Below are 60,948 nucleotides of genomic sequence, written 5' to 3' on the forward strand. Positions count from 1 at the left end.
CTGGACATTGAGTCATTGACCACTATCAGCTAGTGACCATCTAACCAGCTCCTAATCCAACAAACAGTCCAATTTACAAATCGATCTCTCTCCAATTTAAAAGAGAAGGATATTGTGGGGACCATATCAAATGCCTTACAAAAGTCCAGATAAATGACATCTGAGGTGATCCTCTAAATCCAGCAAAGAACAATGCAAAAATAACACAAAGCTCAAAAAGATCTCCTGGACACTGAGTCTTTCCCTTTTTTATTTCAGGCAGGGTGCCACATGAATTCTTTACTGCCCTTCTGAGACCTGCACCTGCTCTATTGCACCAAAGTCAGCTGTCATGTACCATCTCACAGAGCCACCATTTCTCCCTTGCAATACAGTAAATAGCAAGTTAAAGTTCATAGGGATAGGAAGATATTTTCCCTGCAACTACAAAATTACAAAGGCATTGTGTTGCTTTTGCTACTCAAAGAGTTCACCAGGCTAACAAAGAAATCTAGTGCATTAATTTCTCCTCAAAATAAAAGTAGCAAAATGCAGAAATAAATGAATTATGAAAATGAAGAAATAAATGTATTAATGAGCAACAGCTCAATACTCAGAGCAGAAAAAAATCCAAGGGAGACAGTAGCACTGTTGAAGAAGAGGATTACATTTCCACCACCTGAATAAGATGGGCGCCTGCTTGTTGGTGAACTGCAGAGGACCTCTGTTCTGGATCTGTTGGGATCACCTGGGGTAACCTTGGCCAGTGAGGAGCTAAAAGAGCTCTTCCACCTGACTTCTGCAAAGTGCCTTATAGCAGGTGTGCAGTCAAAACACGTGGGCTCCAAACAGTGCCACTAGACAATGAAAAATTTACTCTCTATTCAAATTTGTCTGAGGATCTGCTCAGCCAGATGTGTCAAAAGTCTTCTGAGGTTTTTGATAATTAACATTATGCATAGAAAACACCTGGAAATGTCTGCAGACACGCAGTCCAAGTGGGGTCTTTCACAGAGTTCCCAGCAAGCCAGGATCTGCTTAGGGTTGGGGACTTGAGGGGCTGCCCACAGGGGTGCAGGGCAGGGCCAGGCAGCCCTCAACCATCTCAGTGCCCCAACCAGGGAGCAGGACAGCTGGGACTGCCCAGACATCAGGCACCTCCCTGGGCAAGGGCACAGGCTTATCTGTCCTCCAGCAACATTTAGGAGGTCACCACCAGAACAAAGGGGTTTGTGGCCTCTGCCTTCACTTCCTTTTTCCTCCATTCTTTTCCTTTCATTGGCCAGGGCCAATCCCTGACTGCTGCTCTGCAGGCTGCCAAACCACTCTGAGGAAACACTGCAGGAAACCCTTCGGATGAGAGAAGATGGGATGGAAAGCATCACTCAGTGGATTCTACTTCAAGTCTTGCTTTCGTAGCCTCTTCATGCAGCTGAATTGCCACAGAGCAGCAGCTCACAGCTGGATTGCAAAAGCTCCCTGAGGATCTGAGACAGGCAGAGAGACTTTCACAGAGCTGCTCTCTGCAGAGCTAAGCTGAGGAGGGGGTGGGGTTGATATCTAAAGTGGAATGACAAGAGATACTCATTGGTGAAGAGGAACGATGTAAATGGCTTATTTACAACATCATTTCCTCTTGACTTGCAGATGCTATCAATATTTGTGCATGTGTGATATGCTTCTCTATTTCCCTACAATTATGTCCATTTTCTGCACCCTAATAAACAGATTTCCTACAATTAGAGAGAACTAGCAGGAGGGTGATCTGACAGCACAGGGTACTGCTCTGTGATTTGGGACTAAACCTTGCTCAGTCACTTGTGAAGAGCAGTCCTAGACACACCGAACCTGACCTTTTTTGCTGCTATTAGTAACCTGGCAGAGAGTTTACAATTGTCCTGGTATGTTTGCCCTGACAAAGTTTGGTTCTAGACACCCCTGTGAGCTCTGGTAATAGAGCATCAAGACACTAATTAATTCTACTCTGAAACTGCCCAAATCATTTTCCTCTGGTCTTAGACCAGCAGCAGTAAAACTAAGATTTGTTACAGAGATAATAGGAATTTTAGCAAGCTATCTTACTGAATCCTTTCAGGAAAGACAAAGTAGCAGAGCACGACTGAATGGCCCAATTAACCTCAGCATAATATCTTCAATTGGCAATACAAAAAAGCAAATGCTAGAAGTTCCTCATCTAATATCATTCAATCCTCTGTCATGATTACTTATATTTTAGAAATGACGAGAACTGTGATGAAGTTTACATACTAACGTATGGAGGGGTTTTTTTCTGTCAAAATACCAGTGGCAGAAAAAAATGCAATTTAAAACTAGCCCTTGGTCTAGGAGAAATTCAACTTTTGGATATAAATAGCAGCAACACCTGCCTAACCTAAATGCTCATTTTACTTTAAACTAGTTTAATTTAAGCAATAGAAGTTACACTTACTTTTAATGGGCAGCAGCTGTTCATTAAATTTATAATGACATTTGGGTACTCTGGTGATAGACATTCAGAAATATCATATACATAGAGACAGAAATTCATTAGTAGCACTACCGAGATGGCTTGGAAGGGAAATTAACTGGAAAAGAGACACTTGTTTCACCTCCATCTGCAGTTTGAAAACCTAGACTGTTACCTATGGCACATAAATGCATCACAGAGTGGTATTAGCCAAAGCACACCCTATAAAAATCTGAAGAATTTTTGCTGTGAAGACATACACACACTTAGGGTTTTTCTAAAAAATTATCACAGTACTACTGCCACTGAAGTATACATTGGTTTCACTTTCATTTACATACAGATATACACAAATCTAATATAGAGATTTATTTATTACCACCAAGGCAGTGGTGAGTGCATTAGAGTATTTGCATGTGATGGTATTTGCCTGTCAGGAAACTGCTCATTTCTAATGGACTCTGGCTCTGTCCTGATTCCAGGAGGATTATTTTTAACAGCTTCAGTAGACAAAAGGGTTGACCCACACATTATGAATTAACACAGAAGGTAATTACAGAACTCTAGTAACCAAACAGCTTTAGTCTTCTATGAATGCTGTCTCTTGGTCCATTGATTACACATTTAAATCTATCTCCAATCTCTTATCTTGGGTCTCTTCATGTCAACTCCATATATCCTCTCTGAAAGTAGTACTGCTAGCATCTACCTGTACATTTTACCTATACATATAAGGTGCATGCTTTACAGCCCAGAGAATTCAGCAGGGGATCAGTACTAAAAATGTTATTCCTACTTTCATTAATAAGGCAGCCAAGGTCAAATAAAGCTGTGTGTAGGGACTCCATGGCATTTCAAAGAGTCTGCAGAGAGACCTTTGCAACCTTTTTTACTTCAGTGGGATTGCCAAATGTTATCCTTTGCATTTCATTAAGCAAGCCTCTGTTGATTATACAGAGGAATGGACTAGAACATGACTAGATTAGAAGAAAACTTGTAAAGTGACACAGAATATCAAAAAGCAGCTTTATTAGTTTGGTTCGGCAAGAATTGATGATACAAACTCCATCTCTCTATTATTTAATTGTGTGGATCAGTAGAAGCAGATTCATAGAGGGAAAGAATCTGAGAACCAACATCCACACAGCACCTCTCACAGGGTTTTGTTTTGCATTTTTCTCCAGAGCAGCTCTAGTTCAGTCCCACAGACCTGTTTGTGGTTGCAATGCATTAGCTACATTACTAGAGAACATTTTCCCCTTTCGTTTCATGCAAAAGAAATCCAATTCATGTTTCAAAAACTGTTCTGTGACAGGAACCAAAGCATGGTAATCATGTGCAGAGATATTTGTTTCAAAAAACTCTTCTGATCCAAAATAGTACTTTAAAGTAAATGAAAAGCATATAAAGCAGGGGTTTTTACATATATAGGAGACAGCTCATACTGGAGCTGCTCTGAGGACTGCTCTGATAATTCAGAAGCATTATACCCTCACATAGTTCTCTATGTGCATCGTTCATTTTTTTTCTGTTAAGTAAGTTCTCCAGTGGCAGGAAACTCATTAGCAAATTCTTTGCTGAAAGTAATGCATATGTAAGTTGAAGAAAAGCACATTATCAGAAGAATGTTTTGATTAATTTGCTGTTCATTAATGATACACCTCTGTGGCTGTAGAGTAAGTTCCCTTTTGAACACAACTATAACAACTATACACAGCTGTTTCTTTTTTTGAGAATCTAGTGTTCTGAGAACATTTAATCACTTCTAAGAAATGTGTGGTATTTGTTTATTTCAGGTCCCCATTTAAACTCTGAAGCACACAGTTGCAGAATGACTGGCAATCTGAGGTCCCAGAGGGCTTCTTCCAAGAAAGCTACAATTGCAGAGCCATAAAAAGTCTTCCTGGTGTTAAAAGGTGACCAGGTTTGTGTGTCTTGTCAACCATGAATCAGAGATAGAGAATATATATCAGCTTTAAACAGAAAAATTACAGTCATTACTTTTTCCAGCAGGTCAACTTGGACGCTTACTATAATGTACCTTAATCTGGATCATTCTTGCTTTACTTTCAATGTCATTGCAAATCAAAAACTTTGACCCTATTTCCTTAAATGATATGCACCTTTTCATGACCTTTGTCAGAATACTTAACTTGTGTGACTGCTAAATTGGATATATCTTTCTTTTTATCATATTAGCAATTAGTGTTTGTGTGAGGAAAAAATAAAAATTGAGTAGGTTTGAAATTTTTTCTCTGGGAAAAAAAGTAGTTTAAATGAGGTTTTTACTTCTGTACTGCATCTGTGCACTTCTCCATTTTAAGGGGTATTGTGATGATGAAGACATCATCAGTGTTTTGACAACATTTACTAGCTACAGGTGCTATATCACTCCCAGTAAAAATAGCTGCCCTAGTAACAGCACTGTGCCAAGCTGGTACTTGGTAGTTATATTTGGCCAACATAACCTGCTACTAGATAGGGTGTTCTTCACTGCAGTGCTAGTGTGGTAATAGAAAGGCCTCTTTCATTCACTTATTGTTTCTAGGGGTAAAACAAAACAGTCCTCACACACTGTATATATTTCTAGGTTTCTAAAGAGCTTTATGATACTTGGGATGAGAACAGTTCTACAAGTATAGGTAGGCATACTCTCATTTTCTCCACAGTTTGTCATCTGCCTAATTTTCTCAGTAGGTTTGCCTAGAATATTACTTTTCCAGCACTTGGTTTCAACTAAGCCTGGTCTGCTCAAAAACCTGCTCACAAGTTTCACTCAGCCACTGAGAAAAGATTGGCTGGAGTGACTTACCAGTTAATAATTGATTAAAAGAAAATGGCTCTTCCTCCCAGACATCTTCTCACTTTTCCAGCCTGTAACATCAGATGAGTGGGAGTTGCAATGGTCTGCTCTCACTGCTTCCATTCCTGTTTCTGCTGGAGCAGAGGGCAGAGTACTGACCAACAGAAGCATCAGAAACACAGCATGGCATTAACAGCTTTTGATCATTAAGGAGAGCAAAGGGCCATATTTCAGGCTAACAGCACAACATCTGCCAAAAATCTGCACAGAGCAGTTATAAACACAAATGGGTACTTTGTGAGCACACTTCAACCAAATAACTTGAGTGAGCAGGTAGTTTTCCAAATACCTTCCTAGCCTTAATCCCAAGGCAGAATGCTGTGCACAAATCAAGCAGCTTAATAACATTACCCTATGGAAATGTGTCCCCAGAGTCCAATGTTCCCTCTTCTTTCTCTAGTACCCCCAAAATGACTCCTGTAAAAACTAGAACTTGTTGAAGAAATAAAAAGAGCTTGAGGAGTTTTGTTCTTACATTTTCACCATAAGAGAGAAGAAATTCAAAAGCATGATGCAATAGGATCAATAGGAACTTCATGGACCTCTGTGGAACATTCCTTCCTGCCCTACTGTTAAACCAAGCTAAATATTTGTTTCATTTCTTTCTCTATAGACAGAGAAGATTAGAATGCCTTCAGTTTTGAACTATTGTTAAGAATATTAACAAAGGGCTAGATAAACAAGGGATCTTAAGACATCTGTCCTCTAGCCCTCTGATGTATGTCCCTGGGGGGAAGCCTTCTTGTCTCACACAGGCTGGAAATAGAGCAGAATTTCTAGATAGGCAAAACTGAAAAAATTCAAAGGAAGCCACCTAAGTCAGCAAAGCAGAAAAACCCCACAGAGGTGTCTTAAAATCCTCCCTTTTTGCATTTGTTAGTTCAAAATCTTCGCCCCCCACAAGAAAGCAGTGAGGTGCTCAGGGAGAGGTGGCCTTTCAGGAATCAGTCATGCCAGGCAATCTTCTCCTGACTGTAGTTACACTGGGTGATGGTTAATGCTGAACTGGTGCCACAATGCTTGTGAATCTTGCTGGTTTGTTTCTTTTCTAAACTGATCATGGCACAGCCCTTTCATTCAAACCTTTGATGGGGATCTGCTTCCCCTGTTGGAGTCTACAGCTGTCTGAGATGCAGAGATCTGCATTTGGCTTCTGCTTTTGTCCTAACAGGGTTGAACTCTGAGCATGCAAGGGCCCTGTCTACATGTCTATCCCCACGCTTCTTTGTGGCCTGCAAAAAAAGGCATCTCCTCCTTGCCATAAAAGCCATTCATTTTTGCATGGAAGAGGGGAGCAAACATTTTCTCTGTCTAGTGGTTGAGGAAGTTTATAAGAGAAATAAGACACCTAAGAATAACTATGTGGATTATATCAAGTAATTTTCAATAAAGATTACCACAGAAAATCTGAGGAGTCCATTTTTATAACTATTCAGGAACTAAAATAGGTTGCATAAAATGTTTCACCTTTAGTATTTACTGCAAATGATCCCATTTTGCCTCAACAAGGCCATGCTAGGGCAGCACTTCACACTGGCTGCCATAGCTTACCCAGCTTCTGTGCTCCCAGCTGGAGCCACAGGAATGGTTCAGATTTCTCTGCATGGCACTGAACTGTGCGGTATTGAACAGTCCATTATTTCTGCATAGAGGGAATTGGCTCAGAAAAGTTTTGTTTCCCACTTGGGCCATTTCACTGACTCTATTTAATAAAGTCCTGCCAGCTGCCATCCCCTGTCCTTGCAATGCTTCAGCAGAAGTGGGACCTAAATTCAAAGTGTTTTTCTTCTGAGCAAATATTACAGGAATAACCATGAACCTTTTTGACTGTGCAGCCTGCAGTCAGGAAAGTAAGTTCATTACCTTAGATACATATAATAATTTCCAGAAGAATGCAGTGAAATCTTCCAGAGGTCTCAAGAATGATTTTACAGTTTTGGAAACAAACCTTGTGCTTTCAAATAAGGTTTCTTATGGCCTTCCATATTACAGAGCTAGCTTAAAATGTCATGGAAAAGCAAGAGGGACTTTAACAAAACACCTTTGTCAGCTCTTCCAGTTTTCCCACTACATTTCTTTAATCCATTCAGAAGAGACTGACCTTTTTTCTTTTGTATTGGTCTTCTATTCTTACCATATTGCACAACTGAAAATCTGACATCCTTAGCTTCTCAGGTATTCATTTTCACCATACTGCTCTAAGAAAGAAAATTCATGAATGGGAAATTGAAGCACTAGAGATCCAAAGAGCTCCCAGAGCCATTCAGGTAGTCGATTCAGGGAGCACTGAGTCCAGACCTCCTAAGTCTAACAGCAGGACCTCAGCTATTCAATCATCCTTCCTTTCAATTGCACCATTTACCTCTCCAGAGATCACTTTCACATGATAAGTCTTTTTAATTTAAAAAATACTTATATTTTCAGTGCATGTTCATAACAAGAAAACCAGAATATTTTTACTGAATTATGTTCATTCTCTATCATTTAATTATGAATACCATACCTGTCTCTCCATATTCAATAAAATAGGTATGTATTAATTTAAATTAATGCAAATAAGGACCATTGATTCCTCTGACCCCTTTAATTCATTAGCCAGGCTGATTAGTTTTTTAGATACAGTTGAAGGGAAAAATTACACCCAAGGTGAATTTTGAAACAACTGTGTCAAACTGAAACTGATCCTGGAGTGATCCTTATCTGCAAACTACAGGATATTTGTTCCACTGAACGTCAGAAGGATAAAATCTGTCTAAAGTCTCATGTTAGCAATGGACAGCCACTAAAGAGCCCTGCATCTGAGAACAGGCTTTACTTTATTGACCATAAAAGTAAACAGTGTGTCTTATCACGCTCCTACTTAGGCAGCAAAATACTCCGAGATGGCAAATTTCTAAGTTTTCCATACGGTAAGTATACAACTTTTAATGGGCGAGCACTTTATTGTAAGACAGTCCTCAGCACAGACCTTGTAAAACCCAGACATTGCACCAGTAAATGTTCTGGCCGTGTATTCTGACCTTTGCCTCCAGACTTGGGAGCTGGGAGCTGGGGGAAGGCAGGGACAAATATTCTTACAAACCAAGTGGAAATTTCCAAAGTGCACAGTCTGGTAGGGGCAGCCCAGGCCCCAAGGGCATTATTTACAGCCCCTAAATGCTGGCTGTATGACGTGATAATGGGGCATTTTAAAGCATTTCTCCTCAGAATACTCCTTTTACAGTGTAAAGAACACTTAAGAATGGGGCAGCCACAGAACTGAGCTTTTCAAATAAACCTGAAAAGTTTGTCAGGGATTGTTGTAATACAAAGCAAGCCAGGCAGTGATTTCAGAAAAAGGGAAACTTCCACACCGCAGTCTTCAGCCATGAACTTGAGCAAAGTGTTCAGTAGGGTCTGGGAGCTGGGATTACAACCCTGCTACTCTGCTCTTAAGGATTTGAACTCACGGTGCATTACAGTTTTCAGGGAAGGAAACCTCTCACTTTTAGGTTATCACATATTCTTGTGGGTAAGGGGAAGGAAAAAAATCCCACTTGCTATTTTTCGTGTTAGAGCCTCTCATTTTACATAGGATGATTAAATATTAATTGGCCAGAATATAAGCATTACTTCTAGATGTTCCTTTGGGCAAAGGGATGTCCCTGTTTCTATCCTGCCTTCTGTTAGTGCCTGCACAGAGACAGGAAAGCAGGTGGCTCTCCTCTTTTAGCTTTTTTAGGAGAGTGCTGGGAAGGTACTCCTTCTCTTTGGACCAAGGAACATGCAACTACACAATTCAGTGGCCAACAGCTGCAAGGGCAGGATGGGAGAGAACCATAGCCTGAGGTACCCTACCCTGTGCTGACTCACAGGCAGAAAGGAGAGGGCAAAACGGCTCTTTATAGTTTGGGAGATGCAGGAAGAGAAAGGGGAGAGGTACAAATCCTGGAACAAGAAAGATACCTCACCGGGTCCACAACAATTGGAATTCACTGAAATCCAGAGCAACTGTAGTTCTGTGAATGATTCTCCTCTCCTGCGTTCAACATACCTCTCATCAAAGGAAGAGGGATTTGAGGGAAACAGAAATAAAGGTGACATCTAGCTGCACTTGCAGGTGTCACGAAGCCTGGGACAAGCAGCACCAGGGCTTAAGGTCTGGCATTCAGCAGAAGACATGACAACCTCTGAAGAGAGACCTGAGGCAGAGGACTCATGTGCCCCAGCATGGTGGTTTCCTTATGGTCATCCACTGACACATCAGTAAAAGCACAGCTTGCATTCCTTGGTTATTTAGCTCTGAATCCCTCAGGAAAATGGGAAAATATTCCTTGAAAAATGTACCTGTGCTCTTTATATACTTATTTTCAAATGCAAGTCGTAGACTCAAATGCCTTCTAGATTTTTAGTTTATGCAGAAGAAATGAAAGAAGAGATTGCTGTGGATAAAAAGAATTTGTCACATCTATGTCACAAACAGCCATCACCATGCAAGCCCTGGTAACAGGGTTATGGGCAAGCAGAACCAGCATGGAAGGAGGTTTGTGTCCTTCATCAGATGCAGGTCACTAGCAAGAAGTTCACTTATACAGTACAAATTTAACTGTATTAAACCAGCTGGAATTTTTATGTCTATGTAAATAATGAACTCTATGTCATTTATCTTAGAAGACTGATTAATCCTTTTTTTGCATTCCATATTACCCAAATGAACTAGATATGAAATAGTGTCTTGGATGGTTTTAAGAGAAACCTTTAGAAACACTGCAACAAATCTGCCCACCACTATTTTCAATACAAATGCATTTCCTGCTTCACTCAAATTCCTCTGGAGAAAACAGGATTCTTTTCTTCTGGGTAAGACTCTTGCTCTACAGGCAACATTTGTACTAATACCTTGTAAAACAAAGTATTTCTAAGCTTTGCCTACATACAAATGAAGAAAAGTGGGATGCAACAATTTTGGAGGCATATTTACCACAGGTGCAAAAATTTTGAATACTGATCTTACAGGTCTTGAAGCTGTAAACATCAAGAAAATGTAAATAACAGCAACTAACATAGAAGTGATTCCCACTTATCTCTTTTTTTTCTGAATTCCCCTCCCTTATTAGATTATTATCTCTATTCTGCAAAAGTTGGTTTTCCCTCCCAGAACCACTTTCTTTAAGCACAGGTGGGAACAAGAAATTGGCCAACTCATTTACAAGCAGGTTAGTCACTAATCCAGCAGCAAATGTGGAGTTTCATGCAGTAAAAAAATTTTAGGTTTCAATTCATTAACACAAACATATAGCTAAAGAGACCTGTGGTGCTGCTCATCATTTGAATGAGGAGGCACTTGAGTGGCTTTTATGCTCTCTGACCTGGGTGTTCAACCTCTTCCTAGTCTCCCCTACATGTCCTGTCCTGGTCATTAAAGATGCTGAAGGATTTGTCTAATTACTGAGAGTAATTTGCTCACCTACCAAGCCACCTTGGTCCACAGAGGTGCCATGGCAGCTGTCTAACTAATTTTTCTTGGTACCAAGAGTCTCCCCAAGCTGGGGATCATCTGGAGGCCAGTTAATCTGATGTTAAGGCTGCTTTGTGTAGAGGATACAAAGCTGATCTGGGGGAGTGATTGGACAAGAGTATCTGGGACTCCTTCCAGTGGTGTGAGATTTCTTGGGCATGGTGACCTGGTAACAAGGTGCCTTACTGAGCCAAGACTGCAAGAGCTGGTAAAACAAGCATACTTCCTGCTAAAGCTTAAAGGACCTCTCTCCTTACCTTCTCCTAAGCAAAACCCTGAGGGGGAAAAAATAATTTAAAATGAGCAGCTAATTTTCTTGTTTTCTAACATCACAGAAACTGACACATATTAAAGTTTTTTGTCTTTTTTCTCCTGCAAACTAACAAAATAAAAAAGACTCCAGAACATTTTGAATTATACACAAAAGCACAAATGTTTGCTTAGAAAAGAATTCAGGTCCAAAGGGAGGTAGGGAAAAAAAAACAAAAGACAAAAAAACCAACCAAAAATAACCAAACCAGTAATGCTGATAATGGAGACTGAAGCCAAGGTACATCTTCCAGACTAGGATTCCCTGACAACTAACATTTTCATGAGCAGTGATTGAAGTCATATTTTTATAAACACCACATACTTACAGGCATTAGAAAGACTTCAACATCATTAAGGAGACCTACTAAAACAATTGCACCAAACTCCCTTTGATGATTTTAATTTGCCAATGTTAAATACTTACTAGTGATCACTCTATAGCTGCTTTGCCTCTGCTTTAAAGAAAGTGACTGTACAAAAACCATATATGCTACTAAGAGAAAGAATGAGAATTTTTACCTGGTAAGGACAACACCTAACAAAAATAGAAACCTATATTTAGGTTCTGTTACTTCATGCCTGGTTAGTCTGGAGAGCATGTCCGGGAGAGCAACTGGTGTTAACCAGTCTGAGAGTGTGATGCCTGCAGCAATACAAACTTGTTAATCTTAAGTTTAAAATAGATCTTCACAAGCAATTCAAGTTAACTATATCTGATCCAACTAGTTTTATCTTAGACTAGTCACTTAATCTCCTCTCTTTTGGTGTTGGGAAAATTTGATATAATGTCATGATCATTATGAAGCCTACACTGAATTGTAGATACAGGGAATTTGTGAGCTTTCCAAACTTATAGCTTCAGCTCCATGGAGTTAAATGAAACATCAGACACCTAAATATAAAGACCATTCAGCACAGTTTTGCATGTTTCAGTGCCCTTGCAGTTGTAATCATAAATTAGCTATGGTCCTGATTAAAAAAGAATATTTTATTCCACTTAGGAAATTTACTTTCTTCCATCTTGAGCTACAGTACACACCACAAAAGTCCTAAAACTGATAAGGATAATAATCTTTACTATCTTCAGGAAAGAGCCTTCAGGAAATGATGGTGAGTATCTGCTGCTTCCAATGCCTTAATAGGATCTGTGTGCATTTGAGTTTTGGAAAGTTATACAGTGTGTTCACAGGTGCCTAGATATAGACTTTGGAGACAGATACAAATCTCTAAACTGTATTGCCTTTATCAGGCAATCTGACTAAACAATATGCATTATTCTCTTGCCAAACTTTCCTTCTCCTAGGAGAAAGAAAGATCCACTTGTAAAACCAGGCTGCGGAGTGTTATATTTTTACTTGTTTTCTAGCATTTTTTAACAACTCTGGCTCCAAGAACAGAAAATCAAATTGGGCATCCACTTAGTTCAGTGCAAAGATCCTGCTTGAACTCGGGCTGCTCCATGGAGGTCACCTCTGGTGGGATTTCCTGAGCCATGTCTTCAACATGCAAATTCCAGATACTTTCTGGTTGCCAAGAGTTTAGGAGCACTCTATTGCTGTTTGCTTGTGCTTTACTGTCTTTTAATGATATGGAGAGAGAGGAGGTCATGAATTGCAATTACCAGTGTTCTCCCCAAGAAGAAGTGACCCTGAAGAAAGCTTCCGCCAACTCTGTTGCCTAAAGAATGCAGCCTGCCCACTGTGAAATCAAAGCCTCCTCCCACTTTCTTGAATTGTATCTGCTTTGTACATTAGTTTTAAGAACAAATGACCTTGAAGCTGTATGTGTAGCAAAAGGGAAGAATATGAGGCCTGTGTAAGAAACTGGAGAAGTATTATGGCTTTTATATCAACATGCAAAGCATCAACAAGCCAGACATGTGCATTGTGAACTAAAAAAAGTTCTGCCCTGGCATCCAGGGAAGATGCAGCTTGCAGTATTTACAAATACATCTTCAGGCTACTTGAAGCATTAATTATAAAGATTAAAGATTAATCCTGCTCTAGGAACTTGGCTTGTCAATGGAAAATGTATGGTGAAAGAGATTGTTCTAAGCCTTTAGAAACAGTGATGGAAAGGGTAACTGAAGTTAACAAACTTTTCTCAAAGATATGTGCTTCAGAATCTGAAGAGCAGCCATGTGAAACACTCCTAATTCCTCCACTTATCTGTACACTAGAGAATATCACAGAGAAGAGGAAAAGTGTCACCACAAAAGGCATTTAGGATATTCATGAAATAAAGGGAACCACAAAGTTTGGCAAACCAGAATGGCATGGGAATGGCAAATCAGAATAAGCTTGCTCTAAAGTATATGAGGTACCCAGAGTGCAAGGTTTTGGTCAGTCAAGCATATGCTCCATTACGTAAACACAGGACTTGAATGGACTCGCCACCAGAACAAATATTTACTTTCTGCTGTGTCTGTCCTTTAGTCATTGGAGTGACTTCAAGAGAAGCTACTGGAGCTGTCTGCATCAGAACAGTTCATCTTCTAACATATGGCTGGATAGAGTCACTGCCCATAAAGGTGGAGGGAGAAGAATAATCCTTTTTTTTGGTCTTCCTTCAGGTCTAACTCAGGCTCTGTCAGGCTGCAGCAGTGCTAGTGTTAAAGCTCACAAATTCCATTATTTCTCAGTTGCTTTATTCATTTTTGGGGGGCACTTTCTGGGATATTTTTCTCTGTCCATTCTGGACACAGATTCATATGTTTCAGGCTGTTTCACACTCATTTATCTGTCACTTTTGCCTTTTCCATGCCTATCCATGGCACAGAGGCTAGAAGTACTTCCTTGCCTTCCTCCAGACTGTGGAAAGAGTAGGGACGTAGTGAGAAGCAGAGGGACAGACATTTCAAAGTAGTCATTCTGAAAATGAATGACTGATACAGCCAGTGAGACATTGCTGAAAAGTTGTGGGAAACCTCTTGCTATTCTAATTCCCAGCAAGCCTGGTATAGGTTCACTGCAGACAAAATGGCATCTAAAAGCCAGCCCAAGCACTGGAATATGTAGGATTCTCATGCTTCATGTCAAGAGCTAATGGTGGAACACAAAGAAAACCTGTGTAAAAATCCTGCTGGTGGGACTGTGGAAGACAAGAGGCTTTCTGGAAGTGTCTCTGTGATTCTCACACAAACTAACATGGGACTAGAAACCTGGAGCTGAGGTCAGTCTTGTGTTGCAATTGGTGAGACCAAGACAAAATCAACTGAGCAGGTAAGTTTGTGTCCTGAAAGTACAGAGACCAATTGAAGCATGAATGACATATTTTTCCTGTATGATTGAGTGCAAAATGCCTTTGTTTTGGTTAGTTCAGAGCTATTTAAATATAAGAGGAACTTTTCCTGATTTACATTGCATCCATTTGGTCAAATTGGCAACCCTGCTGGTAGCAACAGCTAGTCCTTAGTTGAGAAGAGAAAGCAAGTTCCCCAAAATCTTTCCATGGAAGATACTAAATAGTCACATTCACAGCAGGTTGGTCTGCACAGCCCTTACACTTCTGCTGGCTCCCACAGCAGCAGTGCTGAACGAGGCACAGTGGGAATGGCCACGCAATCCAGGTCGATCTCAATCAAAAAGTAACAAAGAACTTAGTGAGTTTGGAAAGAGGACTGTGAGGCTAAAGTTGTAAACTGATAACAGGTTGGACACACTGCACTGTTGTGTTGTGAAAGCCTAACGTTTAGCTTCTGTTTGCTTTAACTTGCTAACATTTTCCATCCTCTGGCTGTTGTAAATGTCATTTCTTTCCACAATCATGAGGTGAGGCTCTGATCTTTTCTCAGAAAAGGGTCCAGCTTTTATATCAAACCTTCTAATCATAATTTTGCTGCAGACTTTGGACAATTTTGATAAGTGGTTATGTTATGAATTGTTGGAAGGAAATCTTCTAATCTTGAACTTCAATGCAGGCATGTAGAATGAATCGAATTTTGAAAAAAAACAAAATAAATACTTTTTAATGTATCATTTACAAGGTTCCAAGAAACTGCTGTGATTATCAGATGCTGCAATCATTTCCGGGAGCTACTTAGAAGTAGCTGTCAATTCCTTCAGAAATAATTTGCCTAAGAGATTTAAAAAAGAGATGCCTTAGTAAATTTCTCTTTTCTAATTTTGAACTCATCTACAAAGTAAATTATTTAAATTTCTGAAGAACTTATTTTTTTAATAGATCAGGGATTGAAAACAGTGTTATAAAGTCTGCTTACAAGTGAAATACTCTATATTCTAGATAAAATCACACACATTTTAATCTGTGGATAAGAAAGAAGATAAAATGGTGGAAATATGAAGCATAGAAAAAAGTTAAAAGTAGAACAATGCAACAATCTATGTTAAAAGAGCGCATATAATCTGGGCAATAAACAGCATATAGAAGAGTTACTCTCATTTTTATATAAAGGACTAGCAGGCACTGATCTTCAGTGAGAGCTGTGCATAAGAATGGACTTTACAGCTGAATTATAGTTTTGCATTTGCATGGAAAAAAACAGTTACATGCCTGCTTCTGCAGACTTCTAGTTGCAGAAATAATTGATCACACATATTTTTGTCCATACCAAGAACTCACAATGCTGTGCAGCAGCATGCAGTGACTGAAATTTTTATTACAATGGCACTTACGTCATTTTTGCTGAGCTAGTTTTGAGTTCAGCACAGTTGGAAGATGAACCTGTTCACCTTATAATATTGTTTGCTTTATTTATTGTTTTTTCCATATTACCCTTTGAGACTCTCACCGTGTAATTTTATGGCTTTCAAGTTGTGTGGGTTGACCTATAACTGTAATAAAAGAATTTGGAATGAGATAACACAAGTTTTTCCATTACTTACAAAAGGTTGAAGCTACTTATTAAACAACTTCATATTCTGTAACTTTGCTAAAATGAATACTTTTTCAAGCAACTGTTATATTGTGGTAGATCCTTGTAGCACACAGATTGTATGAGATAGGCCTGTGCTGTAAAGCCAAACAAGAAAAGACTATGGTTTATGTTTTTAATTCTTCATTAAGAAATTTCCTAGTTACATTTCCTAGTTACAAATTAACAGTATGTGATCATCCTACATAGCTACACTGGGACACAGGTTGTGTTTCTCATGATTCATGCTCTTCTTAAAGAGCATTGAGTTCAGATGATGCAAAGAAAACAGAGAGGAAGATTTGTCTCTCATTCTGTCCCCAGGGAACTTACCCACCAAACCACTCAGCATGGATCCCATCACATCTAGTGTTTCCCTAAGGTCCATGCCTTCGGTCACACTATCAGCTTTTCCTCCAAGTAGAATAGTGAGTGCCCTGTGGATGTGCCTGAGACTGCAGGGCAGGTGTGCTCAGGGTGCTCCCCACAGCCCTGCTCCCCCACTCACCAGGACGGCAGGACCTGTGGGCGTGCTATTTTTCCTTTCAGCTGTCAGCTCAAGTTTCTTTGCAAAAAAAAAAAAAAGAAGTCAGTGTTCAGGATGTGAGGACTCTGGGAATAGGGACCACTGACACACACCCAGCTCTCCTCCCACTGCAGAGCTAATGCTTGGCCAAAGCATGCATACTGCCTTGTAAACCAGCCACAGTCTGAACTCTCCAGGATGTAAAGTGAAAATGTCTTAAATGCTCAAAAGGAGCTCTAAAATCCTCCAAAGAGGCAGACAAACCTTCTAAATTAGGATCCTAAATTTCCAGCTGTCTTCCAGTAAAATGTCTTACAAGGCAGATATCTGAAAACTTTAGTAACTTCCACCACTATTAGTAGCACTAACATACCGGGTAAGTACTTGCTAGACAATTAAACTCTGCTGAATTTGCTTGGAATTGCATGCAAATATGCATAATCCAAACAGTGGGATGGGAGAAAAAATCCAAACAAAAAGAAAATAAAATTCCAGTCTGCCATATAGCAGCATAAACCACGAAAAATCCCACTGAAACTCACTGAAAATCAAGGATGGACACTGGATCAGGCTCTCACTGGGTCCAGTGAATTGCAGCTCATCCCCAGTCAGACTGTGCCATGGAGAAAACTCAACGTTGAAGGTCTCCTTGTGGCAGGAGGAGCTTTGCTGTAGCAGTAGCTGCACAACACTTCACAGGCAGCCAGGGTAAAAGTATTATGGGATTGTGGACGGTGGGCAAGAGGAGCTGTTTTTCCTGGCATGAGTTAGGTCATCCCCAAGCTGCTTTCTACTGGTATGAGTTAAGTTATCCCTAAGGCTCTTTTAAATCTTGTAGTTGGCCAGGTACTTAGCAGCAAAATACAAGACAATACGAAGTTAGGCATAGCTTGGGAAAGCTGAGGCTAAGTGCATGAATGCTGCATGATTTCACTTGTTTTCTGCTTGTCTATAGTTAGTCTCTAGTAAGGAATAGATCATCAAACAGATCCCGTCCACATCAGGTGCTATTTCTGGTGGCACTGATTCACTGACAAGCCAGTACAACCTTTCATGAATGAACGTGGTGCTGTATTCCTTCAAACAGAAAAGCTGTTTCCCCATGTCTGGAGCCACAGGCGATCATGCTTCCAGCTCTTGGGAATGGCTGGGTTGGAGTTAGGTCAGTACCACCTGTGAGGTCGATGCTGGGCATCTGTTTAGTTTTTGAAGGAAGGGAGCTGCAAAGTAAAGAATTAAATGTTCTGATGTCTCCGAGGGTCTTACAGGGTAGGAACACATGACAAAGCATAGTTGCATAGACTATTGGCCTTCTGACAAAACTGTTGCTGAACATTGCCTTGTCATTATGTTTCTTCTTGGAAAGCTACAGATGAGACTGTAAAGAAATAAAGTGGATTAGAAAGTGATGAGCTAGGCCCTAGCTTCATCTGTCAGAAGGTTAAGTCTTGGATTATGCTGCAACCTGAATTCACAAGTGACTCATCAATTTGCAGTTTCTATTAAAATATATTTTAAGTCCTCAAAATTTCTTTGGACAATTTTGTCTTGCGCAGGAAAAATATATTTCTGTCTCTATATACCTGTCCGCAAAAACCAACAAAGGCTAGTGTATTCCACTATTTACATAATATATTTCCTGTGCCAGTAGCGGTTTACCATAATGACTATATAATCCAAGGGCAGCTTAACATAGAAAGTGCATTTCAATGCTGCATTTTCTTTTTCATTTTTAAAGGATACAAATATTGATTGACATGTAGATAAAGAAAAAGTAAGCAATAAACTATTCTGTAGTATCAGCCAAAAGGACACATTCCCCCACCCACAGGCAGCCATGCTTGGTGGTAGTTGCACACTCAAGCTGCATTCTAGAGCTTAACACTACTTCTGCAAATTCTGCCACAGACCAGGTACCAACACTGTTCCAGCTTCTCTGCCTGGTTCATGTGTCAGGCTTGGGGATCTTATTTGAGTACTTGGATCAAAGATTTAAAAGAAAAAAGTCTTTCAAGGTTTGAGTTCCAAGGATCCCTTTATAAAGCACTAGCCCTTATCTATCATCTGGTTTGTACATCTGTCACCATTAAGACTGACAATGGAAGGATATGTTATACTATACTGTGCTAAGCTATGCTGTGCTATACTCTGTATAGGTACAGGTGTCTTCCCTTTTTCAAAATTAACATAATCTTCATACTTTTTCTCTTAAGAAAGACTTACAGTTATGATTTTTTCAGATATGTATTTTAAGAGTGTAGAAGAGCAAGATACACCTTCTCTGCATCATGAAAATGTTGTAGTTAAAATCTCTGAAATCACTTGCTTCAATATGGTTTTCACTCTTATGTTTCCATATGGAAAAGCTGGCAACTTCAGGTAAAGACCAGGATTTCCTTCCATGTTTTTCAGGAATGACTCTGCTGCTAATAGTCACTAAAGATCTAATAGGAAAGAAGAAAAGGCAAATCCAGCTACAACTCAGGATCACACAAGAGAGTGATCTTTCAAAAGAGAGGTGACAAAACAGTCCCTGCCTTTGATATAACTTCTCATGATGGACTGAGAATAGCTAAGTAAGCAACTTCTGTAGTCCTTGTAGAGCTTTTGTGTCGTTCACATTGGACATGTTCATTTGAAAGTTCTTACATTTGTATCTCTTTTGATCTCTGCTCAACAAAATTAAGTTTGTGATGCTTCACATGATGCTTAAATTTTTATGTTTTCTGGCTGAGAATTACTTGTCCTGTTATTTATTTGGGGGACATTCTACATTATAATTGGCATGTTTGATTTCCACACATCTTGAGAAACCCTTGGGCTACTATCATTAGATGCTTTCCTGAGAATGAAGAGAGAAGTCTGGTAGTCAGTGTTAAGAAGTCTCAGAAAAACCACATACAAAAAAACTATTAATGAAAAGCATTTGAACAACAAATGTTTTCAAGGAAAATCATCATCACTCAGATACTGGGTCACATTCTCAGCTGGCTTCAGTGTAGCTTTTCTGATTTCTGCCAGATATGGATCTGGCTCATGTAGCTCTTGTGAAAATGAACGATGAGGCTTGGGCTTCTCAGTAAAGTAATTCATTAATCAATATGTATATCTGCTTATCACCATACATATAATTTCTGAAAATGAGAATAATTTTGTCCTTGCACAAAGCCCTCTAGAATCAGAGGGAAAATTTGCATGGACTTCATTGGGTTATGGATCACATCCTGTATATATCTACATTTTTAAATGTTTTCCAGTGCTTCCTCTTTCAATGGAAATTAATAGCTTCTTGAATTGAAATGACCAGTTTCCGATTTAGTTTTGCATAAGCAGAGTCCAGTGGGATTAAATATGAATGCTGGCTTGGTTATTCATTAATCATAAAAATATGGTGTGCAGTTAGTTATGTAAGTGATTATTTTTGCACGGAAATGTCTGCTACTTTTATGCCTGTGCAGAAGGATCACGTCAAGTGCAGCAGAGAACTTATAAACCCATTCACCTTGATATACTCTTTCATAAAGAACACACAAAGATGCATAAATGCTCTGGAGCCAACACTGATTTTGTAGATGTTAGCATAATGAGAGGTCAACGTGTCCAAGCATCTGCATTCAATTGTACAGTTACGGGGAGAAGCAGCAAAAGTTCATGTGAGACCTCTTTTAAATCCTCCTGGCCACATATGACCTATGTAAAATATTTTATTCTGAGAACTTTTGAAAATGTAAACATTGCAGCTCCTGTTCGTTTAAAAGTCTGAACAGTCAGATGAACAAGGTTGAGCTGTCCCCAAACAATGCTAAATTCTTCACTCCCATTCAGCTACAGTCTTTTGGGTCAGGGAAAAGGGATAAGAACAAGATGTGATGTGCCATTGGAAAATGGTAAGCAGCAAGGAGCAAATCAACATCAGATGCAAGTCAGAGGTCTGTTGAAACAGGTTCAGTACTTGGTTTCTTTTCCTGCAGGCTTGCTGGAAGCTGAAATTCTGCACTGGACAGGGTAATTCAATACGCTTGGCATATAAGAAGTTGCCTCACTGGCACAGACATCTTCTATCTAAAAATGAAGGAAGTGCTAGTTCCACCTTTGTCTCCTTCCAGTGTCCTTGCGTCACTGGCACCCCATTGTCTTTTCCAAGTACAAAGAATAATCCCAGGCTTGATTCACTGTGCTTCCATTTGCTGAGGCCAGAGCTCTGCCATGTCCTCGTTCCTTGTAAAAATAAGCCTCAGGAGTTCTTTCTTTTCTGGTCATTGTTGCTACTTTATGGAAATGTATTAAGTTCAGATTTTTAGTTTTAAGAAAAGATATAGGCAGATTACAAAAGTTTCATGATATGGCTCCAACTGAAGTCTCTTTCTCTGAGAAAGCCATGCCTTAAAAGTGGTTCCTAGATGGGAAATTGGCCCAGTCACGATTTTTTATTTCTTTTTTACGTGGTGAAACACAGAGCCTAATTGTAAGGAAATATTAAAATTTCTTCAGCCCTTTTGCAAATATAGTGAGTATTTATGATGGCAAAACTAGTCCAAACATTTTTCACTAACACAAATATTTTGAACTGAAGAGATTAATGGTCAGTTTCTTGTGTCTTTTCTCTTTGCTGCTGCTTTGTTCAGTAGCTAAAAAAACACAGGCAACCTGGTGCATCTCTTGAAGAGCTCACAGCCAAACAGCAGTGCCAGAAGGAGAGAGGGCTGCACATAACAGGTGGAGAAACAGGAGAATGGAAAGATGGAAGGAATCAAGTACAAGGTCTCATGATTACTTAATCACTATGTCCACATCTTGTTCCATAATGCATACAAGATTTCAGCCACCCAATCTACTGAAATCCCTCTCACGAGATGTCAAACTTTAACTAAACATCCCCCTCTCATCCTGATGGGTTACCCATCCCCTTTGGCACTTTGCTGTCTTCTGCATTATCCTGTTATTTTGTTACGCTCATGTTGTTCGTGAGTCTTAACATACTATTGCCCTACTGTTAGTCATGCTGATCACTTAACACATGGAGGTTTCTGGGTTTCCCAGCTGTCTGCATCTCTCATCTTTACTGTACTACCTACTCCATTTGGGAGTGTCCTGACAGCCAGTGATCTTGCCCATCAAACCACTGTAACTCAGTGTAGCACCTGAAGGATACTGCTGGAAGGATAAAGGCAGTTTCAGTGCTTCAGACTACCCAGGTAGCCCTAATGACTAAAATTAGTCATCCCAAAAGGGACTTGGTCAGCATTACCAGCATAGCACCCTGTTTCGCCACTGCAAGAGGAAGATTTTTGTAAACTACTCTGTCCCCTTCCTCCAACTCACTGCTGATAAGATAGCAAGTCTCCAAAGCTGGTCTGCCAATAAAAAGAGCAGACTGTGGCAGTGTCCCTCATGCCTCTGCACTGTTTCTATGTTCTCAGTATGGATATCTCAATATCCCGTAGTATCTCAGAAGGAATATCAGATAAAGGGTTGCGGTTCTTCAGGGATCAGCTCTGTGCAAAGCGGTCTGCAGGTCTGGACTAGGGATGGAACAGTGAAAAACGGGTTCCTTGCACCCCACATGATGCCCCAAGTGGTTTTTTCCTTGTACCGGGACATCCCGAGGTGCTGCGAGCCACGCTCTAAACCCAGGGCCCTGTTCCAGATGGAATCCCCACGGCTGAACCGGGCGGCCGCGCTCACCCTCGGTCCCCGCGCCTCACGGCACAGCGAGGGATGCGCAGCAACTCCCGGGCGGGTCGGGCAGCGCTGCTCTCCGCGCCCGGGGCTCCCCGCTCGGCACCCTCACACCGCCCACGTCCAGCGGGCCGGCTCCCGAGGGCTCCGCCGGGCCGGCCGGGCCGCGGTGCCGCCGTCGGGAGACCCCGGCCCCCCCGCGCCGGGCCCGCGGAGAGGGAGGGCAGCGCCGGGGGGAGTGGCCCGGCCGGGGCGGCCTCATAAATAGCCCTCGGCGGGGCGGCGGCGGGAGGAGCCGTCGGAGCCGCCGCTGCCGATCCGCGCCGGCCGCGGGCAGAGCCGAGTCAGGACCGCGGACAGCGCCCCCCCCCCCGCGCCGCCCCGCGCCCACCATGACGGCGGAGACGCACCTGCAGGGCGTGGAGATCTCGGCCGCCCAGTTCTTCGAGATCTGGCACCACTACGACTCCGACGGTGACTCCTTTCCCTGCGGGGCGGCGGGGGCGCGGGGGGCGCGGGGGGCGAGCCCGCGGGAGGCTGGGGGCACAGCGCGGCCGCCCGGCGCCCGGAGCCGGCCCGGGCCCGCCGCCCGCAGCCCTCAGGGGCCGGGCCGGGCGAGGGGCGCGGGGCGCCGCCGGGAGGGAGAGCCGGCTCGGGGAGCCGCTGCCGGCGCTGGAGAGCGGAGAGAGAGTTCGGAGGGAGCGCTGACGGCAGCCGTAACTCTTTCTGTTGTAGGCAATGGGTTCATGGACGGGAAGGAGCTACAAAACTTCATCCAGGAGCTGCAGCAGGCACGGAAGAAGGCAGGCTTGGTAGGTTAATGTTTCGCCCCACTTTTCCGTCTTCTTCGGGAAAGAAGAGTTTTCTTGAGCGAACTCCATTGTCCCGGTTCCTTCTGTTCTCTCCTGCCGTCCCACGGTTCGTGCGCCTGCCGCACCGGGCAAGGGGAAATAGCGTGGTTAGAAATGAGCGGGTTGCACATCAGATCAATCGTCTGCTTTGGAAAGGTGAAACCAGGGTCCACCCCACTGATGAGGCTCGTGCCTTGCCAGGCTACAAGCTGATACTTCTGACAGTGCTTAAAAAGAAAAGTCAAGAAATGTACGGATGCTGTCTTTTTGTCTTGGATGGGACCGTCTCCCATTACAATTAATCTTGTCTGATCCAGATATGTACTCATTAAAACTGATGAGGAGAAGGAGAGAGAGAAAAAAATGGAGAAAAAAAAAAAAAAAAAAAAAAAAAAAAAAAGAAAAAGAAAAGAGGAAGAGAAAAACCCAGAACTTCAGGGTAGTTGGACTCTTTTAATTTCACACTTAATGGGCAGCACGGGCTGAAATGCGTTTCTGCCCCTTGGTGGTCACTAAATAGATCTGCAGATGACTCCTGAACACTTAATGCTCTTCACCGGGAGTAAGAGTACCAAATCCTGTCTGTTTAAATGGCTCAGACAGACAGCAAAGTTTTTGACAGTGTTGTCAAAACACTTCTGTGTGTGAGTTATCGAAACATTAATTATTAATTTCCTCTAAACTATACCCATGCAGGGAGGAAAAGAAAAGGGAGGGAGAAAGAAAGGAATTAAAGATTCTGTGTAAAAATACAGCCACTTTTAGCATCAAAGTCCAATATATAACATAATAGAATCACTCTCAATTAATCAATGCTAAAAGACTTCTGAAGAAACAAAATAAAATAATTTAAGTGGATGATGTGTGCATGGAGGAAATAGATTAATACTTCATAGTAAAAGTGCCTCCAAATTGAGATATAGTTTTTCAATAATCAAGTTTTCTTTTAAAGTTCCTATATATTTTAGACCTAAATACAGAAAAAAAAAAAAAAGAATTTTTTTTTTGTAGAAAATTGTATCATGTAAATTGTGAGTACAAACTTTGCACATATGAAAATCTGTCTCCCAGCAGTGCCTCTAATGTTACTGCAGTCTACGTAGCAGTTAATTCTTGTTAGAGACATTGGTTAGGCTCATTTTTCTTAGCATAAGTAAGTTAAACTAAAGTTAAAAATAAAATAAAGCAAAATTTAAGTTAAAAAAAAACTCAAAACAAAACAGAAAATTGGGAAAGGAATGTGGTTTTTTTAGGAGGAAAAATATCTTTTTTTTCTTCACAGAAAAGATTAAACAACTTCAATACGTTTCAAGTACTGCAATAGAAATAATACCTTCTGTGCTAAAGTGCAGGAAACTTAAGTTTGCCCAGTAGAAAGAAGATATTAAAGCCTCTTTATATTTAGTATGAATGGCATTGTTAGTAGAAATGCTAATATATTATTGAGCAGTTAAAAAGTTAATTAGAAGCTCAAAGTAAAAAATATTTATGATTTTAAGGTCAGGATCTTTTCTCTTGAAGCAAGTGCGCATCTCTTAAAAAAAAACGTAGCCTACTCAAAGTAACATAGAAACCCTTGCAGGATTTTTCTTATCTGCAACAAATGTTATAATAGATGTGGGGTTTTTTAAATAACTCCTGCTGATATCTGACACTGTATTCCAAAAATGCTCAGATGTTTAAATTTTTCTGTCCCATTTCTCTGATTCAAACCTAGCTTTGGATTGTTCTGCTGAAAACAGCAATCTACAGTGGCAAAACCAAATTCACACCTGGTCTGTAGGCTCTGGAGTACAGCTATATGTCATCTTAGGTTTCAAATCTAACCTGATTCTTGCATTTAAAGGCTCATTTGCAAAACAAGCATCTCATTAGTTCATTTCTTGTCTCACGGGATACTAATTCAGTATCATTGAATATCTATGCTTTTGCCAGAAGGGACACATTGAGAAACTAGTATAGGTTATATGTCATTTCCTTGTCTGTCCTTCTTTTAACACCCCAAAGCTTCTTTGTCATCATTAACTTCTGGATTTCAGGTCGCTCTTCGGCTCACTATTTTTGAAATATTCAATTATGCATTCTTCATAGCTGGATTTTACATCAGTCATGCCATATGCATTAAAGAATTACATTGATGCTGTCATTGAATAGGATGGTTTAATATTTCCCAGTATTCTTCCCAGCTGCAGAACTGTTCTAATTATGTTCTGATGCTAATCCTTGTATTAATCTACTCAGTAAGCCTGTACTTTCACAGCTGCTTTTTCTCAGACAGAGAGGTAGCATGCAGCTTGATTCAGGCTAGCATGCCAGAAAGGGGGGAATGTCTGCTCAGAAGTTTTATTGCTTGGGCTTTGGTAACAAGAGTCCTTTTTGCTTCATGCATTATGGTAGGTACTGAATTGATCTGCTATAACTTCAGCCATGGTAAAAGAACTCTTTTTTTAAAGATAAAAGCTACAAAAGTGTATAAACATAGCTTCTGTTTATTGAGACCCATATTTATGCAATACATTCTCTATCTGGGTGTGCCAATTGCTGAAAGAAACTCTGGGGTATGAGTGACCAATGCAGAGGTTGAGAAAGTGTCAATAGGTGGATCTTGTCTGAGCTATTCCACACCCATTTCTGACTTTCCCTGCCTGTATAGATAATGACAATATTTCTCCACAGAAATATGGGATTTATGAGTACAATTGTGTTTCTGTAGTGCCAACTACTAGCCTTACATTTTCAAATAATATTAGAAAAGCTTATTTTTTTCCATTTGTTGGAAAAGTATCTTTTCTGAGGTGCCTGACTGAGGTGTGAAGGGCTAGCTTGTTCTTCATTTCAAACTGAGCACTGCATCTCTATCAGGTTTAGGACTAGACTTGGTTAAATTTAAGCACTTTTTTTTGACCAAAAATATTAATTTGAATAACATAACTCTTCAAGCAACTCATGAGCAGGTGAAGTGAACACCGAAAAACTCACCATAATTTCTAAATAATGAACTAGAGAATCAGTTTCCTGTTTTGTTTAACCTGTAATCAACTGTGCCTCCTTTAATGGCTGGTCACTGTCCAGCACTGCAGAGCTGCTATTAGAAAGATTAGTAAAATATTTAACCAGGACTAATTAAAATCCAAGTGTCTAATTCTCCATTATATCTGCTAAGCAAACTTGTCCCCTCTTTGGGATCATTAGATGAAAGGTGACTTTGAAGTCCATTATATTAATAACCACATCTCTAATTAAAGCCACAGCAAATTACTAACTTGCTATGGATGACTTTGACAGAAATAGGATACTAGGCCGTGCCTGTATCAGCTACAAGGAACTGACATTTTAGTTAGCTTTGGTAGGTGAAATTTGGGACAAGCTACAATGGACTTTGTACAGCTGAGAGTCTCCGTGTCTCCAGTGAGAAAATCATTTAGGTCCCGTATAATCAGATCTATTATAACAACTAAACCTTTAATTTCAAAAGTCTGACATAACTTCATCTATAACTGTAGAATCATCCATTGTTTCAATATAACTGAAACCTTATTCTTGCTGAATGGTTTCATTAGCTTCTACCTCTAAGAAATACAATTAAAATTAAAAGTTTGATCAGTGTTGAAGGTTGATGACATATCAAAGAAAGGCAGGTCAAGTTGAAGTGTGAAGTCAAATATTTAGATATTTACCCCAAGGCACTTTTTGCCATAGCCTAGAATGAGAACAGTCTTTAGGGAACAGATGTAGAACAGGGATCATAATATATATGGACAACAATGATGCCTTTATTCTGTGAGATTTAAGGTGCTGCTTAAAGTTTTCTCCCACCTAAATCTCCCTTTCTACATTTAAGCAGTGACATTTTGATTCTGTTTCCATGATAACCAAATACTAAACAGTGAAAAATATGATACTGTGATGAGATCTTTTAAGACTAAAATAGCATCCATTGTTCAGGAAAAATCCACTCAAAGATGTGGAAGGACTATTTTGGTGTTCAGATGTATAATACTGAAATTTTTTCCTTATTTTGAAAGATTCTGCACTGCCTTCAGATTACTAATTTAAAAATGAAAACTGAGAAAACGGAGTAATAATTACCTATGAACTTCACTGTCACCATCCTAAACAAAGGGACTGTTAGACACATTTTCTAACATATGTCTTCATAATTTTTTTCATTCTGTAAATGATAATAGCATTCTAAGTATTTAGATGCCAATTATTCACACTGGCTATAATATAATTCCCTAGGAAGTAAAATTTATCAGAATGACGTTATTTATGAAAAAAACAATGCTCATTTTCATTTAAACTTGATGAGTGTGGCTGCAATGTATGAGTACTTCATTAAATGTGGTATATTATTTGGCAAATAATAGATTATTCAAGTATGTTTACATTTATTTCTTGTATTTTAAAGTAATGATTCTATCATTGTGACTTTGTAGGATTTAACACCTGAAATGAAAGCTTTTGTGGACCAATATGGGAAGTCTACTGATGGAAAAATAGGTATAGTTGAGGTAAGACAGTTGCTTTGTAACTTTACTTGAAGAAAATACATTTAGCACTGAACAATGTGAGCATAATATGCCAATACTTTTGGTTTTTAGATACACAGAATATTTCTTCCTTGCCCTTAAAATCTTTTTTTTTTCCTTTTCACTAATGAAACTTTTTCATTAACAAATAATGCATTCCTTGCCATATTCCATATTTCACAAGTGATGTAACCTTTCTCTCTTTATTCAATACAAATAAGCATCACCAGCAATTTAAGTTTTCTACAAAGCAGATAAAAGTTCTATTTTAGAAATTTAAATAAAAAAGGTAATTTGATGAAAAGTAATGTGATGTAGTGCTACCTGTGATTTTGAACTCATGCTCTGTCCCCACTCCTAATAGTGATGATAACATCTGAGTGAACTTTATTGGGCAGTCACTGTATGTAGTCTATTCCAAAAAAACCCAAATATGGTAAGTCAGCATGTTAGTCATGACTAAAAAAGAATTTCTTAGGATTTCCTTTCTTGAACTCTTAACAGAACTGCAGGCATAAAATTCTCACATTCCTTACTCCCATTTTCTGAAGAGGCTGAAGATAACCATCTTCTCCTCTACAGCTGCTCAACAATTGTATAACTTAGAAACTTCCTAGGGAGAGGGGCACCATTGTGTTTTCTTTGAATTTCACTCTTCAGCACTGCAAGTCAAAAAGGGGAGTTTGTGGGGTTATAGGGTTACAGTTTGAGAAGCCACTTCTCTGAGCTCACATCAGTGACTCATTTATGTCACTCTGAGTGCAGAGAGACTGCAGTTTTATTATTAAATGATATTATATTTTTTTCTGGATAATAAGAAATCTGACCTAGAGAGCTAATTAAGAAACAGCTGGAAACAAGCCAGGCCTGCAAAATTTCTACAGTGACCAGCTTTGGGTCAGTATCTAATTTTAAACAGAGGACTGAATAGAACCTGTAGAAATCAATAGAAAGTATCACTGCTGATAAAATAGATAATTTCAAGATACCATTTCTCCTCTGTCATGTTTCTCAAGAATTTTATATACTTATTTAAAAGCATGTGTAATTGTGACTAAACTACTACAGAAATATGAACAATTTGTTTCACAACTGATTTTTTAAAGTGCATCTTTTAACAATACTTAGCATTGATCAAATAGCTTTGCATCTAGAAAGAAGTAGTGTTTATTTGGTAAAACATTTTTTGTTTGTTTTGGACTAACAAATGCTAATTTATTTGTTATTGAAGAATTTTATTTAAATTAGTCTTTTTGAATATTGTATAGCAAGCACTGATGTAAGAAAAATGTGTGAACAGTGCCTGAAAATGACTGTACTTCTTCACTTAGGAAAAGATAACTGGAAGCTTTACCTTTCAAATTCTATTTCTGATTCTGATATTGACTTAGTGAGGGAAGATGAGCAAATCCAAGAGGGTCTGATATGGCTCACCACCCCCAGTGAAGTGCCAAGCATGCTCAGCATCCACGGAAGCAACTGAATAGTGATAGTATGGAGTTCAGTGACTGAAGGGACTTTCTCCCTTAATATAGAAGTTTCCAAACTCAATAGCTATATTTTGTTTCCCTTACATCAGCATGAAGCTTGATTTGGAAACTGCTGATGGGATTCATGAAATGTGTGGTACGTGCAGAGCAGTATGATATTAAAGTTGGTATTTGGACTTGATTCTCCTTCCTTGTATTAAAAAAAAATTATCCAGTATTTCTAGATTGTTCCCATTTACATAGTACATCAAGTAGTTTTTTTGAAAATTGTGTGAGCACTGTTTAAGACTTATGTAAAGACTTATGTAAAGCCATTCAGACTCCCAACCCTCAAAATGAACACCCAGCCTTTGACAACGAATGTGCCAGCCAATAATGAGTTTTCAGGAAAGGTCTGTTGACTGAGATAAAGAGGAGGCCTGAGTGGCTTCACAGAGGAAGAAGTGGATTTTCAGCTCAGATTAAGTGTTGATTCTGTCTTTGCAAGCACACTGCAGTTAGTTCTCTGGCTATTATCCAGTGTCCTCCAGCTCAAGGCAGAGCCTGACCTGCCCACTTTCTTGCCATTGTGTAAGAGACCTTTAATTCACCTTTTGTACTCATTGAGACCAATGCTTTTACTAAAATGTGACAGTGAAACCCAAGGTTTCAAAATTCATAACTGCAGCAATTTCACATTCAAATTATTTGAAGATTACTGCTGCCATAAAATTGACTACTTACTAGCCTAAGCAAATTCACTCTATCAGGTGAAATGAATTTTAAATAGCATTAAATATCAATGGAATTTACTTAGAGAACAATGTCTAGAAAACAGTTCTGATATTGTTTTAGGTACTGAGAGTATTTTTCTGCTAGGTAACCTATAAAAATGCACCTCAGCCTGCAGCTGACCAGAGAGGAGTCAAATCAGTCTCAGACTTGGTAGTTGTCCTCTATTATTTGTGGTCCAGAGATAACCAACTTTCTCCATAAAAGCAGCAAAGCTCAAGGCTCACTAAACTACTATTGCTGTCATACACAGACTTGCAGTGGTCTGCACTTTTACTCAAACATGCTCACAAAGCCCCCCTATGCTTATCCCCACTAAGAAGTCATCACTTAAAATAGCACCAGGTTTCCATCTTTCTTCTTGGTAGTGGTATAAAACTGGGACTGGGAATTTGAACCAGTTTCCACACAATCTACTCATCCCTTTAACACTGCAGCATTTTCCACAAAAAGCAATTTCATGCTTTCCCCTGAGATTTACAAAGGGTGAGAGGTATAGCTTAAAATAAGGTAATTTTCTTCCAGAGGTAATATATTCTGTGCCTCAAATACAGTTTGGTACTGCTAATAAGCTGTTAATGATCCTTTGGACAGTTACTATTTTACAGTGCCCTTGCAAAATTCACAGGAGTTAGCTATGTCATTGAACGACATCTTATTTATATTTTCCAACACAAGCAAATCCTTTCCCATTATTATAATCAGTCACTTCTCCCAAACTATCTTCATTATTCTAAATAGTTGTCCATTCCACTTTTACTGTTAAATAGGAGTGTACTCTAACAATCAAAGCTTTTCTGTCATGACAGAAATAAAGGAATTTTTTCATAAACCAGGACTAAGTTACACACATTTAGCTGTTGGTACACATAAATATATACTTATGCATACGTGCATATGCTATTTATAATGGAGTAGGTTTTGAAAGGTGCTGACAAAAACACATTTATTGGGTTGATTTTGATTTCATGTTCAGCCACTTAGGAAAAGCACTCAGAAGGTTTTGATGGGCCTGACAGCCTGTCATCAGTTGCACCACTTCTGTAAGGAGAGTGCTCTGATGTCTCTTTTCAGCTGCACCAACACCAAAAGAATTTAACTGATTTCTTGTGTATGTGATTTTAGAGAAAGAAGAGATATGTCTCTATAACTTTGTTGTGGCTGTGGGGTGAGAGCTGAAGTCACTTATGGCTCTGCTGGTTCCCAATTAAAAAGCCTCAACAATTAGGCAATAGCACTGAAATAGGCAGAACAAAAGACTTGAGGGTATGAAACGAAGGCAGAAAAATAAAAATTTGAATCGAAATTTTAAAGTGGGACTCCAGAAAATCTGCAGATGTCATTTTACATAAAAGAATGCAGCTAAGAAATCTGTCCTTCTCCATTTTCTCTGTAGTAAGCACAGCTGGTCTATTCTTCAAGTAAAAAGTTTTTTTTAAAAATCAAAACATATTTCATACATTTTTGAGGACAGAAAAAAAATAGAGCTTTTGTTAAAAACAAATCATGATTTTACATTAAATTACACAGAATGCTTTCCATCTTCTACATTTGTCACTTGCCAAAATTGAGTTATAGTAAATGAACATTTTCAATAATCAGTTCAATAATGTCTGATTTTAAAAAAGCCTTTTGTAGAAAAGAGGCATTGGAAGAACTGTCCCTGGTTTTGCAGGGCTAAAAGCCCTCTTGATTTCTTTCTGGTATTTATAGCTCTTTATGAACACATCTCTGTGACTGACAAATGAGAACTGCCATCCCTTACCCTCCCTATTTACTTTTTTTTTTCTTATATTTAACCATTTGCATTACAATTGTGCTCTTTGTGTCAGTGTTCCTTTCTTGTTCTTCCTTGGTATCTGAATAGCCTGTACTTCTCAGTTTCCTAATTCATGGCCCTTCACACTTATCCTATGTGAGTCCTTGTGTTATGCTTTCCCTTCATGCTGATTCAATGGATTTTAATACAGATCCTAATTCTGCATGGGTGATTTTTTTCCCCCCTTTCTCCAGCTACCCTTTTGTTAAAGTGCTACCTCACTCCCTTCTCTCAGACCTCAAGTTCTGTTTGACCTTGGTGACTATGACAAAGCTGCAAGCCAGAAGCCTTTCAGAGGCATCTTCCAAACTGTTCAGCTAGCAGGATGAAGCTTCCAAGTGGGCCACAGTACGGCAGCAGCAGTATAAGCACAAAGAATTTCATACACTTTTAAAAATCTTCATGCTCTTTTACAGGCTCAGCTGGCCTAAAGAGCCAAAATTTAATCTTTCTTAAATTCTGTTACAGCTTGCTCAGGTATTGCCAACGGAAGAGAATTTCCTGTTGTTCTTCAGATGCCAGCAGCTAAAGTCAAGTGAAGATTTCATGCAGGTACAGTATGAAAAGTTGTCTGTTGTAAAACCATGGAAGACCTGTTTGCCATAAACACATCATTAAAGCATTCACATTCTGATTGCAGACATGGAGGAAATATGACAGCGACCACAGTGGCTTCATTGATTCTGAGGAACTTAAGGTAAACCAATATCTGTGACCATGCACAACATGAGAACAGGTGTTGGATTACAGCCTGTGCTGCTATCTCTTCCTTCAGATACCCCACCTGTGCATGTTTTTGCATTTCAAACTTGGCAAAAAATGCAATACAATTAGCTAATGTTGTTATCGCCAGTAAGTTACTTCAAATGAAACTTTAATCTGATCAATGTTTTTTTAAATCATGTTTTTATTCAGATTAGTGTTGGTATCAAATTACTTGGGGTACCAGGTAGTTTAGAAGTAAGAAAGATTAAGAAAGCAAGATGAGTCTCTGACAGCTATACTGATTATTTTTTTGGCCTCTTAGGGGAAAGAGCTGCTTTGTTGTGTTTTTTTCTTGAGAGCATCACTCCTATTAATCACTATGCTGCTGGACAGTTGATGCTGTCTCAATTACCATGTAACCCCAGAACTTCCTAACTGTAATACTGTTAGACTAACAAAAATGGAACTGTGCTGCCTCTGCTTGCTTAACCTTGTAGGACTTTGGTATCAGCTTTAATATGCACAAATAAGAGCAGAATCAAGGTTATCCCATTAGCCATCTCAGCCTTGCACAGTTGAAACAAGAGTGATTTTATTTCACAACCAACAGTCATACAACCAACATCAATTTGTCGATGCTGAGTTAGTGTCACAGAATCACAGGGTGGTTTTCAGGAACTTCTGGAGGTCATCTGGTCCAACCCCTGTGCTCAGGCAAGACCACTGGAAGCCAGTTGCCCAGTACCTTGTTCAGATGGCCTTTGCAAGTCTCCTAGAATGAAGACTCTACAGCCTCCATGGGCAACCTGTGCTAGTGCTGTGTCATCCTTACAGTGAAAATGTGTTTTCTGATGCTCAGAGGGAACATTTTGTGTTTCACTTTGTGACCATTGCCTCTAGTCCTGTCAGTAGCCTAGCTCCATCCTCTTTGCACCCTCCCATGAAGTATTTATATACTTTTATGTTCCCTTGAAGCTCCTCTTCTCCAAGCTTAAGCGTCCCAGTTCTCTCTGCCTTTCTTCATAGAGCAGAGATGCTCATATACAACAGCTCTCTGAGTAGAAAGGTGCCATTTTCCACAGTTCAACTGCATTTGATTCACTATTATAGCTTTATGTTCAAAGGAATCAAAGCAATTCATTGCATGAGAAAGATCTAGAAGTGTTTATCCATCTAATTTGGACTGTTTTGTCTATATGTGGCATAAAGAAGAGTGATGTAAGTTTTAAATAAAGCACCAGGAGATCAAACTGTTCAAAATCTTTACTGTTCTTCTGCTCAGAAAAGGAATTCATGACAGAAAATTCGCATCTTTTTTCCTTTTCCCTTTCTCTTTTGAGTTTGATATCTGTGTGACATTTGCTGAGGATCTAAGCTTAGTGTAACCCTCAGGCAGACAAGCTCATTCTTCTGCTGACTGGTTGCACCAGGTCTGTGTGTTTAAAGTTGGTAGGATCAGGAGAAGGTAGCACTTGAGAACTCTCCAGCTGTTAGATGATGCCTGCTGACCGCTACATTTTAAAATAGATTTTAATAGGCAGGGCTGATTGAGGGTCAGTTGAAGAATGAATGATTTTAACTGAATCTCTCATGGTTCATCTCTCTTGTGCTGTGAGGTTTTGTTTGCCTCAGAGGAGGAGGCCATTTTAACACTGAAAATAAGACAAAAATGTTCAGTTTTATTTTTAGGTCAGTATTTCTTGGCAAGCCCAAACATTTTTAAGTATTTGCTATGGGAGGAGTACACCCACTTCAACTTTGTAAGTGAAATTTAAGCTGGAAATCAGGAAAACTTTCTAACAATAGTAATGGCAGGAGAATGTGTTGTCTAAGGGGGAGGCAGACTCTTCATCACTGCCTGTATTTAGGAAAGGTTTGGCGATAGCTCAGACCGGAGAGTACTTCAGAAAGTTTAGATAGATAGAATCCTTTTCTTGAGATGTGTACTAAATAGCCTTTTAATTTCCCTTCCAGTTCTGTTTTCCATTGAAGCACAGAAGATAAAACATGTTTCAGTAACATCCATTCAGAACATCTCAGTCGTGTTCTTTATACAAGCTACCAGGAAGGGCCTCCAGCATGGAGGGGGCCAGGCTAAAAGAACTATAGTGGGTGTTAGTCATATGACTATAGACATGTTTCCATTCAGGTCCAGGAATGCAAGTTTATTTTTTTATAAGCTCTCACATTTTCTATCTTGAAATGTAGCCAAAAATTCTGTGAAGAGAATGACACTCCAACTGATTACAGGAATTAGATCTTTCATCAGGTCTTGTAATGTCCTCGCTTAACAATTTGGTATCTTCCTTGTTTTGATGTCACAGATCTAGTACAGAAATTTAAAACACTGAATGGGTGGAAACCATTTTATTTTTTGAAGCAAAAATGGCTGGTTTTTCACATTAGTGACACCAAATTCTCATTCAAAAATGCAATGAAATTGGCTGCACACATTTAAAATACAAGGTAGGAAGAAGCAATGTTCACTTCTAGCATCAGGTACTGCCATAGGCAAGGACGAAGCTCAATTAATCATTGATCCTTTCTGTAAAATTGTTCCAATGCTGCAAGAAGTGATTAGGCATACAAGCTTTCAAGGAGACCCAAGGTTAATTGGTTTACTTTACTGATAGTGCTTATTAGGAAGCAGTATACTTGAAAGCCTAACCTTTTTTCCAAATTCACCATGCAACAAATGGCAAATGATGCAGGAAGTTTTATTAGTTACTTTTTCCAAACAAAGTGCAATATACTTGAACTTACCAAAAGAAACATATATTTTTAGCTGTTAATAACTAGTTTTTCCTACTTATTGGGAACTTCAGTAGTAAATACTAAAGTGGAAATAAAATAGTATTTTCCATTACTTTAATCTTAGTTAGCAAGTCAAACATTTTATACTGTAGAAAACATTCACCTATTACTCTATTTATTTTAACAGAGCTTCTTGAAAGATTTGTTACAGAAAGCAAATAAGCAGATTGAAGACTCAAAGCTATCGGAATACACAGAAATAATGGTAAGTTTATTTATAGGCATAATGGTTTAATGGGCAGTTATCATTACTGCTCAAAAAGTCCAGGAATTTTTCACCTTCTTGGTATTTATATAATATCATACTATGCCATTGGATTTTCCCTGTTTTGCTCCCTTGTGCCGCTAGTTGTAAAACCAAAGTCTCCACATTTCATAGGAGCAAAATTGTTCTTGTCATAATTATATTACTATGTTTAGATCAAAATAATTTGATGTTACTTTCTATGTTTTGCCTTCTTACAGTGCTGTGATGTCTGTCTCTTGTCTTAAAAGCCATGGTGGCTTCCATAGATTTACAAAATCACACTTTCCTTCTCCCCTTGCTTCAAGATAAATTCATGTTTTAGATCAAATACTATAGCAAAACTGTTGCTTCCCTGGCCTTAAATCAGCCAATCCTTGAAATAATCCATCCATTCTATTGCTATGGTACTCCGTGGCAAGGATCAGTACTGGCTTCTGCATGGGCTTTTCAAGAAAAAAAAGAGAATTCTGTTCTCCAGGAAATGTATACCAGTATATTTTTTGGTTTACCAGCTTATTTTTGTCCTAAAATACTTGTAATAATGAAAAATATGCTAGGTAGATGCACTAGCCCTCAATTGGCTTAAGATTTCTGAACAAAACTTGTGTTTCTCCTGGAGAAAGTCTGCTGGTTCATTGTACCATTTACATAGAATTGTCACTCTTCATCCACTGCTAAAGATAACATTGCCATTCAGGGAACATTTTGACCTCCATCCTAAAGTGTGCTATAACTTCTGGCCTCTGCAGAGACACACAGTGACAAAGAATTTAGTTCTAAGAGAAAAAAAAATCAGCCCAGATCACCAATCATTTCCTCAGAAAACAGAAGAATAATAAAAAATGCACCATCCTAGCAGCTGCTGGCAGGCAGAGCCAGTCACTAACAATTCATCAAAATACAAAACAAGTTCACTTCACAGCTTCCACTGCTTACCTCCCTCAAATGCAAATCTGTTTTCCTGGGAAATGCACACAAGACAGATGCTTTTATACAAAGGAAAGAAGTGTTAAAAGGAACCATGATGTTGTGTAGAAATAAATGTTTGTAGAATTGGTCACTTTTTTTCTGGTATCCTCTGTCATTTGTAGTGTATTAGCAAAGTGAAATTAGGTTTTTTTCATTGCATTACATTAGTTCCATCTTTAAAAGGATACACATTTATGCATATATGTCAGTACAGAATGTTGCTTTTCCTCTTATCTATAAATTACATCTAAAATTACTGTGATTGCAGGTGATGTGATGGAGTGTGGGTGGTGGTGCTTTCAAAACAATGCTTTGTAGTCTGCTGCTTTTGAGACTCTTTATACAGCAAGTGCAATACTATGTTTAAAAGTAGAAAAATTGAACTATACAGACATAAATACTGGAAGAGAAAGTCTTATGTAGGAGCAATATCTTTATCTACTTCTAACAGCTATTAGAAGATGTTCATATCTTTCAAGTGGCAGGAACTCATCCTTTCAAGGCCTCAAAGGAGAACACTTTAATAGTAAAGTTATTAAAGATTATTAGAAAAAGTAATCACTAATTTTTTAAAATTATATTAACATAGTTATTACAATAATTTAATTATGCTTCTTTGGAGAGATTTATTTTCCCATTTTCATACCATCAAGAAAATAGGATCATCTGTAACATCTGTTCACTTTTTTTTTTTTTTAATATATCACAGTAGCAAAACATTGTCTTTACTTAAATACTTAGACCTAGTCAATTGGATGAAATGTCTATTGTTTTCTGTCTTGGGAACTGAATGCCTTGGGTTCTATTCCACTTTACCCAATAGTTTTTTCATCTTTAAGAATAGAGAATAATGATTCTCTTATCCAATCATGACATGAAGTCAAAAGTAAAATATTATCACATCAACACTTCTGTTATTTATAAATAATTACATGCACATTTCTCATACAAGACATTCATTCATCAGTGTAGGCAGGTTAAGACCTACCTACCACAGGTTAATTAGAATTGCATCATCAGATTTTGCAGTAGAATTAATTACTATAAATTACTTAGTACTTAAAATAAATGTATTACACAGCAAATGTGACCTGGGGACATCATTTCAGGACAAAGTTAATTGGATTTAAGCTTACCAAATAAGTGTTTTCTTCATTAGGTTGATTAATTTTGATTAGCAATGTAAATGTATTTATTCTTTCAGCTCAGGATGTTTGATGCAAACAATGATGGAAAGTTGGAGCTTACTGAACTGGCCAGGTATGTGTTCTGTTTCTTTTCACAATGAATATCATATGCCAAGTGCTGTAATGGGAACAATTAAATATTTTGACCTTTGTTTTTTTCTCTCCAAAGACTACTGCCTGTACAGGAAAATTTTCTTATTAAATTTCAGGTATGAATATTCACATTCTTTAGGTAACCTGTTACTATCACACATAACTGGTGTCATTAATGAGTTTGTTTTCCTTTTGGCATTTAGGGTGTCAAAATGTGTGCAAAAGAATTCAATAATGCCTTTGAGATGTATGATCAAGTAAGTCTTAAAAATATATTTTTATTAATGGCATAGTTTATTGGCACTTATTTTCTGGATTTGTGGAGAAGTAGCCATAGCCTCTGGAATTAAAAATAAATGTTTAAACTTATCTTTAATTGTATTTTTCAGGATGGCAATGGCTATATAGATGAAAATGAACTTGATGCCCTACTGAAGGATCTCTGTGAAAAGAACAAAAAGGTAATCCTAGAGGGCTTCTTTCCCCTTAGAGATTAGATTTAATTTGGATTTTAAGGACACCTTAATCCACCCTAATAAGATAAATATAGAGCTTCTAAGTCATAATTCCTGAAGTCAAAGTACAACTAAAAATTGTGGTGGAAATAATAGCAGTGTAAATCCTGAACTAGGGGAGTTGTGATTACACAGAGACACTGTCAAGAACTTGCTTGCTTCTGAGACACCAGCTAGCAGCAAGCAAACAAATGGCTATCATATATGTTATAAATATCACATACAAATATGTAAGAACATTTTAGTGTGTTACTGTCAGACAGGCTGAGAATATCTGGGATTTTTTCTCATTTCCTGCCATTGGAAGTAAACTTGTTCATGCTGATAACTAAACAGGATTTTAAAGCATTATCTGTTCTTTAAATAGGAATTAGACATTACCAACCTTGCAACATACAAGAAAAGCATCATGGCCTTGTCTGATGGAGGAAAGCTTTACCGAGCAGAATTGGCTCTTATTCTCTGTGCTGAGGAAAACTAGAGCTCTTCTATCATGTCCACTTAACTAGTGATGTACTCTACACAATAACTGTGCACTATAAGGGAGTAGGCTGTATTTTTAAACTGCATATAGAAAATTAGCCAGGATGTGTGGCACATTCCTTTCAGTTTGTTTCTATACTGTTTGTAATGTACAGTTTTTGTAACAATAAGATTGATAAAGAGAATGTCAGTGTTTGGGCCAGTCTGTATATTCAAAAAGAAACTAAATATGTCAGGGTTGGTTTTGGTTGGGTTTTTTGCTCTCATAAACACAGTTGGAGAAAAATTAAACCTGCTGACATTGCTGTGGTCATCATATCCTTTGACACTTGCAACATTTCTTGTTAAACTACATAACAAAAAGATCTACACATATCTTTCCCGTAACAAATAAATGTGGGGTTTTTAAATATAAAACATGAATAAATATGATCTAGGTCTGAAGTAGGAAAGAGACGTTGGCATGTCTGATTTCAAAAATTTAATAAGGCAGTAAGAAATATTTCCAGTTGTTAAACCACCCACTTACAGGTCTGTACTCCCTGCAGTCTTACAATTACTCTTCTCATTACAAATTCATAGTATAGACAAAGCATTTATCTGGAATAGATCTCCATGCAGTAGTTGATAAAAATATAGTGTTCTCAATCTAGCTGTTTTACTGAATTTAAACATAGGCACTTCAGAAATAAATGCCTTTAATCTGTCTTGAAATCCTGGCTAAATGACAGGTAGTATAGTTAATACACAGATTAACATATGATATTATAAGTGTACCTTTCATGACTATTGCTGTGTCAGAGAATATGACAATCCATTTTCTAAACTATTTTCACATTTTGCAGGTTATAATTATTCTAGTAAATTGCTGTTTTTACATCATATTCTGTGTAATCAATAATTAAATTTAATATCCTAAGATTATTGGTGTCTAGTTTGTGTATCTCCTGGATTCTTGTATCTGTACCATGTAAAGAACAAACTGACTCTTTTAAAAAATGTGCCTCCTTGGATCTTACACTAAATTACTAGTCTATCTCACTAACATTAAAATTTGACATTAAATGAAGTAAAAAATACTACAGATTTTATAAAAATTTAGTAATTTAGTTTACATGGTGGGCTCTGCTTTTTATTATATTAGAGATGTATTTTTTAAATGGGAACTATACTATGAAGCAGCCCTATCTTCTGGCATCCTTGGGTTTTTTGGCCTGGCTCCCTTTTTACTTTGCACCAATTTTATGCTAGACAACTTCATGAATGTCCAGGCCACTGCTCCCAGTAAGTACTGGAGAAGGAAGGAAATTGGGCTGTGTCTTAAAGCCAATAAACCTATGCTGCCTCCATGTGCAACTGTTTCAGAAGCAATTCCAGGTTAGCAGATTAGCTATATACAACTTCTCAGATGCATTTCTGTGTCTTATTTAACAAATGGAAACAAATGCATTTTATTTGAAATGTGTCTCAAACAATGAGGCTCAGTCCTTCAAGATTACAGTCAATGAACTCCCACTGAAATTAATCCTTGAATTCCTTATGTGTACTCAAGCAAATAAATACCATTTCAGAAATGGCCTAATGGCCTTGGGCTCTTTCCAGGCTGAGCCTCAGAAAGTTAAGGGATAGGTACGTGGTGCTGGATGGGGTCTTGCTGGGAAAAATACCACACACATAACAAAACTAAAATAAGGTTAAGACAGCTCATTCTCACTGTTTTACTTCCACTCCATGCACAGTGATTTAATGTTTTACCTGCTTGTCTCCTCTTTTCTCTATGCAATGTGAAATACAATTGTGTATATTAAGTGAAGGAACAGTGAATCTGCCTATCAATACAATAAATGATTGATATTGTTCATACTGTCCATGTGAAACCCTGGATTTTTGCCTTATTTTAACATTTTAAAAGCATAAAGAAAAAACCCCCAAACCTTGTGTGTAAAAATATGTTTGCTACATCATTAGTGAGAGATAAAGCTTTTAAAGTGTTTTGACAGAGTCACTGCAGAAACTGAAATCTGTCTTCCTGAACATGAGTAAAGGTAACTGTCACAGATCTGTTCTGAAGCCACCCTCGTGCTACTGCTGCTTCCCACCAACTGGCTCTGCTGCAGAGCACAACACAGCAAGCAGCTCTCAGTTACCCACAGGCAAGATGTTTCCTCAGTTATTTCTCTTAAATAAAATCTGGATTAAAAGAAAGCAATTTAAAATCCCAGTTCTGGCAAAGGTGCCTACTGTCAGTGCAAAGCAAATTGTGACTAGTAGGGCTAAGTCAAAATTGCTGTAAAACCTCCAGGTTTTAAACTCTAAATCACTCCTGGGCAGACATTTTTAAATGTCAGGGCTGGGGCAGAACAAGGCATAATAATAAGAGAGATGATGATAGGGAAGACTTCTTCTTTCTTCCGGTAGACATCTAGTGACCAAAGAAAAGCAAAACTGTACCATGCAAAAAGATTAACTACATGATGTAGAGCAGGCATGCCATATTCCTGCTAAACAGAAATTGAGGCAAAGATACTTGGGATCCCCTCTACTGAAGCTTTTAATAATTTTGCTGCCTATAAATACATTATTTATTAAACACCCAAATAAGCAAGCTAACAAATACCAAAACTCACCATCCTACAAATCACAAGTATGCTGTAAAATATTTTAGCCCATTCTAGTTTAAATGTGTACATATTAAAACTTAATATTGCACCAGGTATTCAAATCATAGGTGGTGATATTCTAGAAATTTTAAAGCACAAACCAGCAAACTGAAAGAATAAAAACAATAGTATGAGTATGAGGCCCTCCATAAACCCTTGGCATTATAAATGCAGTGTTTGCTGACAGAAATAAACCTTAACAGTACCAGGTCAGGCAGAGTGAGTGCCTGCTTCCACCTGGGCCCACACCACTGTCCATCAAGGCACCTTAGGGGCCATTAACACTGCCCAGCTAACCATTATGGAGAATATCATGTGAATTTCCACCAACAACTTAATCAAGATTGAAACAAATACTTTGGCTTCTTTTGTTCACTGCTGCACTGTTCTATCAACAATAGCTTATGCACAGTATCATAATAAAAATAATCTAATCCTCCCTGTTTAGAATTTAGTTATCCACCTTAGAAAAGATTCCCCACAAGAGCTGATGGAATTTCTAAACACCATATTCCATGGGCAAATGTCAAATACAGACTAGGGTGCTGACAGTCATCAGCACTTTTATGCAAAATGAACCATGTCAATGAATAAAATACATATGCACTGCTGCTGAACTCCCCTTAAACCTTGGTTAAGGCTTTGGTTTTTTACATAGGGTTTGCTTTTTCTGATTTTTACTAAGCCTTCATCATAATCATGATTATAGCCACTGGTTATGGAGGGCAACTGAAATCCACCTCTACTTGCTGTGTCTTTGAAAAGATACAGAATGCATACTTGAGCACCTGGATATACATGGCCTGATTTTCTGAAGTGTTGTGCACCTCCTATTCCCTCTGAAATCAACTGAAGTTGTTCTACAGCAACTAAAAAGCAGGTCAGTGCACTCAAATCCCAAGGACTATTTTATTGCATATTAAATGATCACATAAAAGACTGTGGGGTTACCTTTGTTCAAGTGGCATTACTTATTTAGCAGTTACAACACAAGATGCTCCATGGAGTTAGACAATGATACAAACTTTCTTGCAATTCAGTATCTTTAGTTACATGTTATCACTATGGGAAAAAAGAAAACTTAAATGAGTAGGCTCACACGCCCAGGAACGTGGAAGCCCGTAGAGACAGCTAGGAACTCTCAGTTCCCTCAAAGAGTATCATCCTCTGTTTGTAAAGCAAATCCTCAACTTGGGAAATACAAGCAATATTCTCAATGGTAATTAAAATATTGAAGAGGAGAGATTCTCAAAACTAGGAGAACTAAAGACTGACAGCAGTTCTGGTGAAGAGGTATTTCAATAGATTTCTCTCATTTGCAATCTTAAATAATTTTCATAACTTGTTGATAAGCCCCTACTATAGCACAATACCACTTTTTCAGCACTAAATTATTCTAAAAAATTGTAACAGGTTCAAAGACAGTAAATCACCAGCAGGAAAAAAAAGGTAATTTCAATATTTAATTAAGAAGACAAGATACACTTTTCAGTTGAAAACAGAAAATTAATTCCCTTTGTGGGTGTCTCCAAGTTGAGTTCATGGAAGTGGTAACACCTTTCACTGATGGATCATGCAAAAGTAATTTTTAAAAAGGCATTTGGATTTTAGGGAAGTATACTTGTGATTCATGAAAATTAAACTGCCTCTAAACTACAACCCTACTGACTCCTGTTGCAATCTCCAGTGTACACCATCACCTTTTCTGACCCATTCCTTCATCTTCCTGTCCCTCCAACTTCATAAAATGATTATATCACAAAGCAATACTTGTTTTCATCCTTCTCTTTACATCGTGGCTCCTGGCAATCTCAGATGGGGTGAGGAATGTAATAACCTCAGGGCAGATATGCCAGCCTAAGACAGCATGGACACTATTTCTCCTGCCAGTTTAGCAATGTTTGGAATAAAGTAGCTGTGATGACTGTGCTTTGTGTCAGTCTGTGAGTCTTGGACAGCTCTTGGGTTTTAGAAATATTTTATGCCTTTTTCAGGACAGTCTAATCCTCATCAGCATTTAGGAAGAGCTGCTTTTGGAGTTTCCAAATCAGACACTGGGTTAGGTAGTAGCTATAAAGCTTCTTTCTCTTATTCTTTTTCTGAGTTCAGATGTGTTGATACTTCAGTAAGAATTACATGGTATTTATGCAAAACATAAACTTGAGATGTTTAGGATTCATGTCTTCCTTTCCTGTCCCAACAAAGTCTAACTGTTACTGGAGGAAATGTGTCCCAGTCAGACACATTCTCCTGCAGCAGTAGATAATAAGATCAGGGTTTTTTTTCACTTAACAAAGTCTATATATTAGCAAATATTTTGTAAGTAACATAACCCTTAAAACATTATATGCCATTTCTAAAACCTGCATCAACATATTGTATACAGCTTGCCAAGACAAAATGCTCAGCATCTAAAAGCAACTAACTTGTGTAGTTTGAAGTTAATATCATTGGCATAAGCAAGATAAAAGAAACCCTTTCTTATTATAGATGCTCATTAAAATTTCAAATGTGATTTCTGGTTCCATAGCTTTAAAAATGGTTTTTTTACAATTAATAATTCATTTAGCTATGAACAGTTAACAGGTAAAAGACTATACTTCAGAAGCAGTACCCATTTCTGCAAATGACAAACATTCTGTTAGCAAATAAATCATCCCCAGTGTCTCTTTACAGGACAGGCTTTAAGAGGCCTCCCTGCAATATTTTGTCCATATCAGATGAAGCAAACTCTGCTATCCTATGTTACTGTATGTTACTGTGGACTATGCTATTATATTCCTATACATGAAAGGCAGAAGTGCTTCCTAGCCTCTGAAGCCAAGCATAAACTGAATCCCAACTTCATGTTAAGGCTTGGAATATGCCTCCTTTCTTGTCCCTTCCCACCCATACCCCACACAGGACCTGTTCTGTGAGCTAAAAGGAACTTGCCAGTCTTCTTGCTTCAAATGACCAGCTCTGGGGGAATACTGCAAAGTACACCTGTCCTGCTATTCACAGGCTATAGAAATGTCTTCAGGTCACATCAAGTCTATGGCAATTTCACATATTGAGCAATCTCAGTCCAGTACTTCAACCACATGACACCCTTAGCTATAGTAAGACATAGAAATCCATGGATGCAAGAGAGTAATAAGAACGTATTTTTATTGACAGCCTGTCACCAGAGGATAACCTGCTAGACACTCCAGGGAAATACTTGGTGTTACCACATCTCACAAACATACATTTGAATTTTTTTCTGATGCACTTTTTTCAAATGTCAAAGTCTTATATGCAAATGTGTCCCATACAAGGAGGCAATGTAATTATATGCAAAGGATGACGAGCAGAAAACAGTATCTATGGGCCTAACTTCTCAATGATAACACTTTTTGGGGAAAAGATCTCTCATGTCAGAATCTGATCTTGACACCACACCTATAAAACCCAAGTTACCATAAAAAAGCTTTATATTCTGCTCAAGAACACCCTAAAGGCTGCTATGATAAACTCAGTTGATTTGTTTTACAATCAGTGGCTAGTGATCACTCACAGGAGAAAGGCACATGGGAGCCTGCACTAATACAGTCCACACTTTCAGCAGAACACAACTTGCTTCAGATTTGTAGTAAGGCAATCAAGTGACTTCAAAGCCAGATCTTGGCATATGTTAAGTATGTCCTGGATTGTGTGGGAAAACACACAATGCCACCAGCACCTGAAGGAAGACATCCTTAAATTGATTCTATTGTCCTGACTCTTAAATCACCATATCAGTCTCAAAGCACATAAAACTATGTACATGCTTGTATTAGCTAAACACAAAAAAAAAAAAAAAAAAAAAAAGAAAAAAGAAAAAAGGAAAAAGGAAAAAGGAAAAAAGAAAAAAAAAGAAAAAAGAAAAAAGAAAAAAAAGAAAATAGAAAGGCATTAATTTCAGGTTGTAAAGGCCAGAGGTTGATAATTTCTTTGAAGAATTCCAGCCATTGTCTGAGGTATGAAGGACAAAATCTACCAACTCTCTAAATTTGGATAAAAGAGGGAAAGCAATATTTTTATCACCTGCTTATCTGGGATAAACTGACTAGATTCAGAGGTAATGCCATCTAAATATTTCTTTAGTACCAGCCTGTGAATGCAAACGAAACCTAAGGATTTTTTGTAAATTTCAACAAATGAGGTTTCAACACTTTCAGTCCCAATTTACCAACATTCCTTTAACAGTCTTAAATAAACCACTTTTTATGGAGAGCTGCCATAGTCACACATATATAATAAGAAATGATTTGTGGTTTCTCATTTTCAATAACATTAACTTCATCATGACAAAGAGCAAGCTCCTTAGAAAGGCCCTGCAGGTCCTTAAATGCCATTTTTAAAGTTCAGAATAAGATAATTAGCAGACTGAAAATGTCACAAAAGATAAGACCAAGATGTGTTATGCATTTCAAGATTTCCTAAGTAACCCCAGGAGTTACATCCTTTCTCAGTGTATGTAGTGCTGCTAATAACATGAAACTGTATTTGCAAGTTTAGAACTTCTTATTGAACTGTGAAGATTAGGATTTAATATTTTGTTTCTCTCTTCACATTAATGATTACATTCAGTTATGATAGCACTGAAATGCTATTGGTATTACAATACTAAGAGACATTTTTATATATCTGAGAAAAAAAAATCCTCAGAAAGATAAAAAAGGCTGATGGTAGACCATGGCATGGCTATGTAAGACAGTCTAAAGAATAAAAAATATTAGTGACCACCTGTTTTCACTACTGGCAACAGAATAGATTTTAGATAGGAAAAACATACAAACTATATTCAAAATACAACAATTTCAAAATATTTTATTGAAATTAGCATAAAAAAATTCTGAAGGCTATTTCTCAATTGGTTATTTCTAAATATTAATGAAAAAGTAGTGGTTCATTTCCAAGAATCTCCACCATAAAGTTATGTACTTTAGGAGCCTTTTGTTTTTCTAATCATTGCTTCCATCATATCCCACTGCTCTTTGGTAACCTAGCAAAAGAAAAGAGATTTTATTGGAATTTCATATAATAATTGCACATCAAAGTATCAATGTAAAATAGCAAACAAGGAAATTAATACCCTCTTCAAATCATTGAATTCTCCTGCCATGGAAACAAATTCTCCACCATCCATTCTGATAACCTAGAAAAAGCACCAACAGTGTATTTAATAATTGTGTGATTTCTGTAGTACTCCTTTGTTATTAACTGTGAAAATCACTTTTACTGATATGGGTGAAAAAAGCCCATACCCAAGAAAATGCAATAAAATCACCTTTAAAAGTTCTTTTTAAAGGTGCTAACAACCATGCACTACACTTAAAAGATGATTAATACTTGTAAAGAATTTTTAATTAAGTTAAACACAATTTCTGAAACCAGGGCTTTAAAAAAACATATCAGCAATATTCACACCATCATCAGGTTAATTGTAAAAACAAGATCAACCAAAACTCACTGCTCCATTAACCCAGCTTGCATAGTCACTGCAGAAATAGGCAGCAAGATTTGCAATTTCTTCTACAGTTCCCAGACGACCACAGGGAATCCTCTCAATCATCTTCTTCTCAAATGCACCTGTTGGGTCAAGGCGACTAAAAGCACCCTGAGAATTAAAAAAAACATTACAAAAATGTTATAACTACATCAGAAAATAAAATCCAACAGAGATTTGACTCCACATACACAATATGGAAGTTAATATTTGTGAATAAGCTTTCTACACCCTCATTGTCAGTAGATGGAAAAGAAGGAAGTAGAAAAGGAAAAACAATTTATCCCTATTGCACTGATATGTATTACTGATGGTAAGCTGGAATTTAACTTTTGGGATAGTCACCCACCATCTATTGTGAAAAACAAAAGGGGTTCATCATCTGTCTTTCCTCAAACACCCTTGATAACCATTTAAGGAAATAAGCAAGACTCAAAATTGCGGCAAGGACAGAATAGAGGAACAAGGAAAGAAGAGGAACAGGAAAGCAACCAAAAATAAATTATATCTGACAGAATAAATCAAATGGGAAAGAAAAATATATCAGGTTCAGTTAAATTGCATCAACTGCGAAAGCTAAAGGAAGTCAGAAGATTTAGTACTTGAGTAGCTTAAAATGGCATGGAAAATAAAAGGGTTTGTTTCTTCTCTGCTCCTCCACAAGGAAATAACCTCCTCACTCAAAATCAGAAATGTATCAGTAACATTTACGTTAAATTACTGAATTCATGATTTAATGCGCATTGTAATTCATGTAATCATGACATCTAAGTCTTTTATTGCCATGGTTTTAATTGCCAGTTTATAAGCCTAACAGTGTTGTGCTTATATGTCATGTTCTTTTCCCCTCATGACTTAAAATAGTATATTTTAAGACCATAGATATTGCTCCTAAAGGCAGAAAACCTTGATTTTGCAATATGCTGTCTGCCTTTTTATGCTTTCAGGGAAATTTTATATTGGAACTATACACCAAATGTAGCATTTTATCAGTATCTCAAGCAGGTTATACACTGTAAGTTCAGAAAAGGAACATTAACTGGAGGTAGCACTATTGACACTTAAATCTCTTAATTTGCCAAATGTTTTTCTTCTATTCTTACTTAAAAATACACAAGATACAAAATGTGGAGAATTTTTGGTCTGATCCTCTAATACTACTTCAACATTCTTATAATCCTGCTAATTCTGCCACTTACTTTTCTTTATAGTGAAAAGAATTAAAACTAAGTTTTCCAATGTAGCATATAAAACTGACAAGAGAGAAAAAGTAAAAAATAGTAAATAAACAAACAAAAAAGTAAAAAGGAAACAACTCTACACCCCTATTCCCAAAACAACAGCAAAAACAACTGAAATATTTTACAGGAAGAAGTAATACCATTATTAGTTGTTAGTGCTCATAATCATAATAATTTGATTCAATGGGAAATGGATGCTCCTTTCTCTTCTTGCAGGACTGCTTTCTTTATTCTTCCTGTTCCAGCTGCTTTGGATTACTTCCTTCAAACCCTCCAGTCCTGCTTCTCACTCACTTCAAAGCTTCTCATTTCCTTGCCAACTTAGTTTTTCTCTTTCTAGTTTTGAGATTTTCAACAAAACTAGTGAGATTCTGTTCTCATATACCTAAAAGAGATTCTAAGATTTTGGAACGGATCAGATGTTTTGTTTAAATATTAGGGGTTCAGGCAGAAATAGAAACTTTACTCCAACAAGTGTAAGAATTCACTCCACTTGACGAACTAGATACACAGAAATAAATATCAGAATTAAGTATTTTGATATATCAGTTCTTTGAAACACTAAAAAAAGGTTCAGTTTTTATCAAGAGTAGTAAAGGGAACAGTGGCAGGTCTCAAAATTTCAAGAAATCCTATTTTACAAAAAGACTAAGAGGGAAGTGTGTTCAATATTCCAGTACAGCCTTGACTAGCAAGGAAATCATATTAGAATTTACAGCTACAGAAAAGTTAGACTGTTATAAAGCTAAGGCTGTACTACAAAGCATATTCAAGGCTGGGTTTCACTTCATGCCATGTACCTTTGTTTTTATTGGACCTGGTTGAATCACATTGAATCTCATGCCATATCTACCCCATTCAGCCGCAAGAGACCTAAAAATTCATTAACAGAATGCATCAATATTTTAAACACAATATTTTAATCCTATTCAGAAGAAAAAAAAATTAATCAAATGTGTAAATACTAGAATATTCCTGAAACAGACAATTTCTACTTAAAGGGTTTTTGTTGTGCTTAACAAAATAATTTCAGAGAAGCAAAAAAAAAAAAATCTCATTCACCATTCACCTCTCAGAGGAATATTTATTAACTAGCGGTGAAGCAGCGTGAAGAAGCAATTCTCTTCCCCAGCAAATCACGGATGGTGTTGGCACCTGAATTCCTTAATGAACAACTGTTAGGCCATCATCCTTCTGTGGCAATTTACATTATCCCACAAGTACACATTTCTAACATTTGCAACATAGCTCTCACATTATATGTTTTGAAATTACACAAAACAGAGAATACAGCCTAAAGCAGGACCACTAAAATAGTTTTGCTTTATGGCATTTTCTATGCATGATAAGTACTTTGGGTCTACTTTGGAGAATGAATTAGCTAAGTCATAAAGTCTCTCAAAAGTCCACATTTCTGTTACAGCTTTGTAGAACAGAAATCAGGACCATTACTCAGTCCCTCATTTTTTTCCAGATTCTAGATTATAGTGAATTTTAGTTACTAAAAGGCTGCCAATCCATTCAATTCTTTCTGCTGAAGTGCAGAGAAAGATCTATATGCTATGAAGTACTAGCCTGAATTTAAAAATGAGAGAAAGCCTTTTGTTTGCTGACCATGGATCCGTCAACATGATACTGTTCTTAACTAAGTAAACTACAGGCCTTAATTTTAAATAGTGATAGAGAACAAACTTGTTGATGAATCTAAACAGAGCTGAAGCCACAGTATACTGCACCCAAATAACAGGCATGTATTTTCCTCAGACAAAAGAATGTGGAAGGTGCTATAGATCTCAAACAGTTCCCCTAATAGCTGTCTTTAGGTGCTGGTTCATCTATAAGAATGCTAGAGAACCTGATTGTAAAAATTCTGTGAAACAAACTTTGGAACTTGAAATTGCCAAAATAAGTAGTTCTACTTGTCCTTATCTTGGTCTTGTGAAAAATCAGTAGCAATTAATACTTCTTTCTGTAAGAAGCTGTCAGCATACTATTTTCTTGCTAGGATACTGAAGCCTGGATTGAACTCTTGTGGTACAGTGAAATAGGGGGACTACACTAATGAGGTCCATTTTTATAGAGCAATTACCCCATCTTAAGGATGTGAAAACTAAAGCACACATTTTGCTGTATTACTCACTTGCTCATTGCTTCTACACCAGCTTTGGCAGAGGCACTCGGCAACACAAATCCTGAACCACTCTCTGCATAAATTGTTGTAATAGCCAGAAATGCTGCTCCTAGAAGGTGCAAAAACATTTAGAAACAATCCACACCACACAAACCAAACAACCCTGAAGATCAAACTCTCAAGTTCAGGTAAAAGCTAGATAAATGGTACAGAAGTTTTCAACTCAAGTGCTAGGGATACCTTTTCACTTTGAGCAGTGAAAAGACATTTTAAAAATATAGTCTTTGAAACTTTCTTTTCAAGCCTTTTTATTTCAGTTCCCTCTTTTGCATGAGTGTTAAAGAGTTGTTCCAGGCAAGTGCAAATAGCTATTGATTAGACTCTGAAGGTCTAAGCCCTCAGACTTCTACTGATAATGAACTTAATGCATAAATTTGTCTAACTGGAGTGAAGGCCTAAGATCTTACAGTGTTTTTTCAGAAGCTGCCCTAGTCTAGTTGTCACTAACCAGACATTTTGCCCTAAATTCATCAGTTACTGAGTGGGGGAAAATACAAAAAAGAACCCAAAAACACAAACAAGGAAAAAAAATCGGCATTAACAGTTACATTTGGCAGAATCTCAAATTAACTGTTTAGGACTTGAGTTAAGTTTATGATGAAAAATAAAGGTTTTTAAGAATTTTTCAGAAGCTTTTTCTGCAGCAGAGCCAATTACAGAGAAAACCTGCATAAATTCTCCTATTATTATCATCATCACAACAAACTCCATCATAAAAGAACTACTTTCTTTTATATGCTATATTTTATAACAGATTTAGCAAAAAACATTCTGGAATGGAAACTGCAGCTGCTTATTTAATCATTCTTTTACAGAATCCTGCAAATTATGTCTGATCAATGACTGGCATGAGCTAACTCTAGCTGGGAAATGAAGGACAAGGGATGACAGTTCACTGCTTATGTCACAGTAACTAAAATAACTGTTCTACTTATTATATTTTAAAAATAATTTCATTAGAATAGCTGCCCAAGGGATATTTCTAAAACAATATACACTCCTGATAGATTGTATGTAAGTAGAGACTCAGGTAAAAAATTACAGTAGCATTACACAAGAGAAACTAAAGAGAACCATAAACAAGCACAAACTGAAATGCCAAGATATCCAGAAACCATGGGTCCTGTTTATAAAAAAGGAGTCTTCACTTAGAGACTCTGAAAGGAAAAATCTACACAGGCAAAAACCACAGAATAACTTTGGAGTTACCTAGAGATCATTGTTAATTAATATTAATTTAATTCTACACATTTTGTAGAATTAAACCACTGTTTGTTTTTTTTTAATTCAGGTTAAATAGAGGCAAGTTAGGTCAGCCTAACACAGAAACTGACAAATTTACAGCTCTGATATGTAAAGAACACTTCAGCTCATACACAACTTTTATTTCTAAAGCCTATATTCATAAAATGGACAATAACTGATCAATTAACTCCTCTCACTTTGTAAAAATTAGTAACACACTAGCAGATTACAAATTCCTTTCAAATACTAGCACAAACTTGCAGTCTAAAAGCAGAGAACTTTTATTTACTACATTAGACTTAATGTAGGTCACACTGCAGATCTAAAGGACGTCCCAGTGTTCTAGAAACTGTCAGATTTTTAGTCTCCTCAGAGACTGCTCTAAAATATTTGCACTAGGAAGCATCAATTTAGAAACTGAAGTCCCTGCTCAAACTAAAAAAAACAAGCAAGTAAAATAAAATGAAGGTGAGAAGACAAACAAGTACATGACTTACTTGCATAAACATGCCTTAAAGAAAGCCTTCAAACAAAAATCTTATTTATAGATGGACTCCCCAAGGAAGAAGGCATGCAAGCAATAGCAAAAGAAATTCACATGTTTTGGAAGCTTACAAGTCAAAGAAAGAGAGGCAACATGAAGGTGAATGATGTCTGGATTTCACCAAATTTGAGGATGGAAGTAAGGAAAGTAGCTTTTCATTCAACAACAGCAAACACAAAAGCATGTTTGAATTCATATCTCACATTACTCTACAGGCACACTACATGCATCTGGAGGACTATAAGGCAAACTATTTCAATGGTCTACCATAGAGTAAGTCATAGCTGGAGATGGGTTTCTCATGTGGGAATATCAGTTCTAGAATAGTGGAAATAAAGTTTTTCATGTGCTGCTGAAATATATACTTGTGTACTAACAAAAACTGTTACAGACCACTGAAACAACATTAACTTCACATTGTTATAATCAAATAGCATGAGCTCATGCAGTATTTTTGGAGAGTATTTTGAAGAAATTCAGCTAATGCAGAGGTTAAAGAAAAACAGCGTAAATACAAAAGTAGTATTTCAACATAGTGGCTGTACCTAGAAAACAGAACTCAGAAGTGAGGGCACATGGCAAACCATAATTATATCTCACTGCTTTTAAATGAATGACATTATATTATTCTGATCTCATAAAATAAAATCAATGTTTTTAAATTTATAACTGGAATGTAAAATGAAAGCAGTTCTTTGTAAATAATCTATGATATAACATAGAAGGGCATACATCACCTTTCCTTTCAAGACAATAATCTGGTTAAATAAATCCTTGGCAAAATAGTATATAAAAGAACTGCTATATATTTAAGGTAAAGTTATAATATTGAATTAAATTTCTAGGTAGTCCAGAATTAAGAATTAAACCTAGGAATATAAAATCTAATACGGATTTCAATTTCAAAATTAATTTTCAAATTATCTTAAAGGTAATATTCTCTAGTACTATTACTCAAATAGCACAGCTGTAAATTTTATTTTACTCTAGGAGGAAAATTCAAAGGGATATCCTGACTTCTTCTTCATTTACAGAAATATCTCATGTTCAGTTGAATAAAATTAACATACACAGAGAAAATTCAGAAGAAATAACAGCTTTTTTTTTTTTTTTTTACCACAAAGCTTTATTTTTTTTAATTTTAAAAATGTTTTACAACTGGAACTCTTTAATTAGATTTTTATATTCTGCCTCAGTTGGCCTCTGGGTCCAACTGTAGGGCCTGATACTACAATAAGTAATTGTCAGCCAGATCTACTGTATGTTACTTAAGAACACCTTTCACTGAAAAAGTTCCTTTTTAGAAGAATGTTAAAAATTGTATTTATCTTCTCACATGAACTCTCAAAACTGGCTATAATAATAGTAAGGTAAGGAAAGCAAGTAATAATATGTCACAATGCTTAAGATACCTTTTTGTGCTTTAATGAGCTCCTTTCCAACTTCCAGAGTTACAAAAGCAGTACCATTAAGTACAATATCAGTTATTGTTCTCCAGGCATTAGCAGAAAGTCGTTCAGAAGGGGAAATAAAGTTACCAGCTGCATTATTTATCACAACCTGAAACACATGAATGAAAAGAGTTAACTAAAAATAACTTTTTCTGAGACAAAAGTAAAGAATTTACATGGCGTTTTTTTAGCTTTTACAGGGACAAAAGTAAAAATATCCTCATCGAATGAGGTGGGGGGGCAGGGGAAGAGGGAGAATAATCCATAAGAAATTTTAATATCTGCAGCATCATAAAGTAACAGAAAAATAAAAGTATGAAGTCTCAGTAACAGAAAATAAGCTGTATTTCCAAACTGCTGTACTGAGGAACTGTAAAATGTAGAGACTGACTTAAGTCACTATTTTCCATAGTGTCTCAAATGCATCCTAACAGTCAAGTTTGCCCCCACCAAATTCCAGCACTGCATCTATTTAATACAATGGATGCATGAGAGTAGAAGCAGAAGGTGGCAACCTGATAACTAAAGTCTGCATGAAATGAGTGCTGCATAACAGGAATTCAAATCAGTCATGATGAGAATATTATGATACAGTAAAGTAGAGGTACATCCCTCACTTCCTACGAACAATCACCAGGTAGAGGATACTTTCATTTCAGGGGACTAGCATCACAGAAGCAGTATTTAAACCAAAAAAAGCCAGATCTAGCATATTTAATAAAATAATGTGCTGAAGCAATAAAATGATGTACCATTAATGGAATGGCACCTTGATTCATGTAGGTTTGCACATAAGACAAATTCTATGTCTGAAGAACTTCTGGGCTAAATTCTAATGAAGATATTAGAATTTTCAATAACAAAACAGAACACAGTATGTATTACACGAATGTAAAACCAACAATATACAACAGCCATAAATTATACGTGTGGACAGCAAATTAAATTTAAAGGCCTCCCTGAAATTTGAAGGAAAAAAATCCAAACACCTTGAGATACTGAGGAGGTTACTCGAATTACTGAATAAATACAGGAAAAACATGATAATAAAACTAGTGAATTAAGAACTGTACAATATGATCTTTGAGGTATGTAGGACTGCCAAAATAAGCCCTGACAAAAGAATGACTGCTGTCTAATTGGGAGTAACATCCTTGGGAATGGAATTAGCAAACCAAAGCTGGAAGGACTTTCAAGTTACTGCCATTAACTTCTGTCTTTGAGATCTCACCTCACACACAGTATGGCAGTAAAACCCAGGATTCCTAAACTGATACCTCATGTCTGCAACTAAGAGAAAAACTGGACAAAAAGAACTGAATATTCAATTTACTCTGCAGTCTACCTTAAACACATAAAATATGTGCAATTAAAGAGAAAGTAAATGCTTGTAAAGAACAAGTCATGGGAAGCACTTATTCAGAAAATTATTGGTGCTCTAAAAATGTACTATACAGGAGAAATCTCCTCCCTCTTTGCACACACATAAAACCTGAAGGTCATGATTTTGACTTTGGCCCAAAACTGTGTTAATTAATAGTCAAAATAATATCCAGAGAATCTTGTCTACACATCAGGACAGTGAGTTGCCTCATTCCTAGCACTGTCATAGCAAACAGCCATACAGCATACAATTTCTCTACTTCTTAGGATATTTAAAATTCAGTAGGTTCTCTATCACATCTATAGGAAGCTCCTCATGAGTGCAAATTGTTAACAACACACATACAACAGTTTTAAATTTCGTTACCAGTTTTAAATTTGTAAACTATCCTTTACAATGATATTACATCATCACACTTTCTATCAGCTAGCAGAATCCAAGTTGTATCTCACAATCAAATCAAAATTTGGTGATTATCATCCTTCAGACTCCACCACATCACCCTCCTCACAATCTGATGTGAAGAGCTCTGCTACTTTGTGCCAAAAAACAGATGCTTGGCTTGACTGAAGACTTTTGTCTTCATTTTATGAGAACTTAATCTTCAAATTAGAATCTTCTTTGTGTACATTAATAAGCTAAGCAAGGATCAAAGAAGGCATTATGGTTACTTCCATTCCTAATTTGTGAGGAATTGTGTTAAGATAATTCAGTAAAAACCAGAAAATCACCTTTTCAGCAGGATTTAAGGGCAATATTCCATTCCCTTAATTGAAAGAATCCCTCCAGAATTGTCCCATTATTTGAAAAAAGATATTAGCCCTCAGAATAAGGGTAAAACTGTTTTGTCTACTTGGCCACTAAATATTTTAAGAACCACAGGAATAGAGTAACTGGTCTAACTAAGAGTGTTAGATTTACCTTGAAATACTGCCACTGTTCTGTCTAGTGTCTTTTTAGATTCTATTAACTTAATAACTTTCTTCATACCTACTATGCAAAGTATTTTCAGTAATGAAGAATGAGTTCTTTCCTTTCCCTAGAAGACTTACATCAGGATGTCCTGCCACTTGGATTGTTTCAGCAACAGCATTCTTAACTGAAGCTGGATCTCTCACATCACACTGGATGGCGTGAACCTAAAAAATAGTGGAAAGGCAGTTGTAAGAATTAAAAACTCTATCATTCTTAAATTAAACAAGTCCAGAGAAGCAGACAAATGCAAAAAAAAAAAACAAAAAACAAAAAAAAAACCCCAAAGAATAAAATTTAGAGCATAATACGTAACATTCATAATTCTGCAAAAATTTACCTTATTCCCTGTTTTAGAAGAAATTTCATCTGCTGTTCCTTTCAAAACATCCAGCTTCCTAGAAATATGTATTAACGTACCTTATGTCAGTTAAGTGCAATTACAATTCAGATTACCAAAACCTCTTTCTTTTCTGAGAAAATATTAACTACAACTTAAATTATGTGTGTGTGTGCATGCATGTTGCTGATTTTCATGAATTAAATCTATGATTAAAACTATGCTTAACCACTAACTTTCTGAAAGAAAACTTTAAGTAATTTATGGTTAGTGGTACTTTAGAACAACTCAGAAGTGACAATGGTGGGAGACTCTAACGTTAAACAACATGATGAGCCAGGGAAAAAGCACATGACCATAACAATCTTAGTTTTAGCTACTACTCTACTAGTATTAATGAGACATACATATTCACATTTGAAACTAAATTAATTACTATTAGGATGATTGTCACAACACTTCTGTTTATTTTGATTTGAAATTAGATTGTTTTTCTAGACTCTAATGCAGAACTTATAAGAGCTGTAGAAAATCATCATTAAAGGAAAGTCAGGGCTCTTATTTCAAGTCAGAAGAGGGATGGATTTAATTTTTTATTGTAATTTAAATCTGTATCAAGAACACCTGTAATAACATTTATTACTGTTAAATACTACCCACTGCAAATTTTTGCTCTCCATTTTACTTGAATTTACTAATATTTGAGGTTGTTTATTTTGCTGACACATTTCATGAAAATGTGCTTAGTTTATTTCTGCCTACTGATTTTTATATCATTAACCATTTGCAGATAAATCTGCAAGTTTTCAGAATCCACAATATGACATTATAATTTAAAGGTGTATGCAACACTTAATACTTAGAATAAACTGAATCATTTTTTCTGGTTTGCAAAGAAGAAAACATCTATTCAGCAGTCAGTACTAAGTGAAAGTTCTAAAACATCTTCATTAATATTTACCTGCTTGCTATAACACACTTGGCACCTAAACTAGACAAAGCTGTTGTCATCCCTTTGCCAAGCCCAGTACCTCCACCAGTTATAAAGGCCACTTTCCCTTGGAAGGTATTTGGTGGCAACATCACTTTTTGAAGAGGTGAGAAGAATGCAGCTTGTGGTGCACTGCTGTCTTGATGCAGCACATTTGGGCCGCGACTGAAAAACTGAAAGATAAAAAGCCCAGAAAAGTTAGGTTTTTCTCCTTTCTGTCACACAAGATTGGATTTTCCTATGGCAATGGAGTAACAATCATTACTTCCTTATCATAAGTAAATGTATATGAATATAAGAATGACTAGATTGCATGACAGCAATATGGCTTGTTACTTAAATGCTATCACTAGACTAGACTAGGAAAGCACTTGAGCTATTTTCATATACTCTACTGCAACTAGAGAAATACTGAAAATATAGTTTAGTCATGCTTCTTGCTACTTTGTGCATTTTTTGTATCACTTTTACTAAAGTACCTGGAAAAACTATTAACAGCTAATTGCAGAAAGAGTTGGGCTTCATAATATATACACTGTGATTTATGCATAAACAAATCCACATGATTTTAGGTTGCATATGCATGTATTTACAAATTTAAAATCTTCAGTAACAGATTCATGACTTTGATCCTTTACTACTACACCCAACCAAACCTTCCTCTTTACTGGAGAAGAGGACAGAATCAAACTTCAGAAGACCTGCCCTAATGGCCACTGGAGCTGCTAAGGAAACCAACACCAACCATCTCTCAAACAAAATTGGGCAGGGTTAGGTTATCAGCATCACACTCTGTCCCAGCAGAAATACCATCTACAGTAAATTAGCCTTGGAAGTATTGGTCCCTGCAAAAAGACACATGGTCGGAACATGTTTAAAAACAGACATGAAAAAAAGAAGAAAATTCAGTATTACATCTAGAAAACATAGAAAACTATGCTAGTAAGAAAATACACCACTAATGTAATGAGCAATTTGTGATGTCACCAAGAAAGATGCAGCAAAAATAGCCAACAGGATATTTCTAGCATCCTAATATGCTAAACCAACTCAAGCTCTAATCTAAGTATGCCCTGAAACATGCAGCATTATATTAATAATTCAGAAATTCCCTTATTATTTAAAATTCAAAAGTCACCCTAACCTGAAGCTGCAAATGCCTCCAAGTATGACAAAACTAGATTTACTTTATTTTTGATGTGCAAAACAATTAGAAGACTGCAAGGTATACTTATTTTCTCTGGTTTTACCTTGTACTTGAGCCTTTAATGTGTTTATTTTAACAATAAATACTAATAACAATATATTATTATTTAATAAATTAATAATAATAATAAAACTCTTATATAATTTTGTGAAAGAAGACTGAATGGTGGTTATTCTTGTATGACCCCATTAATAAAACCATGCTATTGTTCAATAAACTGACATGAAGAAGAAAGGTCGTTTTAAAATAGCAAAAATATTACAACTTGTTGTTCTGTTTCCTAATTAACATTCTGAACACTAAAATTAAGAATCAATATATTTAGTGGTAGATGATTACTCTGTACTTCCTAGTTACAATGCATTGGGGGTTTCACAGAGCTTGAAGTTGGCCTGCAGAAGTGTGCCCATGAATCCTTCTGTGTTCTAATATATATGCATGAGTAACTCAGGTGAAAACAGAGAGAACAATCATGTAATTACACAGACAATTTAATGCAAGTTAAAGCATGGTGCTAGTAACAGCAGAGTCACAGGCTCAATCCCTGTACAGCACATTCACTTAGGAGCTGGGCTCAATCCTTGTCAGTCATCCCAACTCAGAATGTTCTGTGAAAAACTAAAATTAGAGTGGAATTGAAGAGTTGGAGCCATTACATAAGACAAAATTCAGAAAGCAAAGCTTGAACTAAAGTTAGAACTATCACATTTGTAAAACACTACTGTTTTTTAGTTCTCCTAGTGAAAATAAAATTTGCATGTTTTCATGGAGTACCAGAATACTATTTAAGCCTCCAGGAAAGGGAAATGTGAAGGTTCTCTTTTGGGACTTTCTTAGTAGTCCCCTACTCATCCCTCTTCAGGAAAAAAGCTCCCTCTGGAGAGCAGAGACTGCAGATCAAGACGGCATTTGGATTCCCCCTTCCTTCAGGATATGAGATAACCCCTAGGAGTGCTGAGACTCCCTGATCAGGTGCTCTGTTAGTGACAGACACAGCCCAGACTTCTTGCTCTCCTCAAAAGAAACACTGCAAGTAGCTTTCATTCTGCTCTAGGGGGAGATTAGGACATGCCATAGCAGAGGAAAGCAGAAGGCTGCACCAAGACTAATAAAGTATGCTAATGATAACCAGCCAGTGAAGTCGGATAATTGAGCAATCTTTTAGTCAGACTGCTATCATCTCCTTACTGCCTTGCACAAGAGGCTTCTGTGACAGCATCCATGCAATTTAGTCAGTCTACTACTCAAGGCTGAGGTTTTAAATTAAATCTCAGGTGTAAACAGAGATATCAAGAAGCTGGTAAACAGCTCTAAAAAAAAAAAAAAAAAAAACCATCAAACAACAAACACAAAATCACTGACGAATCAAAACCAATCCTTACTCAGGGGGCAGAAGTGAATTGTGAAATTACTGCAGAAAAGCGTCTCAGAAACACACAAGTGGTCACTGGCAAGACGCACCGTGCTCACGGACAACTCATGAGAAATGGCCTCCAGCAACATCCTCACAGTCACAGAATCACAGAGTGGTTTGGACTGGAAAGGACCCTGCCATGGGCAGGGACACCTTCCACTGTCAAAGGTTGCCCAGAGATCCATCCAACGTGGCCTTGAACACTCCACAGATGGGGCATCCACAGCTTTTCCAGGCAACCTGTCCATACCAAACCTAAAGCACCTTCTTTCAATCTGAATCCATTCCCCCTCGTCCTGTCACTATATGCCCTTGAAAAAGCTGCCCTCCAGAGTTCTTGCAGGCTCCCCTCAGGTACTGGAAGGCTGCCATAAGGTTAACTCGGTCACAAGTCACGCCACGCCACCGCCTGGACAGCAACACTCCAGCCCTTTACCTAGATGGCCCTGCACAGCTGTGCTATCGGGGCCAAAGGGTAACACCACCACCCAAGCGGGCACCAGGCAGCGCCCGGCGGCGGGGCAGCAGCCCGTACACCGGGGAGCTCAGCCCGCACCCCTGGGGGGCTCCGCGGCCGACAGGGCCGGGAGTGAGGCGAACCGACGGGCGCCCCTTCCCGGCTGCTTCCCCAGCCCCGGCAGCCGGAACCGCGGAGCCCCGCCGCGCCCTCGCTCTGAGGGACACCAGCGCCCGGGCAGGAGGTGGCGGAACACCCCCGAGGGGCCGCCCGTCCGCCCTCACCCCGGGAGCACCGGGAGCGCCTTACCCGCCCGGCGCCGGACACACACGGGCCGCGCACCCCGCGCCGCCACAGCCGCGCCGCCACAGCCGCCATCTTCCCCCAACGCTCTGCGCCTGCTCCGCGGGGAGGAGCGGGTGGCAGCGGGCGGGAGGGGGGCGGGAGCCGGGGGGGCAGCGGGCGGGAGCGGGGCGGGAGCCGGGCGGGAGCCGGGCTGGAGCCGGGCGGGCACCGGGCGGGCACCGGGCGGGAGGGGAGCGGGAGCCGGGCGGGAGCCGGGCGGGAGCGGGGCGGGAGCCGGGCGGGGAGCGGACGGGAGCGGGGCGGGAGCGGGGCGGGAGCCGGGCTGGAGCCGGGCGGGCACCGGGCGGGCACCGGGCGGGAG

At 38.1% G+C, this 60,948-nt stretch overlaps 2 protein-coding genes across 2 annotated transcripts; one reads left to right on the top strand and one right to left on the bottom strand.

The window, feature by feature from the left end:
* Nucleotides 1-22,468: 22,468 nt before the first annotated feature.
* On the top strand, nucleotides 22,469-44,396 carry CALB1 (calbindin 1). Its single transcript, XM_056485893.1, has 11 exons — nucleotides 22,469-22,670; nucleotides 22,932-23,008; nucleotides 27,487-27,561; nucleotides 32,128-32,211; nucleotides 32,300-32,356; nucleotides 35,306-35,383; nucleotides 37,599-37,654; nucleotides 37,751-37,790; nucleotides 37,878-37,931; nucleotides 38,064-38,135; nucleotides 38,557-44,396. The coding sequence occupies exons 1-11, from the start codon at nucleotides 22,589-22,591 to the stop codon at nucleotides 38,668-38,670; spliced, it is 789 nt and encodes a 262-aa protein (XP_056341868.1). The 5' UTR covers nucleotides 22,469-22,588; the 3' UTR covers nucleotides 38,671-44,396.
* Nucleotides 44,397-44,465: 69 nt separating this feature from the next.
* Nucleotides 44,466-60,700, bottom strand: DECR1 (2,4-dienoyl-CoA reductase 1). The gene is made up of 10 exons (XM_056485892.1): nucleotides 60,591-60,700; nucleotides 57,174-57,376; nucleotides 56,213-56,270; nucleotides 55,953-56,039; nucleotides 53,478-53,625; nucleotides 50,226-50,325; nucleotides 48,886-48,958; nucleotides 46,809-46,955; nucleotides 46,431-46,493; nucleotides 44,466-46,340 (listed from the first exon to the last, which is right to left on the bottom strand). Exons 1-10 carry the CDS (start codon nucleotides 60,657-60,659, stop codon nucleotides 46,281-46,283), a joined length of 1,008 nt encoding a protein of 335 aa, XP_056341867.1. The 5' UTR covers nucleotides 60,660-60,700; the 3' UTR covers nucleotides 44,466-46,280.
* Nucleotides 60,701-60,948: the final 248 nt, after the last annotated feature.

This window comes from Oenanthe melanoleuca, chromosome 2, assembly GCF_029582105.1.
Source record: "Oenanthe melanoleuca isolate GR-GAL-2019-014 chromosome 2, OMel1.0, whole genome shotgun sequence".
Lineage (NCBI taxonomy): Eukaryota > Metazoa > Chordata > Aves > Passeriformes > Muscicapidae > Oenanthe > Oenanthe melanoleuca.

Excerpts from the sequence above, each read along its gene's own strand:
- CALB1 (XM_056485893.1), top strand. The coding sequence starts at position 22,589 with ATGACGGCGGAGACGCACCTGCAGGGCGTGGAGATCTCGGCCGCCCAG. Across the intron at positions 22,671-22,931 it reads GCACCACTACGACTCCGACG|GCAATGGGTTCATGGACGGG; the intron begins GTGACTCCTTTC and ends TTTCTGTTGTAG. Across the intron at positions 37,655-37,750 it reads GAGCTTACTGAACTGGCCAG|ACTACTGCCTGTACAGGAAA; the intron begins GTATGTGTTCTG and ends TTCTCTCCAAAG.
- DECR1 (XM_056485892.1), bottom strand. The coding sequence starts at position 60,659 with ATGGCGGCTGTGGCGGCGCGGCTGTGGCGGCGCGGGGTGCGCGGCCCG. Across the intron at positions 57,377-60,590 it reads GTGTGTCCGGCGCCGGGCGG|TTTTTCAGTCGCGGCCCAAA; the intron begins GTAAGGCGCTCC and ends TTTATCTTTCAG. Across the intron at positions 48,959-50,225 it reads GGTGTAGAAGCAATGAGCAA|GTCTCTTGCGGCTGAATGGG; the intron begins GTGAGTAATACA and ends ATGAATTTTTAG.